Genomic DNA, 69,822 nt, shown 5'->3' with positions numbered 1-69,822 from the left:
TGCAGTGGTCTCTCTAAATTCTCCCAAAAGTGCTTCTAATGTAACATTTTTTTTATTCCTTGTATTTTCTTTGTCTGCTCTTTCTGTGGGTTGTTGTGTAAGTGTATCCGCAGGTCTGCACACTATACACGACCCCGAGATCTATATTACTACTATAGTGCTACAACCCCCCCCACCCCATCTCTTACATGCTCCTCACACAGTGTCTGTCTTTGCTTACCCTCAGCATTCCCTTAATCATGTGGTTCTCATTTATAATACCATGGATACACTAATGGCATCTTAGTGTAATATGACCATAAAAGCAAAAACGTTTTGTATTTCTCTTGAAAACTGAACACCAGACATAAAAAGACAAAATGAACATCTCAACATAATGATACAGTCTTATGATTCAGCCCTTATTTTGATCATGGTTTGTTAAATTATTTAGTTCTAGAGATATTATTAGTGCTTGCGCCTTTGCTCTTTTGTCCACTATTATGTTCTGTTTTTTAAGCTCTTACTATTTTTTTCATCTACAGGTTGCAAAGGTGAAAGGTCCTTTGAAGAAAGGTTACTCAGTAGCCTGTGTTGTTGATGCTGTTACAGACTTCCATGATGAAAGAGAATGGCCCTAAAATGATGCAAATAGGTTATACTCATATATCTACAATTGTGAAAATACAGGCCCTAAACTGAATCCATTTGAACGCATAGACTTTTCTTGATGTTGTTTTGTTGTGGTCATAAGAATTTAAATGTCATAGACTGATATGTATCACTTTGGTTTTTCAGAAGTCCCCCTCTTGCATCTGTGTTGTAAACTAATAAATTCGGCATATGTAGTTGACAATAATAATATTTATCTGGACCATGGTCTACAAAACAACATGATGTTAGCAACATTACATAACATGACAACTGAAGCCACACAAACCGTATATTGCAGGACGCTACAACACACCAGAGCTCTGCATGGCTGTAAATGTATTGCAGGGACAGCAGTTCTATATTTAGGCTCTTGTTTGCTTCTGCTGTGAGAGGCAGGGAGGACGCTGAGAGCAATCAGCTGGAGTTAGTGAGGAGGCCATTCAGTCAGCCACCAGCCCTTCAGTGTGCGTCTGAAAGGCACCATCTCAGTGGTGCATCAAAGCTGACAGGGCTTTCCTTCTGATCCACCATGAGCCATGTTTCCAGAGCAGCAGAGGTCACACAGCCCCTCTTTATTCTGGACTACCACTACCTTCTTGGAAAATTGGAATAACAACTCTGCAATCTCTCTGCAAGAAAGAGGGGTTTTATATGCAAGTGATTTACAGTGAAAATGGATGTGAGTGGTTTACAGTGAAACTGGATATGGTGGTTGGTTACTGTCAAAAACAACTGTTCACATCTTTTCTCAACTTGTTGCCTGGGCAGAAAGATCAGTACCAGAACATCAGGTAACCAGTCGTCTGGCTACAGGAGGCAACGCCTCTGCCAACATCTGAGTCTCTGCTGCTCTCAGTGCTCTTTGACCACTGACAACTGCACACACCACCTACCTTACTGGAAACACATGCACTGACACTCACTGGCCACTTTAATAGGTACATTAATGATGCATTTTATATGTGTACAGATACAGACTGTAGCCCACCTGTTTCCATACACAATATTGTGTCAGTCTTCCTGCTAAGTTGAGAGTAGACAACCACCCAAAACTATCCTGGGTTCCTGTGGTCAGATCCTAATCACTGATGAGTTTTAGGATAGCTAACACAAATTGTGCTTTCTAATATATAGTCAATTCATGTTTCAAATAAAGTGAGTGCATAGTGCTAGTGGAGCCCTAACATGGCTATTCGCTGGCCTTATTTGACTTGACTTGTGAACAGGACATGCCCTGGTGTCAGAGCAGATGAGAGAAGGGTTGTCTGTCTGATGGAAGATAAAGCGAAGCAGAGTTGTATGTGGTTCTGATGGCAGGTGCACCTGGCAGGGGAGATTATGTTACATATTAGCATTGTCCTAGCAGCATGGTCAGTTGTAGTTTGCAGGGTTGGAATCCAGCAGGGTGCCTCTCGGAGGACAACCACTGCACAAATACACCCTCCCTTCCACGCATGGCATTCATGACAGTTTGTGGATGTTAACACAATTTCGGCACGCACAGGTTTGATCTCGGTCTAAAAACCATCCTAATAGTCCTAGATAACTGCTAAAGAAAGCACTTAGCAAACTGTTTTCTTTGGAATGTATTTTGACTGTTGGGTGTACTGAATAATTTATTAAGGGACTGATCTAGAATTCACATATAGCGCTTCATCTGATTTGTTTCCTTAAAACAAGCATGCTACTTGTATACTGTTATTAAAACATGATGTATCATCAAAACTGTGGGGCTTTGCCATTTTTGTTACCCATCACTACTTAATACAATTCCAAACAGTTCAATAGTAATTTGGCACAATGTGAAATGTATTAAATCAAACCAATAATGCCAGTATACTATATGGATTAATTGAAATTATACAATATATTTATAAACAGTCTAGGATGATGAGTAGATTTCCAGCACATAGTTCTTAGGTGTATCTTTGTCTCAGTGTTCTGCAGAGAAAAGAAAAAGAAAGATGGACATTAAGCCTTGGGCTAATGTGCAGAGTCAGGGCTCTAAAGCAAAGTTGGCAAGTGGCTTGTGTCTGTGAGATTTTGCCCCCTATAGTGATAACAGTATATGCATCTTTGCGAGCCAAACCTACAGTAGCCTTCTACTACTGCAGCAGAATCAAACCAGACTTTGCTGATTCGGTGTGTCAGCTATCATTGAGCATGCACTATGTTGTCAGTGTACCGCACAAGATGCTCTGGGCTTCCTGGGGGCTTGGCAGCTGGAAACTGCTGATTGCAATTTGGACACAAACAGGAGACAGAAATGGTTTGTTCTTTACTTATCAAAGACGATATCTTTTTTTGTGTGTTAAAGACAAGAAGGTGTATAGGATGAGTAAACAGCAGTGTCTACATTCTGCAGTGCAAATATACATCTGTTAGCTTTCCAGCTCATTTGGTTGAGTAAACAGTACTGACACCTTTAGAAGATGTGTAACACTTGTGTTAAGAACAAGCCTGAGAATTAAAAACTAAACATCATGCTTACATTCAGCCCACTGGAAAAATGAACTTTGAAATGTCACTTTCAACTAGCAGTGGATATGGCCATTGAAGAAAGGGTTCCATCAGTTCTAAATGATTGATCACGGTAAACGAGTGATTGATCACTGCAGAATTGATCACTGTAAATTAAGGCAAAGCTTAAACATGCCCATACGAGTTGATTATTCCGCTTAGTGTTGATGAGGTGACCTCAGCATGCTCATGTCATGCCCCGTTTTTATCGCAGACATTGTTAAGTACTACTTACCCCCAGAACTGTCATAGTCATGATGAACAAAGTAAGAGTAGAGCAGTAAGGGGAACTAAAATAGCTGTAAGTTACATGAACACATAAGAAAAGGCGATGGCAGTTCATGCATGTGTATCTGATGAGTTCATGTGTTGTAATGTTTTTATCATTTGTTGAATCAACTGTATTTTTGTTGCTTAATGTTACAGATACCAACTCAGTTTTCTATTTCTTCACTAACGTTTGCATACATCTGACATTTCCAAACATTTCGGATATCAGTTTCATATCGTTTTCATTTCAGATGCATGAACTGCTTGCTGGTGTCCATCATAACCTATGACTTTGCTTCTGAGATCAAAGGGGATGACCATACTTTTCATTAGTGACATACTTCATGCACACTGCAGCCTGCAGTACACCATCACAGTGTCACAAGTCTGATATAGCTGTCCACCAAGAAACCAATTCGGACTGTGAATGGTGACTCACACTTGGCATGGTGCCTGTCTGCATGCATACACAATCAAGAGAATTTAGAGCAACCCATTTCACATCACACATTGATTTGGTCATAATTTTTTATTGCACACTCAGCTGTCTCTGACTTAGAAGCTGATTTAGGAACAGTTTGGCCCTCAAATACCCCACTAAATGTAATATGGACATAAAGCAGTGGATTACTACTATGTAAATGAAGATACTTGTTGCATATGGGTATTTTTCTCTGCTGGAAAATACTTGATCATGTCCTTACGGGACAGTGCAGATGATTTGAATGGAAAAGCAGAATTCACACCACAAGCCAGCAGCTATGGGAGCAAGCAGCTTTTAAAACAGCGTTGACCTGTCACCCAGTGCGGGGGTGTGATCGAGAGCCCTGCACTTTTCCCCTGCTTTTTGCCAGCACTTTTTATTTGTGCACTCAAGACTTTGCACTAAACAAATGGCGTTGAAACCCTCCCCTCTCAGGCCACAAGCTACTATATAATGGATGTTCTTTGTCGACCTCTCAAAACCCATTTATCCACACAACTGTCCAAGCTGGACTGGGTAAGAGATGAGGAAGGGAGAATAGACCGTTGTGGTTTGGCCCAGCCCACAGACTGTATTGACAGGGGACAGTTTCAGGACTGTGATGTATTGAGAGGAAAGTAGATTTCTCAGAAAGTGAGGACAAAACACAGTTCTGAACAAAGATGAGTGGTGAATCATAAGTTTTAGAAGTATGTGTTTATTGTGTGATTTGTGTAATTGTGAACAAACACACCTGAATCAGTAATGACACAGTCTGAGGTTCCTGTAAATGTATTAGTCTTGGAAAAAGGATAACAATAACTGTCCTAGGTTACACTGGAAAACTCTTACCTGCATCCTCTTTAGAAAATTATTTTTGTTTTATTTCCAGTAAAAAACCCTTCCTCAGCTCTCAGATCATATTGTTTTACATTAAAACCCCATGCTCCCTGTCACGTGTACATATGAATCAGTACTGCCACCTTGTGGTTATATGACAACATTTCCACTCAAATAATTGCCCTGTATGAAATATATTACATATGTATTATTAATGCAACTATAATACCTGAGTGGTGACTTCATTAACATCAGCAGAAAGATCCCGAGTTACTGGGAATTATGTAAAATGACAACCCTCTGCTTTGCTTGCAAGTGGTCAGTGGTCGGGGTATTAATAGCTATCCCCAAGGAAGGCCATATTCTGCTAAGCCTACATCCAGCAGTGCAACTGCAGCATTCAGCCTAGTGGTCATGTGACCTATTAAGGGACCTGAGCCAGAATAGCAACTGCAATGACTTCACAGAGGTGGCAATGGAAGACCCGAGGATGAGCTGTGTAACAAGTAACACAGAAGTAACACAGAACACAGCAAGGAGAGGAAAGAAAGCAAAGTGAGAGTTTTTTATTTTCCATTTGGTAATTTTCCTAATAGGATTACAAACAGGATGACCACCCAAGTAATATCTGCCTTTCTTTGGAACTGAGAGAAAAATGTGCACAGCAATTTGTCTAGCCTTAAAAAAATATTCGCTAAATATTGATACTTTTACTTGTTATAATATGAGGTGTACATGAGGTGTACATATGTATGGAACCTCAAGAGTCAAGTCAAATTTATTTATATAGCGCTTTTTACAATAGTTGTTGTCACAAAGCAGCTCAACAAATGTTTGAGTCCAAGCCCCAAGTGAGCAAGTCAAGGGCAACAGTGGCAAGGAAAAACTCCCTAGAGCATGAGGAAGAAACCCCAAAAGGAACCAAGACTCAAAAGGGGGTGCCCATCCTCCTCTGGCCTCCTGAAGACCCAAGAGGGAGAACTACCTGGTCCCTCCCCAGGGAGCTGATGGATGGGTTTAGAGAAAAGAACAAAGGGTGACAAGCACCTATTAAAATTATTTTCTTGTTGAACCTATTCTTGTTGAGTTGCAAAAAGAATGGTGAGAATTCTTTGCTTCGCCAACAGGAGTCTATGGCATACAAATCCATAATAGTATCATTCCAAAAACTGGGCAACTAGGGGCACTGGCACAGCTGTTTGTTATAAATCTGCTCAGTTCTTTAAATGCCCGAAACATATGAAAGAAATTCACCAGTTCCCATCATGGCAAGGACATGTGGACTTTATGCCAGGATACATTTTAGCCAATTTGGCATTACACATGTAGTCTGTATGAACCAGCTTCAGCTGCATTAAGTTCAGACTAGTATAGGAAGAGGAAGAATTAATACCTAGCTAAACTTTAGTTTACACAGTCCTCTGCTAGCACCATGCCTGATTCTCTCTCCCACTTAGAGACATTAATTTTGGTAAAATATAAAATCTTATTGTAACAAGCTGAGAAACCATTTTGTCAATTTGCACTGTGAAAAAAAAAAAAAAAGGTTTCCCAAGGAAGATCCAGGGGACAATCAGGAAACATAGAAAAAAGAGATTCTACAAAGTGACAAACTTGAAAGAAACAAAACTAAACAAATCCATTCTAGGAACATTCATATTTGAAGATATTCAGGCAAAACCACCAAAAAGCACCATCCTAGAAATCCCCTAAAGTACAGATGCTCATCTCCTCTCAGCTTGTAAATGTAATGTTGCGGGTTTGAATAGTTGATTCCTATATTGGAGTCAAGGTGTATGCTACTGTAAAATGAAACATTCTGTGATACTGACAATTATCAAAGTAGATATAAGTAGATAAATGAGAAGGTGATATAAGAAGAGACAATGAAGTTGAAACACAAATTGAAGATGAGAAGCAGGAAAGGAATATAAATTTACACCACCCGATATTTGGAGAATAAAGCCAGAGAGCAATGTTGTGTATATTAGTTGCAAAGTAATCATATAAAAAATTGGGAAAAGCTAAACTACTTGAAGATCCAACACACATTCCTAATGTAGGGTACCACTGCAAATTAACCCAGAATTAGGGTTATATATGGACACAAAAGAAAATGTGGGCAGACAGAGTGAAAGACATTGAAATTAAAACAAACAATTAAGGAGAACATTCATCTTAATGTGAGATGTGGGGCGCTGAGACCCAGAGGCAGCTAGGGTACAGGGAGCCAGCTAACACTGGGAAGAGGGATAATTGGCATAATTGGCATGTGTAGTCAGGATACTGCTGTTGTAGCGCCAAGACAGGCAAAGCATTATGACCCAAGGTAGAAGTTTAGGAAAAGGAAGAAAAGTCTGTTTCCTTAACTGAAGTTGTGGACTGGGAAAATAGAGAGGAAAGGAGGGGCATGGTTGATATGAAAGTTGTGCATTGAAGTATGTAACCACTTGGTGCTTTGTTTTACTGGATTGAACTCTTGGTGTTTGGGTCCCCATTTATGAAGTGTTGTAATTGTCTGTAGCATGCATGGTATAGGTGGGTAGTACAATATGTTGTGCATAGGCTATTTGTCCTAAGCAAGGTTTGTGCAGTTGTGGGATAAGTGCAGTATTGAACTGAGTGCAGTACTACAGTAGGTGTACTATCTGAGGAGAGATTCTTTTGATTTTTTTTTCAACACTCCCTATTATTGTAGTGTTTTTATCAGAATCATTCCATTCCACTGCAGTTTTTTATTTTTTTTGCTTTACTTCTTTTTTGCCACGCTATTTATTGTTTGTTTGTTTTGTATTTTTTCATTAAAGGTTCATTATGCTTGGTGCATTAGTGTGACTTTTCAACTAGTGGAGTTTGTTGCTGTTCTGAGAGCTCTATTAGGTATACTATGTTGCTATGTTGCCCTATTAGGTATACTATATCTGCCTCCACACGCATATGAACTTGAGTGACATCCTAATCTTAATCCATAGGGTTTAATATGATGTCAGCCCACCCTTTGCAGCTGTAACAGCTTCAACTCTTCTGGGAAGGCTTTCCACAAGGTTTAGGAGTGTGTTTATGGGAATTTTTTACCATTCTTCCAGAAGCACATTTGTGAGGTCAGACACTGATATTGGATGAGAAGACCTGGCTCGCAGTCTCCGCTCTACTTCATCCGACCTCTGTGCAGGCCAGCCAAGTTCTTCCATACCAAACTCACTCATCCATGTCTTTATAGACCTTGCTTTGTGCACTGGTGCGCAGCCATGTTGGAACAGGAAGGAACCATCCCCAAGCTGTTCCCACAAAGCTGGGAGCATGAAATTGTCCAAAATCACTTGGTATGCTAAAGCATTAACAATTCCTTTCACTGGAACTAAGGGGCTGAGCCCAACTCCTGAAAAACAACCCCACACCATAATCCCCCTTCACTAAATTTTACATTTGGATCAATGCAGTCAGACAATTACCGTTCTCCTGGCAATGGCCAAACCCAGGCTTTTCCATCGGATTGCCAGACGCAGAAGTGTGATTCCTCATGCCAGAGAACACCACTGCATCTGACGCTTTGGATTGTGCTTGGTGATGTAAGGCTTGGATGCAGCTGTTCTGCCATGGAAACCCATTCCATGATGCGCTCTGCTCACTGTTCTTGAGCTAATCTGAAGGCCACATGAAGTTTGGAGGTCTGTAGCGATTGACTCTGCAGAAAGTTGGTGACCTCTGCGCACTATGCACCTCAGCATCCGATGACCCCGCCATTTTACATGGCCTACCACATCATGGCTGAGTTGCTGTCATTCCCAGTCAATTCCACTTTGTTATAATACCACTGACAGTTGACTTTGGAATATTTAGTAGTGAGGAAATTTCACAACTGGACTTGTTGCACAGGTGGCATCCTATCACGGTAGCATGCTAGAATCCAGTGAGCTCCTGTTTCTCCAAGGTGTAGGCAGGTCATACAGAGCATGACAGTGTCTACAAATGGAATTGTGACCTTTGGGATGGGAGCTCACCTACTGGCCCTTTTCTCCACAAGAAGCCATGGTGTCTATAGAAAGTCTAGCTTCTAAGCCACCAGTCAAGGTCTGACGCAGTCTAGACTAGATGAGGTCTGACGCAGCCCAGGAATTTGGCTTCATGGCTTCCAGCTGCCAGGTGGAGGGGGCTAATGATGCACTGATTTTTGGCACTGCACATAATCCTGGGACAGGGAGATTTAGGTTTGTATATTAAAACTAAAAATACAACATAAAATACCAAAAAATAAAATACCAGTCTGCTGAGATGGAAAACAGAGGTAAAATCCATAGTTGTATACATGTACTGCATTCATATACTTTATTCTGTATATGTGAATATTGAAGAAGTGTGACTACACTGGTTTCTTGGTTATCATTAACACTATTCTTATATTGTTTAGCTGAATTTACAGGGCTAACACTCTTGCCACAGTGGGAATTTTCATTATCATATTTACTGCAAACTCATACTGTATAGACCCTTAATGTGAATTTGAATGCCTTTACATTTCTGACTTGACCTGCCAAAAGATGCCATACATGGTAAATGGTAGTTCCTGCTTTTAGTAAAATCTTACAGATTTCCATACTCTTGTTCCACAAGTATATTATCACTGTATATTGTATTTATTTCTTTTAATAAAAACTCAGGTGAGTTATTAAAGGTTTTAGTTTGATTTTATGAAGCATCAACAACAAAAACAAAATGTTCATGATGTAGATTCAGTATAAGGGTATGACTATAAAAGTGTAGTCAATTCAAGCTGAAATTTGATTATAGGATGATGAATTGTTGGCACTGCTGATACTTGAAAAAAGAAAATGTGCTTCTGTGAATAATTACTCAGCATTTTTAAAAATTACATATTGTGTTCAATTTGCAGTACCTGCCATTGCTATTCTAAATATCAATTACAGTAGCACTCTATTTTTGTACTCAAGATTCTCATTTTGCCAGTGTAAGAATAATCCCTCTCAGCTGCTTGAAGATGTATCAAATATAGTTGACACAGATACTGTGCTCAACACTGCAACTCTCTAGAGTGTCGTAGTGAGCTCATGACCTCAGAGTAAATTATGCCATATCATTCTTGAAAGTTCTGTTACAACATGGGCTCAAACTGAGTGCTAGGACAACATAACCATCATGTGTCTTGATATGTTATGGTTATGACAGTAAGTGTCATTAATCTTTCAGGTTTAAATTTTTATGTTTCCCTTTTGAGACTCGAGAGCCTGCTCCATCCTTGCATAGTGTTTCATGAAATGTAATGTGTGAATTCTATGACATGGAATATTAACATTTGTATTACCCAATGCTTCAGCTGTTATGGTTGCTTCACAGCATCTAAAATAGTGTGATGTTATTCAACCTTTTAGAAACTGTCATGATCAGTCCCTCCCAGCTTCCGTGTTCCGTATTTTCCCTGTCTTGTGTTTTTTTTAAGTTCCATGGTTTCGTTTTCTCTGCCCCTCGTTTGATTGCTTACACCTGTCCCTCATTTCTACCTTGTTAAGTTCATGTATTTAAACCCCGTCGTATAGTTACGGTCCTTTGTACTTCTCCGAGCTTTCGTATTTCTTAGCCCCGACTTTTTCCCTAGCGTCTTGTTTGCGATGAACTTTTCCTCATGCAGCAATACTGTGTTCTACAGTATTACAAGGCATACACAATTGTAGTTTGATTTGCTTTAATTTTACGATGCTGTAACAAACTTCTACAGTATGAACGTCACAAAATGTTAGTATGTCAGACACACTAACATTAAAGTATGTACTATACTTCAAGAGTACACAAAGCCTGTGTGTGGTATCTGATCAAAGAACCTAGAGTCTTTGATTTGAGACATTTGAAAATAACAAAGGATCAATATTGTCAACATAAACATCACCAGAGGTTATGTTTATGTTAGAGGTTAAAACATTGCTCTTTAAGAATCATTTCTACAGTGTTCCTTTGACAGCCTTGGTAACACCCCCGTAAGTCATAAAAGCAAATGACACAATAGATCAGAAGACATGCATGAGCAATTAAAGGATTGATTTATATACTTGTTTATATGGTTTTCCTCCATGAGCTCTAAGGATATCTGCACAGAAAGGTGGGTTGAGAGTGGTCTGTCACCTAAGATGTCTGTTATGGAAAATTTGGCTGCTTTGTCCTTTAAAGATACTTTGTCATTCTTTTTGAATTTTCAGACAGATATTTGCTGCTTGTTGTCTGGAGCTGATCTATGATACTGCAAAGAAATGGTGAGAGTAGTCAATAATGTAGCAAAGGGAGGATAAAGTGATGGCTTCGTTTTTGGACTTTGAACAAAAAACTGCCTTAAGTCATCAAATCTTATCCAACAGTAAGATTCTGAGAAAATTAATCCTGGCTAGCTATTCTCTAAGGCAAAGAAATCCTCAAGTAATCTCACTGTAACGTGCGACCCGAGTGCCGAAGGGTGTGGCGCAGGACGCGCAGACTCCCTCTACTTTGGGACATTTAATAACATTTAACAGGGCATTCACACTGAACAAAACAGTTAACGTAAACACATCTGAACAGTACTACACAGTGTGAACGTTTAACACAGACTGTCTACACAACCATGACGACTGACTTACATACGTACGCTACCTTAACAATAACCAACATCCTGCACACTTTGACGAGGGTTCATATATATAGACAAGACGAGGTTCAGGTGTGTGCAGGCGTGGCCACAAACACAGATCCTCCCATTTCACGTGGCGGGCCAAACCACATGACTCGCGGAGGCGAGCGTTCTGTGACACTCATTCAGCTCTTGCGTCTTAATCAGTGAAGCAGGTCTTTTAGACAATTACAATTTGCAAATTTGATGATTTCATGGTGACATGCATAAAATAATTTAAAAAAGCATAACACTTTTGCTTTTTAAGATTTTTATTGAATATTTGTTTCAGTTGAAGAATAATCTACAGTAATTTTGTTAGCCAATTAATTATTTTATAAAATAATATTAAGCACCTCATTTACAGTGACTACAGTAATAATTTAAGCATAACTACCTAATAAAACCACTAATAAAAACCTATCATAGAAGACTGTAACACTGGAAGAAATCCTAACCCTAACCCTAGCAAGAATGCCTTCATTACAATAATTACTTCATTACAACATGGCCCCCTGGTCTATTATCCCCAACTGCAAGCAAACATACTCTACATATACACATAACATTTATATATATATATATATATATATATATATATATATATATATATATATATATACACACACACACCCAAACCAGCTGTACACACCCAGATAGGTTGCACACCCAGACAGGCTCATAAATCTTCACAGCGTTCCTCATGATTTAAGTATTTGATCAATCGTCCAGGGATGGGTAACTTTTTCATTTTCTTCAGCCTGTGTGTTCCAACCAGATGGCGGATCTTCAGTCTGCAGAGCTGCAGCAGTGGCCGTGGAGGCACTGAAACAGAATCAAAATAAAGACGGAGAGATGAGTTCAGTGCTTTTACTTACAGTGACTTAACAAATGGATGCTTGCTGACTTAAAATGAATGATCACAGAGCAATGGAAACGAATAACTGCATACACCAGTTTCTTCTAGCCCATTTGTAAAAGTGCACACCATACTATTTTCCAGAGATGCAGATTAAAGTGGTGAGTTTGCTATTAAAAGTAACAAATGAGTTGAGGGTTAGGTCTGTTTTACCTACTTGCTTTTTCTTTTATGCAAGCCCAGTCATCATAGTCGTCCAAGTGTTCCATGAGCCTGGCACAAAGTTTCACATCACCAACATAATCCAGCAGCACATCTATAATGGGTCCCGCCCAGTGATTGTAAGTGTCAGTGGAGATCACCTCACAGAACTAAAAAAGACAATAAAACTTAATACCAAGCTGTAACTATGAGAAACAGAAAGCACATTTTAAGATGGTGCTATTTTTTAAGACATGCACCTGCACACAGGTCTTCTCCGTTGGCTCATCCCTGATGTCATCTCTGACTCTGCGAGTTGTTTTTAGAGGGGGATGTGGGTTGCAGCCATACACACAGTCAAAACACGACAGAGCATCGCAGCCGTTGTCCATCAGGTACTTAAGCATTGGGAGGTACTTCATACAGAACATAACGGTAGCAGGGAAGGTAGTGGGGTGTGTGGGGATGTAGGCATTGACGTTCGCCCTGTGCTCCACCAGCAAGGTCACTGTCCGCATGCACCCCTGCCTCAAGGCCACAAGCAAGGGGCTAAAGGTGTCCAGGTTGGGGTTGGCGCCAGCCTCCAGGAGCATGGTGGTGGCCTCCACATTGTTATTGATGACAGAAAAGTATAGAGCAGTGCTGCGGCGGTCCTCGTACATATTTCGTCGGTCCTCGGACAGTGTGGCATTGACGTCAAAGCCAGCGACGATCAGGAGCTCCAGGACTTCATCTCGGTTGCGCTCTGCAGCCAGGTGCAGTGGGCTGATGCCACTGCGCCTCACCCGTGCCTTACTGGTGGCGGAAATCAGCATGGACACGATTCTATATGTAGAGTTGAGGGACAGATTTAAGTCAGAGCTGTGCAACACATTGGCAATGCCACCATGCTGTGTTAGAATTTAATGGGATCAGATTAGATGAAATGGTTAATGGACAGTTTTACTAATCAAATACACTGAAGTTGTGTTTAAATCAGAAAAAGGATGTAGGCTGCATGCCAGTGAAAGAAAGTATATATGCATTATTATTTTTTTTATTTACATTTGTTAAGAAAGCCCCATGTTCTGCATACAATAAATATTCGAATGATTTTTGATACAGGTGACAACACTATTGACAGAATAAATGAATGTGCATGGTTAGGGCAAGAGGTTTGGGAAATAAAAAAAAAAAATTACTCTATGCAAAATACATTTTAGCTTGTGTTAAGATTACATGTTACATGTTACATGTTAACTGAGCACCCACTTGCAGTTACATAACTACCAGACAATATTTAATAGCCACCAAGACTTACTTAACAGCCTTGTCACTTTTATGGGAACAGCCATAAGTAAGGAGGTCATTGCTGGAAACCGAAAGATTGTGAGATGCACTAAAGCATGTCATTTTTATTTACAGGTTTTTTAGGACCTCTAAATCTATTTTTTACAGAGTTAAAAGTACCAGAAATGGGATGGTGTATTTAAAATGCATACAAATCTCACTTTGTTCTAAAACAGTTATTTAAAAAGCAGCAATTACATTCCAGATACGGCTAAGTATCAGCAACACTGCTCCCTCAAGTATAAGATAAGCTGTACAGTACAGTAACCAGTGACTGATGTTCTTCCTCAGAAGAACTTTAAAATAAGGGATAGATATACTACTGAAGTAGCATAATCATTTTAATTTTTATGATGATCATGTTACCAAATCTGTAATGAACAAATTAGCTAATATATAATTAATTTAAATGGTTCTGGATTCTTTTTTCTGTTGTAGTCAGAGAATACCAGTTACTGCAGGCAGACTGGCAGAAAGCATAAGAGGGATTTTAATTCTGTGCTAGAAAGAAATTGTAAAAGTGTGCAGTGTGTCCACATGACTGGTGCTTACCTATCATTTCCTCGCTGAGCAGCAATGTGTATTGGCAATAGTCCATTTTTGCCTGGCTTGTTGGCATCTGCATTTTGAGATAGAAGAAACTCCACAATCGGCACATGACCATTCTTACAGGCTTCATACAGTGCTGTGGCTCCATCTGCTGCCTGGCTATTGATATCTGCTCCTAATATTACAAAGAAATACAGACACAGACTTTCAGTACTGTGAATTTCATTACTACCAGTTGTGAGATACATTTTATAACTCAGTGTGCTACTACAGCATAAATCAGATTAATGAAATCATCATTGTCATCCGAATGGAAATGCTTTTTCCAAATACCATTTTTCAAGAGGAACCGAAGTGAATCCAGCTTCCCACTTTGGGCTGCCACAAAGATGGGTGTGATGCCATATATGTTGGGTATGCTGATTTTAGCTCCTGCCTTCACCAACATCTCACAGATCTCCACATTATTCCGACACACAGCTTCATGGAGTGCTGTCCAACCTTGAATGCAATTCTTGTTGACAGTAGCTCTGTGATTTAGTAGCATGGCAACAATTGCTGCATTCTCCTTCTCACAAGCTGGGGATGCAGGAAGCCAGGTCACTAAGATACAGTCCATGTGGCAAGAGACATGTAAGACAAACAAGCCTGAGCCAAAGTTGTCTACTGGTACCTTTATAGAGAGGTGTCTCTTTGTCCTTGTTTGCAATGTCCGGGTCTGCACCACTCTCAAGAAGGCATTCCACACATCTCACATTCTCTCTGGACACAGCCAGGAGAAGAGCTGTCTCATCCTTCAATGTGCGTTTGTTAATCATCCCAGGTTGTACTTTAACAAGAGGTGCACAGATAAAATATGACAGGATAAAGGCCTAAACAGAATATTGAGTAGACAATGTTTTCACCCTACCTCTGATGAGTATTTGAATACATTGATCTTGGCCATAGTATGCAGCCTCATGAAGCGGAAGCCATCCATATTGGTTTGGTATAAGAATGTTGCAGTCTGCCTTTTTGATGATTTGTCTCACAGATTTCATATCTCCATTCCAAATAGCCTTCAAAAGAGGATCCACTAATCTGTCAGAAAATTATATCAGATCCAGGGCAAGATAAGACAAAACAACCTTTTTTTTTTTCAAAATACTTTACATTACCACTGTTACAGTGTAACTATATTATTATTTACAATATATCATACTAAAAATGTTTAAGAGTAACAGTGTAAACTCTGTACTGACTTTGTGCTTACATTGTATGTACTGACACTCTGATTTTCATTTTATAAAAACCATGAGTGGTTATGCCTTTTTGCTCCGTATATTACATTGTAATTAATAGTAGGAGTTGCACCGTGTAATGGAAAAATATTACCCTTTTAATGTTATACTATATTATACTTACTCCTCAGTTTCAGGTTTGATTTCAACCAGTGTACCATCATATCTACGATATGCCACCATTCTTCTGCCATTGCCTGTAATAAAGTGACTAACTATGGTACCAGCCTGTTGATTATCATTGTCTCTATAAAAAGAAAAGTATATACTTTATCAGAATTTTGTAGCACAGAGGTTCACTATAGCAAAAATGTTTAATGATAAAAGACCAGTCAAAGTCACTGAAATCATGTTAATAATACAGTTTCCTATGAATAATGGTGTCTGATTTTTGCTGAGAACACATCTATGGGCCAAATGTCTTCGTTTTTTTACCTTTCTTGGTGTTTGTTGCTGGAGCCTATCAGATGGCATGCTACTGCTACATTTACAAATAAAGTCCAGTTAGTGTTTCTGCTGATAAATGATGTGTTTTACAGTGATACCTTAAGGAGCTATCACTTTGAAGCTTTACATCCCCATTAAAAAGTCTTGTTATGACTTTGTTGTTGTTATTGTAATGACACATTTGTAAAGTCAGATTGTAAAGTCACATTTAAATGTCAGATCTAATTCCCAAGCTGAAGGTGAATATGAGTCTTGTCAGTGGAATTTGTCTTAATTTTATTGCAGCAAGAATGTGCCATAGCAACATTATAATTAAATCAGTTGGAATATCATGGAATGCTAAGGACAATAGAATTATCAATAAGTGGATCAGGCACAGAGGAAAATGTTGTGCTTCTATTTTCTACTTGTTGGCATGTGAACTTTATGGACTGCTACAGCTGTACTTTATCTTAATGACTATTTTGCATTGGTAGGTCAGAGTCTGTTACCCAGAATGTATTAGGACAGGTGCAATACGCGTGGATGCCTGGGGCCCAGTATGTGGAACAGGTATCGGGTGTCTGTAAGTGATACCTCTCTCTGCTAGTTGGCATTTAGTGGATAAGTGTGAACTGCAATAGGTAAACACTTCATAGTGGCAAAGTTCTAGTTCAAATAAGCTTATATTTGTTTTGAATTAAAACTCTTCAGTATTTTATGTTTTTAAATGTACCATTTCTCTGCCATAAATCTACATGAGAAAAAGTCATCAAATTATTGTTGATTCTTACATACTGTACTGACAGTTAAATAGTTGTTTTTCATATACTGATGTTTTCATATAGTTTAACATCTGAGAGATCTCATAGGTAAATTGTATATTTTCTATGGCTTCCACCAATCATATTTAGTGACTAAATTTATGAAGCAAGATTTAATGATAACTCAATTGTGTGAAAGTGTACTCTTACCTGCTGTACCTGGGTGGGTTAGGAGGGCATGGGGGTGGTGTGGGGGCTCGTGGCAGCTGCTGAGAGCGTTGTGATGGCTGAGTTGGGGATGTAACACCTGGAGCTGGCCTGCTTGGCACCGTGGAGGTCTTTGTGTTTTCAGCCTCAGAAGAGATGCCATGTGACTCAGCAAGGCTGCGCTCGATTGCCAACTGCATGAGCTCATCATCAGATAGGTTGCCGTAGAGACAGTAGTCATCATAGCTGAAGGTGGGGCCTGTGGAACCTGGTACAGACACACTGGCAGCTGCCATAATAGGATCCTGTGTCCTAAAAGAACACCTGGCAAGACATACCATTTATCCATTGTTGATAATATAAATGTATAGTCACATTTTAACTGAACACTGGAAGCAAAAGCAGAGTTTACAGTTTTAATGCTGTAATGTTTTTTATCTTGCAAGATTCTAGGTCTGCCTTAATGAAAGACTTCCAGCCCAGCAGGACGTCGGCTAACAAATGCTCATCCTGTGGCTAACAAAACCAGCTGCATCCTGTCAAACTAGCACTTGTGCTTTGTCTTAAGACAGCATGGAGAAGAATGACTCAGTTCTGTCTCCATCAGCTGACTGATGCCCTCGGCTGCACAGCATCCCATTGCGTCAACACCTTCTGCACAGTAAGAACACATGGCAATGACATGGCTTTCACTCTATCACAGGTCCCAGCAAATCAATCATTATGGAGATTCAAAATGGAAAGTTTTAGACCTAAACAGATAATGTAGCCAGCGCACATAAATATTCAGCAAAGATTTCAACACAGATGATAGCTGGAACATCTGGCCCAGATATGGCATCTAGAAAACTATGTGTACCTTCTGCACCACCATTCTACCAGATGTGAGTTTAACCATTTTTGATAAATCCATTTGTTGTGGGAGGTGCACATGCAGCCATCTGAAGGGCAACAGGTCACAGTGATGTTGAAATGTGTTTTGTAAGTCACACGTTGGATGTTGTGTCTGGCCCAGCTGTCTTGTTGAAAAGGTGCCAAGGTCAAGTGAGCACACACATATCTCTTTAATATATAAATAGAATTGTGCACCTAACAACTCCATGGCTGCATATCTCAGTGGTGGCCTATCTATGTCCCTCCTTTTTGTAAAATACTATGCAAACTATACCATGAACATTGCAGAATTACAGGGATAAATGCAGGAATAGGAAAGCAAATGATCTAGCAAAAACAATCACTGAATCTTTCAGGTGATGCAAAACTCTGGCTTACTTGTAAGGAGTTCATTCAAGTTCATATTAACAGCCTTTAAACATTGTTTAAAATGTCACTATTGAAACAAAGTAAAGGATTCATAACAGTCTGAGTTAATGAGCTATCCTCTCTAAGTCTTTCCTTTTAATGAATGAAAACAACCTCATATGAAAGCAGACTAAACCAAAGTATGTACAAAAGACACTTACCTCTTTTTAAATGTTTCAATTTTAAACAGAAAAGGTTAGAAGTTCTCCTCTGCCAAAAGAGGCCCTTGTTTCTGTGCTGTCTCCCACTGTTTATAGCACACTTCTAGGAGGTGCACTTGACCTGTTGAGTGTAGAATGCCAGCCTCTTAGCTCGGGTTGCTCTTGAGAGAGTGGTGGCTTAGAATACGTGGGGCTGCAGGGACCAGCACAACTGTGAAGTTCATCAATTGGAAATCCCACAGCAGGTCACCAGGAGTGTGAGAATTTGGAGGCTAAAGCAATTGTTCGGCTGCTTTCATTGTGTCTAGTTACAGAAGAGCCAAAGTTACAAGACAAGTGAGATGTGAAATGCCATGGTGTAAATATTTACTTCTTATTTATAGACAAACATATCATGCTACAACTTGTGAAGGGACTGCAATGAACTCATTTGTTGATGCAGCTCTAACTCCTTTGCTTTCTATTTCTTTCATTTCATTGAAATCAAAGGAACCTTGAGTTGTTGCCATTTTTATTACCTTGGTAGCAAATTCTGACTGCTTGGTTTTGTAGAAGAATTTGGTCAGCCCTTTGGTACAGTCATTAGACTAAATGATTAATGAGCAACTGTGTATAGAATAGATAGAATGAAGTGAACTTGTTAAACTTTCCAATAGAACTTAAATTTTTCAAAAGCAGTGACAAAAAAACAATAGTGGAATAAAACTTTATTTCATCATGGGTATTGGTCAGCTGACTGTGTTAAATTATGATACAGATATCACATGGTGAGTGCACAATTAGTGGACATCCAGACCACAGTAAAAAAACAAAAAACAAACAAAAAAACAAAAACACATGGCCCCTGTGAAATCAACAGATCTGCTTTCCTGGGGCCTTAAGGAATACACTCAAATGTACAAATCTCACATGGATATTTAGTTACAAGTAAACACTTGCTGTTTCACAGGAGAGTAAAGCATTAATCTTCATGCAATTCCCATTCCTTTGGAATATGTACTGTGCACCCCCTGTGATCAAACAGCTCAGATTTCAGGGATGTCATTGAGAGGGCAATGTAATGGATCTCTAAAAGATTTTTCCAGAAGCTGTGTTTTCTTGGCTGAGCCACTTCTTGAGTTGCAAAACACAGCTGCCAGAACATTGTAATAGAGATGACAGGCACATTAGAGTTTATGAATATTCTGTATTGGTTAATATGTACATACATTGGATCTTATAACAATTAAAGTGCAGTTTAATGTCAGGCAGATGCTTCTAACACTGGTTCTAAGAAACCCCTTCAGCCTTCCATATGCATTGTTTTCATGTAATAATTCTGAAGGGCAAACACATAAAAGACAAAGGAACAAAATGAGAAATACAAGGAATACCTAACAACAATCAAAACCACTTAAAAAAGTTATTGTTTCATGACATGCTTCTATCCTTGAATTAAGAACATCCTTTTTATGAAATTGTTCTTGAAGTCTTTTTGAAATTATTTTAGTTTTTGCTTTTCATGGTTCCTCAAATATTTTTGCGCCACAAATATTGAGACATTGTTCATTTATTTGTACTTTACTCTCTATAGCAATCAAATGAGAGGAGTTCAATAAAATATAATTATAATCAGAATGCAGTGCAGTATTACACAAATAATAATAATATACATTCCCAATATTTTAAAACTATTTCATGGTTAACTGTACAATCTATACATATTTATATGAGCAGTTTCCTCTACAATGAAGTGCTGTTATCAGATTCCCATTTTTAAGTGTTCCTTGCATAATTTTACTTCACATTCAAGGTGATCTCTATCTGAGAAGTATCATCTATCTCCATAAGAGGACTACCATCAAGATCAAATGTTAAGTAGAGAGAAAAAAATTAGGTGGTAAGGAATCGTCTTGGTATTTTTAGGATAAAGAAAACATTGGTTATTGGATTTGAAGAAAAGTTGATTGCCTAATTTGTAGTAATATCACAGAACTGAATCATGCATGTTTACATTCACCACACCTTCCTTACAACAATACAAACTGGAGGAAAATACAGGACAATACAAACTGTGCAAGATAATTGCTTAGCTAAAATGGTATATGTACAACTACACACCTATAAGGCGCTTCTAATTAATTAACATTTCTGAAAAAAAGGTTGGTGGTGAGTGTAATTGATTATGTTTTTAACAAAACCACTTTCATTCAGTATATAAACAGAAAAAAGCATGTTTTGTTATTGCTAAATAGCAACAATAAGGAAGACAAAGACTATTTTGTATTTTTGACATCATTTCTGGCTTTCCCTTCACAGAATGTCACCAAAATATTCTCGCCTATGACTTAAGAACTTGATCAGTCTTTCAGGTAGAGGGAGAGTGTTGATGCGCCTCAGTCTGTTTATGCCCATTTGCTGACGAATCTTTAGCCGGCAGAGATGCATCAAAGGCCGGGGAGGCACTGCGCACACAACAAAGTGTATGGTTCTTTAAAGTTCATATTAGTCAATTAGATAGAAAATAAGAAATAACAGGATGTAAACTAACTTGATTTCTCTTTGATGATGGCCCAGTCACTGTAACCATCCAGGTGCTCAATGACTCGGGAACAGAGTTTTACATGACCCACATAATCCAGCAACACATCTATGATGGGTCCCACCCATAAACTTGTCTTGGGGTTAGAGACCAACTCACAGAACTGTTGGATTCACAGAAATACTAAGACAATATTCAATATGGGACTTAGCTATAAACAATAGAAAGGTCACTTGCATTACTTTACCTGTATACAATCTTCTGAATGTTCATCACTGATATAATATTGCCCCTCTCTTCCATTTCTCTGGGGTTTGAGGGATGGATGAGTTTTGCTGCCATAATTACACTTAAAACATGACAGGGCATCACAACCATTGTCCATCAGGTACTTAAGCATTGGCATGTATTCTGTGCAAAAAATCAAAGCAGCTGGAAAGGTGGTGGGGTGTGTTGGGAGAACAGCATTAACGTTAGCACCATGCTTGACCAGCAACTTGACCATCTCCAAACAACTCTTTCTCACAGCCACAAGCAAGGGGTTGAAGATATCTAGATTTGGGTTGGCACCGGCCTCCAAGAGCATAGCAGCTGCCTCATTGTTACTGTTGACCACAGCAAAGTAAAGGGCAGTACTGCGACGGTCCTCATACATTTTTGACCAGTTATCTGACAGGATGAAGTTGACATCCATGCCAGCATTTATCAGAGTCTCTAGAATGTCATCTCTGTTGCGCTCTGCTGCTAGATGGAGAGGACTGATCCCACAGTGTCTTATCTTTGCCCTGCTAGTTCTTGGTATCAGCATGGCAACAATCCTGAGAATGGAAGCCAGATGAATACATTTTTCCAAAAGATGCAACCTGATTATATTTTACAGTCATTTTATGGACACATAAACCCATAGCACTGACCCATCATGTCCATTTTTAGCAGCAACATGAATAGGAAGCAGTCCAGCTTTGTTGGATTTGTTAACATCAGCCCTCTTTGACAGGAGAATCCCTACAACTTCCTCATGACCATTTTTACATGCTTCAAACAAGGCTGAGGCACCATCATTAGCCTGGGTGTTGACATCCGCTCCTAGAGAAAATGGCAAAAAACTGGGCAGTGGGTTCCTTCAAGTTTTTGTTGAGTCAAATGGTTTTCATCGATTCCTTGTTTAAGTAGTTTTCTGATATGTGGTTTTTTTTATTAGTACGTACCTTTCATAAGTAGGAAGCTAAGCACTTCAGTTGCACCACACTGGGCTGCTGTAAACAGAGAGTCAATGCCATAAATGTTTCTAGACATCAGCTTTGCCCCTGACTGCAGTAGCATTTTGCAGACTTGCAGGTTTTTGTTGATCACAGCTTCATGTAGTGGGGTTCCACCTTGCACACAGGACTTGGTTGCTGTTGCGCCGTACCTTAACAGAAGCCCGACAGCCTCTTCAAACCCTTTTTCACAAGCTGTGAAAACACCCAATATGTTGGAACAAAAGCTAGACAAGGAATACCCACTGCAGTTGTTTATATTCAGACAAATACATTATTGTGAATATGTTTTATTAACACATATTTGCCTTTGTATAATGGAGTTTCCCATTGGCTGTTTGCAAGGTTAGGATCTGCACCCTTCTCCAACAGGTACTGGACGCAAGCTAAATGTTTGCGGCCCACAGCCAGAAGAAGGGGAGTCTGATTCCTGAGAGTGCGATTGTTGATGGTCTCTGGTTTGGCTGCATGTCACAGAACATGAATCAGATGGTCATAGATTGACATCTTGCAGTAGTTGATTGTAAATGTGATCTGTAATTGATTCCTTACCTTCTAACAATACCTTCAAGCACTCAACATGGCCATAGTAAGCACACTCATGCAGGGGTATCCACCCATCTTTATTATCTTCAGTCAGATTTATAGATTTCTCCTGTACTATCTTTCTTAAAGCTTTGGCATCCCCTTTCCAGATAGATGAAAGAAAAGGGTCTAAATTCCTGAAAGACAAAATAAAAAATGAAACAAAAGTACTCAAAAACAAAACTTCTCAAAATACACATGGAAAATGAACGTTAATTTAATATTGATGCAAATAATTTCTTCGATGCTTAACAAGATAGCTATACAGTTGCCCCTTTCAATAGAAATTGAAAATATTTTTGAGAGACTTGTCTGCTAGCATGAAGCCTCACTTCATGGGCTCTACAGTAACCTGCAGGTATCCATTTTGTCTTGTCCAAGCAATCACTTCATTCTTGTCCTTGCTGAAGTAATGGTTATGAACATCTCTGTCGATTTTTGTGCATTCCTTTTCACTGTAAGTTTGATGATTTAATCACACAATAAATACGGATAGGATGGCTTCATTAAATACCAAATAAATATGTGCACTTATAGAAAATTGGTTGTTGTGTTACAGTGCATGACTTTTCATGTGGAAAATAACCTGGGAGGGTTTGCAGAAAGGTTGACCGGTGAGTTAGCAGGAGGGTCAGCAGGGGGAGGGAGATTCTGTCGGCGCTGGACACTGGGATATTGAGCAGGTGGGGGCTGTGTGTGTGAGCGGATGTACCGATTCTGCCACATTGTTGGCTTGGCCTCAGCTAGGCTTAACTCTATAGCCACTTGCAGGAGTTCCTCCTCAGACATGTTTGTGTAAGCACTGTAGTCTTTTGTGTCCACAGCCGTTGTGTGCAGACCAGGCACCGATACCCTGGCTGCTGCCATAGTGCACCTGGAGAAGGAGAACCACTGAGGAACATGATATCCTAATTCGCATGCTCATGCACTGTGCTGCATGAACACAAAAAGCAAATGTTCAAGTTCAAGTTTGGTTTATTTGTCACATACATAGTCATACAAATGGTTAGAAAATGGAACTGATATATAAACAGTAAAAACAGTAAAAACAAAACAAGTTGGTAATTGCCATGGAGCACATGGTAGGGTCATAACAGTAACTTGTGCTGTAGATAGGTACCAAAATAATGGCATTATAGGTAATGTGTAGACTATAGGAAGTGTGAAGCTTCTAAAGTTCTAGACCTCTTAGAGATTATGAAGCACTTTGTTTAGTCTGTTTTGGAAAGAACTTTGTCCTAAATGTCTTGTTTCTCTGGCGCTCTTGTTTATTACATTACAAATTTTACTATTTCTACATCTTTAATCAAAGTAAATTGCAGTTACTATAGTTTTTTTCACCCCAGCAGCTACCTGTTTCCTTCTTGTACGTCTATGACAATGTTATCATACAGAGCAGACAATACATGCAATCAGAAAAGTTTTTTCATATCTAGCATACAAACAAAAACTATGCTGCATCACAAAAACTAAACATCATTCTCAGGTACTAATTTGGAGGCTTGAAGAGTACACCTGTGTACATGTTTAGATGTTTTCCAAAGATTGAGAAATTATTATTTTTTCAGTACTGAATCTACAGGAAGTATTGTTTAGGCCTTTACACTAAATACTAATGCATTTAAATTGCCTACCTACCTTACTAAGTAGTATAATTGTGTAGAGAGTCCTTAAAAGCTCTGCTCTCTATGCAGTCTTCTCCTTGAGTACACTACAGTGCTTTGCAACAATTCTTTAAGTGCTGTGGTAAGAGGTCTTGATTTCATGGTGTAAACAAACTTGTGACCTCACAGATATAATTTCTTTGGTTGCATGTGACAGATTAAAGCATGTCTGGCCTAGATATCAGAGGCATGACCAGCAAGATGAGCAGGACGGATCCTGTGGGGTAAACTACAGATATTCTAGCAGTATTTAGTGTGCAGGCAGGAATAATCAAACAGCAAAAAGGTGTTCTCTGGTGAGGTCTTTTCAAAGTGCTTCAATGTGTTGCACTTTGAAGTGTAATACCTTTAAAACAACCTTAAAAATTGTATTTGATTGGTGTACTCACGCTTGAAAAAATCCAGTTCTAGCTACAAGCATCTAGCATCTTTAACATATGATATAGATCGTTCAAAAAGAAGAAGAAGAGGAAAAATATATCATTCAAGCAGTTTTGCCAGCTAGTACTTTTGTTTAATGCTGCTATAAGGCAATTTTGTCATACAGGAAAGATTTTATCAAACATGGAAACAGACCACAAGATATTCTGAATGGTTGAGAAATAAGCCATAATGAAAAATCATCTTTAAAACAAATTTTGTTCTAGGTGGTTTTACTTCAAAATGATTTTTTTTTTTTTTTAGATTTCTTACACTGTAAAGTCTCTAAGCATTATTGCAAGCAGCTGTCTTGGACTTTCACATTCTGGCCAAAACTTGCAGGGACAGTGAATTGAATGTCTGTAACTGAGCTATATTGGCTGCCTGTTAAATGATCTAATGAAGGCTGTGGTTTATACAAACCAGGCCAGGTTTAGGGCAATGGAAATATTTGGAGAAAGAAGATGCGGAGTTTACCTGACCAGGCTGAGTTGACTGCCCCCCTGTAATAGACATTGAAATGGTGTATACTTCTAGTTGCTGCAGCCACCTTTATTGTGCTTGTTTCTATCCTTTGAATTTTGCCCCTGTCCCTGTATATGCTGGTAAGGTAATAATTGTTGACCAATCTCCTAGACATCATCACAGAACACAGGTACCACAATAATGGTGTTATAGGTAGGGTCCCTTAGAATGTATAGCATGTGTATGGTAGGATGTAAAACGTATACGTTTATAATAATAATAATAATAATAATAATAATAATAATAATAATAATAATAATAAACAGAAGTAATAATAATAATAGTACATTTGATTGATATATTTCAATAAGCAAATATACTTCAAAGAAAACACAAATTAAATACAAAACCAACAATAATGAATACAAAACAGTATAAATAAAAGACAAGAATGCAGAAGTAAACAAAATAGATAGATGGTATAAATGAACTGAGGAGACAGACATATAGAGACATATAGAGTCTGGGTCAGGCTGTGGTAGGGGAATCCAGAGACAGAGATCAATATAAATCAATCAGTACACATCAATCAATATATATCAATCAATATACATCAATCCACATCCTAATCCAGAATATCACTTTGTAAATCTTGATTGTAGTAAATATGAATGTTAATGTGAAGACTGCATTAAAATTAATAGATTGTTGTGATCAGTTACATTTCAACACTATTTCATGGGGAATTTTTTTAAGTTTTGAATTTCCCTTAAAAAGTTTATTTCAGAATTAACATGGACCTTTTGTGCACAAACATGCTAACAGATTTCAAACTACTCTTTCCTTCTCTCCTTCTACATTATAATGTATTACACTCCTATTGATTAAAACTATAATGTTAATGATATAGTCTAGGGTCCATGTAATTTAAAAATAACATACCTGTGAGCAATAACCATGATGTTGCACTGATAATGTTTGGTAAGTGTAAATGGGGTAAAATTGTGTTAAAAAGATTTATAAACATATAAGAACAGCTGTTCTAAAGCAATTACGTATCACATTATTTACACTATCCATTGATCATTATTTAGAGGTTTTATTATCCCACAGAGATGTACTTAAAGCACATCTTCTTGCTCATGGTTCAGGTATTTAATTAGTCGTCCTGGAAGGTCCAGTGTGCTGATAGATTTCAGTCGTTCCCTTCCTAGTAGCTGGCGAATCCTTATTCTGCAGAGCTGCATTAGATGTTGGGGTAGTACTGAAGACAATATAAGGTGTTAATGATAACTGTACTCATATTATGGTGTGGGTTTGGAGTTATAGGGCAAGGCAGGAATTTGTGCATGCAGATATAGTCATCTTAAACATACTTACTTGACTTCTCTTTTATATATGTCCATTCCTCATACCTTTCCAGGTATTCAATGAGTCTGGAACAGAGTGTCACATGACCTACATAATCCAGCAGCAAATCTATGGTAGATCCTGCCCAGCGATACACTGAGGGATGTGAGACCATCTCACAGAACTGTCAGTGCAAAAGACAAATACAGAAGGGCTCATCAATCATATCAAAACTAAAATGCTTGACGACAATTTAATTATCTCCTCAGGAGCATCAATCTTTCCCACCTGCAAACAGGAGTTTGTAGCCATCTCTGGACTGTATTGTAGCTCACGACAACTGTGTGTAGTGTCATTATTTAGATGCTGCTTTAATCCATATTTACACCAAAAGCATGCACTGGCATCCACTCCGTAGTGCATCAAGCGTTTTAGCATGGCCAGGTTGCCCACGCTTAGCATCACACAGGCTGGAAAGGTGGTGGGGTGTGTGGGGATAGAGGCATTGACATTGGCTCCGTGCTCCATAAGCAAGGTGGCCATCTTTAAGTGACCCTGTCTCACAGCCAGCAGCAGAGGATTGAAAACATCCAAGTTGGGGTTAGCACCAGCCAGCAGAAGCATGGATGCGCTCTCTATGTTGCCATTAGCAACAGTGAAGTAGAGAGCTGTGGTACGGCGGTCCTCGTACATACAAGAGTGGTCAGGGGCGAGGGGGGTGTTGACATCAAAGCCGGCTCGGATAAGGAGGTCCAAAGCCTCATCCTCATTGTTTTCAGCTGCGAGGTGGAGAGGACTGATGCCACTGAACCAGATTTTGGTCCTGCTGGTTCCCATGATCAGCATGGATATTATCCTGTGTCAGAATGAGGATACGATATGAGATGATGTAAAGAAGGAGTATCCAGCTCTGATCCTGGAGGGCTACAGTTCAGCACAGTTTGCTGATTTGCTTGCTCAGTCACACCTACTAAACCTGGCCATTAAATGATGCTTTGAATCAGATGTGTCTGACAGGGGAAATCGTCAAAGTGTGCTGATCTCTGTCTCTCCAGAAGCAGACTTTGGCCCCACTGGTGTAAATAAAATAAACAAAGTCTAGAACATTTTCTGAGCATAGCAGATAAGCCAGGTGAGTCACTAATCATTATGTTTGTGCATGTCTACCCGTCATGTCCATGCTTTGCAGCAATATGAAGAGGTAAAAGTCCATCCTTCCCAGGCCTGTTCGCGTCAGCACCACAAGACAGAAGAAACTCTACAGTCTCATAGTAGCCATTCTTGCAGGCTTCATACAAAGCTGTAGCTCCATCTATTGCTTCACTGTTAATGTCAGCACCTTTATAAGAACACATGCGTGTACATGCACACACACACACACACACACACACACACACACACACACACACACACACACACTCACACACACACACACACAAACACACACACACACACACACACACACACACACACACAGCACTCTGTCCAAATACACAATGAACTCAAAAGCTTTACTGTTGCTAAATAAACCAAACAATGTGCCAAACCATTTTTCACCAGGAGCTGAACGGCTTCAACAAATCCATACTGGGCTGCCAGGAATAGAGGGCTGACTCCAAAGATGTTGGAAGAGGTCACTTGGGCACCATATGCAACTAGAATCTCACAAATTTCCAGATTGTTTTGTAACACTGACTCATGAAGTGCAGTCCATCTATCCAAACATTTCTGATTGACATCTGCTCCATTCCTCAATAGGAGCAGCACCATCTGATCATTGTTTGTTGCACAAGCTGGGTGGTTGAAACAAAGAGTATACATTCAGTCATGCTCCACTTAATTTCAAACCCTATGTGTTCTGTAACAGACATGAATGTTCCATAACTCATCAAGGTTACCTTCATATAAAGGTGTCTCATTGGTCTTGGTGGGGATTTTGGGGTCTGCCTCTTTCTCCAAAAGATATTTCACACAAACTAAGTGTCCCTTCGATACGGACAGAATAAGAGGTGTCTGGTCTTTATTGGTTCGGGTGTTAATCATAGTTGGAACAGCTGAAATGATGACAAATAGAGACATACTATCACTAGACTATGGAAGATATTTTTGCCAGTAATAGCTTTCCTTGGGTCACTTGGGTTATATTCTCAATTTCAGTCATTTTGAGTTCTGTGAGAATATAATGTATTTTCACTGAAGAACTGAGAAAGTTTTTATCAGTGGTTACCAACCATGAGTAAGGTTTGACCTGCTGTAAACCCTGACTTTTTAGTGTCTTGCAATTATTTGATTCAGTGCAAGAAAATGCCTGGCTTGTAATGAAACCAACAGTCTCACTGTTGATATTACCTACACCTATTTTTTAGTTAAACTATTTCATTTTTTATGTTACAAGTTGCCTCTTGCCTGAAAGCAATAGCTTTAAGCAGTCAGTCTGACCATAATAGGCAGCCTCATGCACTGGTGTCCAGCCATCCTTGTTGAGTCTCATAAGGCTTATGGGCATTTCCTCAGAGGTCACAATTTCCCTCACTTTCTGCACATCACCATTCCATATTGCTGTGAGCAGTTCGTCCTCATCCCTGTACATGAGAGGTCTCACTCCAAGCACAAACTGATCAATCACATGTTTACATTGTTATGGACTGAGTTGTTGAGATCTTAAAGTAAGATCATTTAATCTTCATTTAAAAGTGACATAAATTGTATAATACAAATAAATACAAATAAAGGGCATGGGATTTAATAAAACACATTAAAAAATAAACAATTAGTTCTTAACACCCCCCCCCATTATTATTTTTTCACTCCCTTCAATCAGAAAATAACAAATATTAGCAAATGTCAAATATTTTTATAAGCCTTGTGTCATAGATAGTGAAAGCAAAGGAACAACAACAACAACAACAAAAAAAAAACTGATTAACAAAGCTGTAAGTATTTTCCTTAAACAGATACCTACTCAGCAGGCCCAAAAGAGACTGTTCGGAAGCCATCGAGTACTTGCCATGTGACACAGTGCTTCTCATTGCTATAGTTTCCTGTCAACCTGTTAAGAAATCATTCAATAACTATATTTTGTGTTTGCTTGCTTCCTTTCTTCTTTCTTGCTGGTATACAATTTGTTGGCAAGCATAAAGACAGAGCTAAAAATAAGTGTGGTGTGGTTTAGCCTTCATATTACAACTCACTCACTCATGATATGCACTGTAGTTGCCTATATAAACCATAAACTGTCATGGTCATAAACATTTCTCATGGCAAAACAGAACAGGTGCCTGAGTTTGAGCTTATGGTCAAATGGGTATCCCCTCACTGTAACTGATAACTGTACCTGTTGACTCAGTATAAGTTATCTCTATTTGGGTACACACACACACACACACACACACACACACACACACACACACACACACACTTTATTTTTATATATATATATTTTTATATATATAAAGATATTGTGTCTGCAATAGAATAATAATAATAATAAGGAACATGTATAAATTGCCTCTCTATTACCTGCCATAATTTGAATGATTACACAAATGTAAGTGTAAATTCTAGAAATGACCCTGTCTTACACACGTGTTGCCGAGTTGCAGCTCTTACCTCCTGCCAGCAGCAGGAGAGGTGTTAAGGAGTATGCCTTGAGGTGCAGGTGTATGCCAGAGAGAGCTCGTGGGCGAACCTGGGAAGTCCACTGAAACATAGGATGTCTCAGCATTCTCTTGGCTCTGCTCCACTGACAGTTGCATCAGCGTTTGTTCTGAACCTCTCCGGTGCAGACTGTGCTCAGCAACACTCATGGTCCTGCAGGCACAGTTTGATACACAACCTGTCCCCAAGTTGGTCATCCGAAATACATTGTGTGTACAAGGGTCGACAGTTCCTATTGCAGCAGCTATGGAGGTACATGTATCACTGGTCAAAACAAAGCGCTCCAGATGAAGTAGAAGAAATACACTAAGGGAAAATGTCACATATTATATTGACAAGATTTAAAAGGAGTTAGAGCAGAATAAGTTGATACTTACCCTATGTCATACAGTGGACATACATAAGTAAAGTATGTCAAAGGATTTATTATTCTTTATAAATACTGAATTTATATATTTTATCATTTTAATCTGGGATCTCATGGGTTTTTCAATGTATATCTTAATAGCACTTTCTCTTAAAACACAAACCTTTTTAGACTAAATCGGTAAATTAATAAGATTATATTAAAGCAACAAACAAATTTGACAGTGGTCATCCTGTAGCCAGTCTTCCATTTATACAAACAGCTTTGTTAGAAACAGTGATTAATAACCATAAGTGTTTCATTGATAATACTGATCATTTAAAACATATATTTTGTTTTTTTCCATACCCCTTTTGTGATATCCAAACGCTTCAAACTATGCTTGGGTTTGCACTTAGAAACATAACTAAGAATAACAGTGTCATAACAGGTAAAAATGTCCTACCTTCTTAGATGACACTTGAGGTTTTCAACTTTAAATTTTCAGAAAATGTGGACTTATGCCCGTGCTTGACTTGTTTGCTCTTTATGAGTCAGTCATGGTTCAGGCTTTTACCTCTGAATAAGGTTCAATGTTCCTGTACACCAGGAACCTGCACAGATGTTTATGGAATATTTGTCTGAAGGTTTCAGTGACACTCAGAGACTGAGCAGGGTGGTGAACAGAGCAGTCCACTTTCAAAGCTATGACGTTCTCAAGTTCGCACTCCTGACACTAAGTTTTAAGCAGCAATTTAAAAAACGCATATGCATTTACCATCCAATAAAGACAAGAACTAAAGGACAAATAATATTAAAATGTTATTCACAATAAGTCATTCATGTTTAAAGTTACAAGAATGACATTTATGGTAAACGAGTAAAATCCTGTTTGTTAGTTCTGCTTGGCCACAGAGGACCAATAAGCAAAACATGGTGTATATTTACATAACATGCCATCTGACACACATAAGGAGAAGGGGAGGGATTTCCTAAAGGCTTTTAATAAACATCGTCCCCTTAGAAGTGTCAAACTAATTTCTTTAATGTCACTTACTGTAAGGTTTATATGTCTGAATAATAAGCCTTGTCCATTTTAGTCATTTTTACATGAAACCAACGAAAGTACAACGTGACAAAATACCCAAAATTCCGGGTGACACATACCGAAATGTTTTTTTTACCACATTAACCAGAGCGACAAACATATGCAGACACTAGGTGGCAGAATTACACAATATAAGTTGAAGGCATTTACCAACTTGAATTTACCTAGCTTGCCCAAGTGCATGTGAAACTTGAGATACGTAGCTATACTCCTTACAGTAGGCTATAGAACTGTATCAACAGGCTGTTGACACAGCTCAGTTGCCTTCAGTGCCTTATCTACAAATGCAAAGTGCAGCCCACCGTAGAAACATTATAATAACATTTAATTTTAAATAGAAGATTTTAGATATTTATTAATTACATTATAGGCATATTATGCACTTATTTATTTAAGTTCAATATCAAAAATAAAAAACTTTCCCGTTTTAGATATTGTTTTCACGATTCTTTTTTGATCAAATAAATCCGTAAATCACTGGGCTCTGCTTTATAATGATGACGAACTTCAGGCGATCATACTGACGTTCCAACTGCTCTAAACTACTCTGGCATGGGGTCTCCATGGAAACCGGTTTAGTTGGTGCAGTGCGTTTGCGTGGTATGTAGCTGAGTCGAGTGGATTGTTCTGCTAGCCAGCCTGTGTTACTGATAACATTGGCCAGTCCTCTTATTAAATAGCTAGCTAAGACATTTGTAAGTTAGCATCATATTCGAAATCCTGTTCACTATTTGGATATTAGATTCGCTGTATATATAATAATATGGATTTTTTGTCTAATTGGATGGCGATATCGTTCGCCTGTAGCTAGTTAGGATTAGCTGGTTCGACAGTTTAATTTTCATCTTACTGATCAAGGTTACACAGCCAACGCTAGATATATAGCTAGCTAGATACCTGGCTAAGTTAGGTAGCTAACTAACTAACCGAATTCACGTAGCAGTTAGCTAGCTAGTCACCTAGTTATGCTAGCTAGCTAGGTTAGCTAACGCTAACTAGTTACCTAGGGCAGCTCGACTACGGTTTGCAGACGCAAGGAATGTTTAGTCTGGTCGTTGGTAGCTACACCCGATGAACGCAACCTAGCTCGCAATGGAATTTAACTTTAACATGTTACTTTTATCTCGGAGATCTTGTGAGCATAAGTTATATTTCAAATAGAAAAGACTAGCTATTAGGTAGGTAGCTGTTGATTCATTTATCAGTAATTATATAGCTTGCTGTTAGGCAAGGATATTTGGTCCAGATAGCCAGCGACGCTTTGCCTCTAGTCATTCCAGGTATTTGACAGATGCGGCAATGGGAAGGCACGCTTTGATGCAGTCAACAATATTCCTTACCAAGTTCAAAATTACTTATTTCCAGGAATCCCAGCTATGTGTTGCGAGGTTTGCGAATACTGGTGCCTATTCGTTTTTGAGAATGGGTATGATTAGAAGCTTCTGAAACAAATGAATATCTCTACCACCCAATAAATTAGTTATAGCTAGCTACTTAAGTCTTTGTAACCTGAAGGAGGTTTTTTTGTCGTGGGAGGAACAGCTCTTCCTATCAAAGAAATCATCGTTCACAGTTAAGAAACCAAAATGACAGAGCTGTAAAATTGCGTCCACCATTTCCATTAAGAAGAAACGGAGAACAGATGTTTATCGGCAAAATGACTCTGAGTCAGTCCAGTCTGTTTGGACAGATAGATGACCTACAAGATCTTACATTCATCGAGAGACCGATACGCAGGAGCCTGAAGGTATTCGTGCACTTTCTTAGTACAGAGGATTCTGTTTTCATATTTCTTACCTTTCCATCTTTCATGGGATTTACGGAATTGGCAGAATTATTTCGGAAGAATTATCCCACTCTAAGACAAAACGCGTGATAATAGCATTTATTTGATGGCATGCCACCTACACATGCTCTGTTTTGTTTTAAATGGATGGTTAACTTGAAGGAACACCTGAGTAAACATTTTACTACAGTAACTTTGTGTGCTGTAAGAGTGATTCGTTAATGGTGAAAAGGTGGGTTTTTCTGATGGCTTAAATTCATTTAGAATTTGCTAGGTTAAGCTTCATTTAAGACTCAAGAGTGCTCATTCAGAAGCACGGTATGTGAGGAGTTACTTCTGTTGTAATCGGTACACGGAGGAGGCTAGACACGGCTATTAGCTTGGATGGGGGTTGCCCACATCGCTTTACTGAGTGACGCAGTTTCTGTCAGCTGTCCGCATCACTGCCGCGCCTCCTCTCTTTACTCCACTGCGGTAATATCTGCCATAGCGAGGATTTCTAGCGTGGACAGTGACCGCGTACCCATTTTGACTGGATATTCTTTTCTCGTCATGGTTTCAGGTTTTCATTTCGTACGACCAGTGTGCTGTAAATATTTTCTGTTTAATTTTCTTTTGTGTTTGAGCGGCTTAAGAAACCACCCAGCACCACAATTAGTATTAAGTTACTCTCATCCCTTTTTAGTCGAGTATTTTTACCACGTACTGCATGAAAGAAATTTTGCGTACACGGGGGCGGGTGTTTTCTATTCCTCCTATTTTTTGTAGGGAGGTTCCAAAAACATTCGGCTAATGAGAGAAGCCCTGAAGTAATAGACTCGTCACCCACATGGCTCCCGTCCCCCTCACTTTTCTTCCCACGCAGTTCATCGTGCTTCGCACGCTGCCTCGCTGCAAACCCCCTCACACGTTTGTCTGAGTCATTTTAAGCAGTAATAGAATCGTTCGTCGTCCGTCTATTTATTTCATATGCATATTCCTATTAGCATAGATTTATTTTGGCGCGAAATATCGTGATAGTCTACATGTGCGCATGGATTATTTGATGCATCGTTGCCCATGTTTGAAATCCCTCAAATTTCATTTTCAGCTTTTGTAGAAAAAATAAACCCTTGCTGTTTAACTGCTGGGTTATGATTATGTATGATTTGAATTATGATTGTGTGTGTGTGTGTGTGTGTGTGTGTGTGTGTGCGCGCGCGCGCGCGCGCCCGCCCGCCCGTCCACGGGCACGTGATTTTTCAGACTGCAGAAGAGATTGACAAGTTAACCGTAGATGAAGATCTGAATGACATAGAGCGTGCAGTCTACCTCCTCAGGTAAAGAGAATGGCAAACACTGAACAAACATAACCAGAAAAAAATTGTTTTGGTTAATTTATTTTCACTATTTCCAAACAGTCTCAGATACAGCATCTTAATATCTGAATGTTTGATTGATTGGTGGTTTCACTGTACTCTTTCTTGATCATGGCTAGCATTACATTACTTATTCCGGATAGTCTATTTCAGTTTTGACCCGTCAACCTTCGTTCCACTTAATACTTGTTTGGTGCCAGAGTGGACAGTAAAAACTAGCTAGAACAAAGCTGGATTTGGGTTCAGTTGAATACTTCATAGCCCCATCACCTCCTGCCAACACCTTTGGCTCAGCAGGTCAAGGCAGGCTGTCTCATCCCCATTGTACAGACACCTTAGGAATTCACCTAGTAAGTGACCTTTCACTGATGTTTCTGGCAAGACTGTGCTAGTCTGTGAACCCACTTCTAAACCTATGTGTTACTGACACTTAGATGCGCAGGTACAACATCCGCGCTACCTGATGGAGGATTTGAGTGTAATAACATTGTATACACTGACTCTGATTACTGGGGAGATTGTGAGATACTTTTATTACATTTCCATAGAACTAGTATTGTAGGAGCATCATCTCATATACTCACTCACACAGCATGTGATTCATGCTAATAGTTTCCATGTAAGATGAGAGAACCTTGTTGAACACCTTTGTGTTAATACAGGTTTTTAACATCTCCAGTCTTCCAGTTCAGAAATTATGTAGTAGGAGCACACTTTTTTTCTAGTGCAGCTATATTGATGCTTTGAAAAAACATGTAGATAGACTGACTAGATGTAAATTATACTGAAAACCAAAAATGACACTACTCTGTTTTGGTTGTTGGTTCACAGACCAGTGGTTGGATGGAAATTGGATTTTACGTTTTTTGCAGGTTTTTACTTGAATGTAGACTGCAGCTGTCAGAATAGGTTTTGTTTATGCAGGTTCCTCATACCCACTGTTTGAGGGTGTCATTCTTAGTCTGTGTGTCCCTCTTTAACCTACAAATCCTACATAATACTCCTTCTCTGAACTAATTAAGTGCCAGAGTCATTCCATACCTCGGTTCCCTTGGGCAGCAAACTAGTTCTGAGCACAATTTAATTGTCCCTGTTGGCTGTTACTTGGTGCTTAAAAGCAGGCTGGTGGCAAATCTGTGAGATGATAGCAAGGAGAGTGCTTGGGAAGTTGTGGATGATCAGTTGAAAGGATGCACAGTTGAGGAGGGAGTCTGTCATTAGGATTACAATTATATGAATGTGATACTTCTTTGGTGAAAATAGCAAATGGATGACTTTTTGACTGTAGACTGTTGAAGAGGCTTCTGTTAATGCACTTAAAGGATATTATGTTTTTTATATTATTGCTAGTATCTCTCATTTTCTGTAGTATCTCTCATTTCTGATCTAAGAATTAAGCTGCTGCAAAGTTATGAGTATATGGACATTTATAAAGCAAGTATGATATATTATTCTATGTTCATTTCTAAGTAAATTGCCTACATCAGAATATTAACGTATTTTATCTATCTCCCTGCTTATGTCAGAATGTTCATATATTGTTTCTGACTGAGTTTTATATATATTTAGGATTTGACATTTCTGTTAAATCTGAACATCTGTGACAAGTGACCTAACGAAAGACCTTTGGTTGTTTTATGGAACTGAAAAAAACAAAAGAAATATGAATATGTTCTATTGTGTCTCCATAATATATAATTCTGTGGAAAAAGTTTTTATGAAAGTAAATCTGTAAATGTAGCAAATGAGCTTGAGACTTCTTGTTCACATTCATACAATGGTGAAATACATTAAGCCAATGGGCCTGATGTCCTTTGGTGTAGGAAAAAAAAGCCCTTATTACTCAATTTGATTGCTGGAGTCTCACTTGAAGGAGCTCAGCATGAGAGAGCTTTAAGATATGCACCTTTCTCACCACAGTGCAAGTCCTACTCAGTTCAGCCTAAGCAAAAGTTTAGCTTTGTAAGGCCTAGCTGAGCAGACTTTGTGTTATTGTGAAACCCAAGTCTGCTTTGCATACTTCATTGGCTATTCAAATCTAATTACAAATGCATTTGTGGTTCTTTTTACTTTCTGCCTGACCTCCAGATGAGGTCTGGCCTGAACATTCATGTGCATCCTGGGGCTTTGCATCATGTTACTAGAACTCTCATCACCTGGTCTTTAGTTGATTAAGTTCCTCCTCTGCTTGTAGATACCAGCTGCTCTGTACCCTTCATAGTGCCTCAGTCAGCGAGTCCATAGGCAGAGCCAATTCCAAGGTGCTGAATGTTATTGTGCATATTCAAGAGGTGCATCAACCCTGACCGCATTACCTTCATCTTGGCAGCGGACAGGGCTTTTTCGTAGTTATTAAGTAATCCGCTGCCAACAAAAGCCACTGGAGGACAGCCCACTTCTGAAAAAGTAATGAATACCTGTTTATGGTTCATTATTTAGAGCAGCAGCCCATGGGGGACTGAGAGACAATGATCTCTTCTGGGGAAGGAAGGAAGGCTGTTTAAAGATGTAAAAACTCAAAAAACAAAATGAAACAAAAACCCTATAACCCTATAACACTATAGCCATATCACTCCATTGAACTTTGACTTACTTCGTCACTGCACCAAACCAAAAAAAAGATTGTTCTTATAGTTGCAATTGTTTACATCCATCAACGATAGATGTGGACAGCTGGCATTTAGACACATGGGGGAACTTTCAAAATAATGCACCCGAAATCATTGGTTTGATTGTTCAGTGCTCCATAGAGGCAAACCACAAGAATAATTCAGTAGCACTTGATGCAAGGGAGGTAATTCACTTAGCTGGCAATCAAATGTCCTCTGTCTCCCCATGAGTCTACTAAAAGCTGAGGGACAGCATAGAGGGCTGAAACTGAACATCGAGGACTGAGTCTGAAAGTGTACAGTGGTGTGAAAAAGTGTTTGCCCCCTTACTGATTCCTTATTTTTTTGCATGTTTGTCACACTTAAATGTTTCAGATCATTAAACAAATTTAAATATTAGACAAAGATAACACAAGTAAACACAAAATGCAGTTTTTAAATGAAGATTCTTATTATTAAGAGAAAAAAACAATCCAAACCTACATGGCCCTGTGTGAAAAAGTGATTGCCTCCCCTGTTAAAACATAAATTAACTGTAGTTTATCACATCTTTGGAAAGCTGAGTTCAATTTCTCTAGCCACATCCAGGCCTGATAACTGCCACACCTGTTCTCAATCAAGAAATCACTTAAATAGGACCTGCCTGACAAAGTGAAGTAGACTAAAAGATCCTCAAAAGCTAGATGGCATGCTGCGATCCAAAGAAATTCAGGAACAAATGAGATACAAAGTAGCTGAGATCTATCAGTCTGGAAAAGCCATTTCTAAAGCGTTGTGACTCCAGCAAACCACAGTGAGGGCCATTATCCACAAATGGTGAAAACATGGAACAGTGGTGAACTTTCCAGGCGTGGCTGGCCGACCAAAATTACTCCAAGAGTGCAGCAACAACTCATCCAAGAGGTCACAAAAAGACCCCACAGCTACATTTTATTTATTTATTTATACTTTAAAATGTATTAAAAGAATGTTTTCTTGCAACTTTATGAAGAACAGTAATCATGTTTTTAAAGAAGCATTGCTGCTATTTCTAGATGTATGGTGATCATTTGGCTTTTAAACTGATGAAAAGGAATGCACTGAGTTACTAATGTAAACCTGGTGATAGAAGATGCCTTGTTTGTAACTCTCATGGACTCTGAGGTTTAGAGAAATGTGAAAATTGAATGTGCTGAGCTGTGTTGTTGACTTGTGTCTTCGCCAGCTCCGGTCAGGATGTGCAGCGAGCCAGCGTCATCGTCAACCTGCCAAGCCTGGTGCGCCAGAACCCAGCAGAGACCTTCCGCAGGGTGGTGCCAAAAGTCAGGGTGGGTCAAATTCTGCTCCACCTCCCTCTCCTCAGCCCTCAGATCAGGCTGTACCGCACTGCTGCGCTATGTTTGCCAAATGATTGTCCAGAGCTTTTCCCTTTCCCAACGCTCTGCAGGAGGTGCTACACGTAGCTGGGGCGGACATGCAGCTTGCTGCAGCCGGTTCTTTCTTGACTGTCCTCCAGGATGACATTGTCCTCATCCAGACGCACACCCACTCCATCCTGCAGATAGTTCTTCTCAACCTAGACCACAGGGATGGAGGTCAGCACCTTTTGAGTGAAACTGGACCTCTGTGATGGCCAAAGGCCCATTTCTAATCCTGAATCAGTAATGGAGGAACTTTATCAAACCTGAAAGAATAAACATTTAGAGGACATTATTATTGGAATTCAAATGCTTTTTGTCTCACATTTAGAGATCATTTGGATTGCATCCAGCTTTCCACCATTTCTTTCACATGTATGCATCTGCTAGCAATGCATTCACTGCTGTTTAACTGAAATGGAACCTGGATTTTCCACTAGTTCCATGTTTTGTTTTTCCATATTTATAATAGTGGTCAGCAGCGCTTGGCTAGAGACTCTGTTATCAGCTATTGATGCTCTACCAAAAGAAACTATCAGACAGGAGGTAATGCAATCTTTTCCAATTTTCCCATTGTTTATTTATGTACTGGTCTGTGGTGTAGGAAATAAGTGGGAGAAAGCAGGTTAAACTTCTCTTCATCTGCTGTGACCTGATTGTGTTTGCAGATCCTGAGTCCACTGGTATCAAAGGCTCAGCTTTCCCAGTCTGTCGCAGCCCGTCTGGCCAGCTGTCGCATCCTGGGGAAGGCTGCTGCCAAGTTTGAGTCATCAGTGTGAGTTTGTCAAAGTTTCTGTTTTCTGCCTATTTGGAAAATATGTTGGCACATTTCCACCATTCTTGACATCTCATATCTAGGAACCTCTTCATGTTCCACACATACAGTAAGTACTAGTATGCAGTAAAGTTATAAATAGCTGGATTGTTCTCTGTAGAAAAATCACTGTCCAGCAATGAACTATAATTGTAATAACTAAAAATAATTTAGTAATGATTAAGTGGCACGCAGAATTGATTCAAGTGCATCTTTCAGACTGTTGGCAGCAGAAAATGGAAGCATGTTCTCATGCACTTATTAGACACTTATTCAAAAGTGCTTCAGAGCATCATAGGTTGAGAGAAGACACTTGAACATATTTACTAGCACTTATGCAAATGTCAGTTTTACCACTTTTGATAGATGGATAAAAAAAAAAACCTTGGTTCAGCCTGGTGACGGGCAAAACAACACATTTAAAGTGACCATTACCTTAATATCTATACAAGTTATGATGTGCAGTGTCCCGCAAGCAATAAATTCCTGTTTGCTGTGCCCCACCCCACAGAGTGAAGAAGGACCTGCTGCCTGTGGTCAGGTCGTTGTGTCAGGACGTGGAGTACGAGGTGCGCTCCTGCATGTGTCGCCAGCTGGAGAGCATCGCCAGGGGAATTGGGTAAAAAGAGAGTTGGGTCTTCCTTGGGTCTGAATGGCCTCATTACAGCACAGGAACTTGCCCAAACCCTCCACTCCCTGCCTGAAATAGTCCTGTTCTAATGTTTTCAATGAGCTGCTATGGTTTTATTTTTTCTTTTTCTTTATTATTTTTAACAAATGAAGGCCAGTGGCATTATTGGTCAGCTTCAGTTCCTGGACATGCCTTATGTATAAGTATTCCAGTCACATGATGGATGGATGGATAGAAATTTTCGTGTGTGTGTGGAGATATGGAGATATGGATAGATAGATAGATCTATATCTATATATCTATATCTATCAAACATGCGTTTTCCCACAATAACTCAGACAAGGCTAGCTAGTTCATCTGTTAGAAGCCGAGAGAGAGGGAAAAAAATTGTGAATAGTGGTTCTTTGATATTCAAAATAAAATCACTCAGCTGTAAATGGTTTGCTTCAGGTGTGCAAATACTAGATGCAGACTGACTGCATGCTTACAAGGCATTGTCATACTATGAGACTCGCCTCATTTTAGTCCCACTAGGCCAGAATAACCTCTGTCTGCCAGCTTACAAAAACTAGCCTATCCTACCTTCATTTGAATGGGAGGGCGCATGTTAAGACAATCATGTTCATCATTGCATGGGTGACCAAGCATAGGATTGACTTACTGAGTGGCTATATTGGTGTGTTCCACAGGTGCAGAATGTTTAGTGTGGTATGTCTTTCTCTTTGTTCCTATGCACCAGTATGGACCACACAAAGGTTGTGGTGCTACCAGAGCTGGTAGAGCTTGCTCAAGATGAGGGAAGCACTGTGAGACTGGCAGCCTTTGACACCATCATCAACCTCCTGGAAATGTTTGACAGTGGTAAGCTGAGTATACCATTTTGTTTTATAATCCAGGTGTGGTGTGGTTTTGTTTGTTTGTTTTTGTTTTTGGGGCATGGAATACAAAGCTTTTTCACTTGTGTTGGAGTATAATGTGGACAATACTCAATGTGTTTATCTACACCATATGGTGTAATGCTTCATTTCATTCACAAACAAGGTCAGTCTTGCAGAAAAGCCCTCTTTCTTCCTTTCTTTGAGGAATAAGTGTTGGAATCACTTTTTGCAGCTAGGCAAATGCAGAGATAGTAGTGGAGATGTTGAGTTGGAACCCATAATACTGGTATTAAGCAGCCTTCAGACCCCCTTAACACATTCTACCACACTGGTCCAGTGAGCAGGTACAATGTCCATTATTGTACCTGGTCTTAACTCATGTTCACACATTTACTTGTAACTATGGTTCCCCAGAATGTTCTTTTAGATGTTCATTTACAGTCCTTGTTCTGGCCACGCCTCCAGCCACTGCTGCCCCGCATGTGATTCTTCTTCTGGACTTCTGGAGCCGTGCGGCAGGCCCACCAAGTCACCAGGCACCACAACGGACAAGCAGTGACAGTTTGTGTGCTGACCAGAGAGGAGACCACACATCAGTCTCACACAGCCCTCTGTCCTCTCACCCTTTCTCCACAGACGACAGGACGCGTGTTATATTTCCCCTGGTGAAGACATTCTGTGAGAAGTGTTTCAAAGCCGATGAAGCCGTGCTGGCCTCCCTGTCCTACCAGTATGGCAAGATGTGCCACGGTCTGTCTGGTGGGTGAATTAGTTGTACATGCTTGAGATCAATGCCCACAAATGGAAAAATGTACCTTGCTTTCAATTGGAAAAGACACTAAATTTAAACATTAATAATTGTTTATTTTAAACGTTTTATCAACTAGTGATGTTGATTAAAAGCAGGTGAATTACAGAGAAATTGTATTTACTTAAGCAGTGAATGTTAGTGTTACTGTTCTACAGAATCTCTGGCTTTGAGGCTTGTAAACTTAGTTTCTTTGCTGCTAATGCAAATCAGTCAGTTCAATTGGACTGTAGACTGTTATGATTACACTGCACAATTGGGTAAGTTGTATTTTTGAGGATTCATTTTATTATTGAACAAAATGAAAGTTTTGGCTTTGGAGAATGTGCATAATTATTGGGCAACTATTAGTGTGCAATATTATGCAACTAAATGGAAATTCCCATCTCACTTGTTTATTTTCATTTGTTAAAGTGAATAATAAACAACTGAATTTGCATAAACATTTGACTTATTTTATTTTTAAAAAATGGTGATCAATATAGCCATCCTTCTCAATAACTGTCATAAGCCTTCATGAATGGGGTGTCACTTTCTTAATCTGTGGACAATCAGCTTTTTGTGCAGCAGCAACCACAGCCTCCCAGACACTGTTCAGGGAGCTGTACTGTTTTCATTCACTACAAATCTCCTATTTAAGAAAGGCCCACGAGTTCTCAATAGGGTTTGTCAGGTGTGGAAAGGGGCCCATTTAAGGCCTTTACTGGCTAGCCGTGCAGTGGAGTACTTTGATGCATGTGATGGTGCATTTGTCCTGCATAAAAATCATTGGTCTTCTTGAAGGATGCAGACTTTTTTCTGTAGCACTGCTTGGAGAAAGTGTCTTCTAAAAACTGGCAGTAGGTTTGGGAGTTGAGTCCATCTTCAACCCAGAAAGGTCTGTCTAGCTCATCTTTTAATAATACCAGCCCATAGCAGTACCACACCCTCCACCTTGTTGGTGTCTGAGATAAAGTGGAGCTCTGTACCTGTTACTGATCCAGCCACAGACCTATCCATCTGGTCTGTCAAGAGTCACTCTCATCTTCATAGTCTTAAGATGTTTCTTGGCCCAGTCTTGATGTTTCACCTTGTGTCTTGTTCAGTGGTGGTTGGTTTCAGCCTTTCTCACCTTGCCAATGTCTGAGTATTAAACCTTGTATTTCTGGGCAATCTAGGTATGTCTTTGTCTTTGCATATTAATTTGTTTGGGGGGTTATTTTGTATTGTTTTCTCAACATGTTTCTTGAAACCCTGTTGACGTCTTGCAACAAAATGTTTGGTTCTATGCTCACACCCCAATATCTCAGCAATTTTAAGAGTGCTGCGTCCCACTGAAACTTTTTTTTTTTTTTTTTTTTTTTTTTTTTTTTACAATTTTTGACTGAAGTCAGTTAAATCTCTCTCTTGTCCCATTTTGCCTGATGAAAAGAAGCTGCCTAATGATTATGCACACCTTGATGTAGCATGTTGATCATCTCCCTCATTACACAAATACACATCACTTGATGTGCTTAATTCCAAAAAGTTTATACAGGTTGGAGTTGAAAATTATGCATAATTGTGCATACAATGTACATTCAGTTTTCATGCACAAGAACATCAGGTAGTGTTTGGTTCACATTATCTATTTAATCTGATAATAAATGGGCACTGATCATAAATACATGACCTATATGTATGTGTTAGTTCACTCATTATCACAAGCAGTGCTAAATGCACAATCTGAATACTTGTCTTGGCAAACACTAGCCTCTGTACAAAGCCAGCCACTGTGGTCGGATGCGGCTGCTTATTTTTCAGCTTCCCTCCAGCAGCCCAAGGACTAGTTAACAAATCATCCCAGGTATCCTATGTAGCGGGAGAACATGTATATCACTATGGGGGGGGGGAAAATCCCAAAAAACAGTAATATCACTGGTAGAACTGTAGTAAATAAACTGATCAATATGTATGTACATATACATGCTTAATCAGTATACCTAAAAGCAGGTGGTACTACTAATAATAGCTTGTAAAGAAGATAATACATGGTACATGTGTGTGTGTGTGTGTGCAAGTTCAAGAATGTTTTAAATTGTAAGGGGAGGGGCTGAATTTTGATTTATAGAGTGGTGCTTGAAAGTTTATGAACCCTTTAGATGTTTTTATATTTCTGCATATATTTGACCTAAAACTTCACAAGACAAAAATATTAGACTGTCACTTATTTATCGAGGAAATTATCCAATATTACATATTTGTGATTTGATAATTTGGTCAGGTGTTGTCAATCAATGGGATGACAATCAGGTGTGTGTGGGCACGCTGTTATATATAAATAAGTGGGCTCTAGCAGAGTCTAATTTTCAGAACACATGTTTGTGGAAGTGTCTCATGGCCTGAACAAAGGAGATTTCTGGGGACCTCAGAAGAGTTGTTGATGCTGATCAGGTTGAAAAAATTTACAAAACCATATCTAAAGAGTTTGGGCTACAACAGGCTATGTTCAGTTTGTGTACAAATGGAGGAAATTCAAGACCATTATTACTCTCCCTGCGTGTGGTCGACCAACAAAGATCATGTCAAGAGCAAGGCCTTTAAAAGTCAGTGAGGTCACAAAGGAACAAAAAGTAATCTCTAAACAACTAAAAGCCTTTCTCATATTGCTTAAGGTTGATGTTCGTGTCCACCATCAGGAGAACACTAAACAGGGTGTGCATTGCAGGATTGCAAGGAGAAAACTGCTGCTCTCTTAAAAGGACATTGCTGCCTATCTGCAGTTTGATCACACAAGCCAAAAGGCTACTGGAACAATGCTTTGTGGAAAGATGAGACCAAAATGGGTCTTTTTGGTTTACATGAGAAGCGTTGGGTTTGGAGAAATGCTGCATTCCAGGATGAAAACCTCATGCCTTTTGTGAAACACAGTGGTAGTCTCATGGTTTGGGCCTATTTTTCTGCATCTGGGCCACGATGGCTTGCCATCATTGATGGAACGACCAAATCTGAGTTATACCAGCAAATTCTAAAGGAGAATATTGGGCAATCTGTCCATGAGCTGAATCTCAAGAGAACATGGGTCATGCAGCAAGACAACAACCGCAAGTCATTCTACCACAGAATGATTAAAGAAGAATAAAGTTAGGGTTTTGGAATGGCCTAGTCAAAGTCCTGACCTTAATCCCATAGAAATGTTGTGGAAGGACCTGAAGGAAGCATTTCATGATTGGAAACCCACCAACATAACTGAGATGTAGCAGTTTTGTACAGAGGGCTCCAATTCCTCCAAGATGATGTGCAGGAATAATCAACCATTACCGGCAAAACTTTAGTTGCAGTTTATTGTTGCACAAGTATGTCGAACTAGGTACTGAAAGCAAAGGTTCACATGCTTTTGCCACTCAGATGTATAATATCGGATCATTTTCCTCAATAAATAAATGGTCTAATATTTGTCTAATTTGTTTTTTTGTTTTTGTTTTTTTTTTTGTTTTGGTCACACGAGTCCTAAATGTAGATAATCTGATGAAGGTTTGGGTCAAATTTATGCAGAAATATAGAAAGGCTTAAAGGGTTCACAGGAGTACCACTAAGCTGTATGGTTCTTTGGATCTACTCTATTTGAGCTTGGTTATTACAATAATGGTTCTGATCACTTTAAATGCAGGTGGCTAGTGAGATGTCTAATTTAAGTTCGCTTGTGGGGTTTTGTTTTTGAGTAGTGCAGACAAGATTTCTATTGGTATGATTTAACAAATCTTTTTTGTTTTCCTGTTTTTCTTCATGATTAGTGCTACATAAGTGTTTTATTTTTCTAAAAACAACCTTTTTATTTTATTGGTTGGGTTTCCATTGCTTGTGGTGCTTATATTTGTTGTTTTGTCTTATATTTGTTGTATTGTATTAAAATTGCCACCAATTATAATTGAGTCAGAAAAAATTGGAGGGGTGTATAAAGAAACTGTAAAAAGAAAGGGTTGTCAATGTGTGGGCCATATACATTTGCAGTAGTTGTGCTAATGGTGATATTTATCACAATGTACTTCATAGTCTACAGTAGTGGAACTGTTTAAATCTGATTTTATCAGGATGGGTACACCCCTCTGTTATAGAATTATAATGGGCTTAGAATATGTGACTGAACTCTGCTGATTTTATTTTGTGTTTACAGCAAGTATAGGGAGAGAATGAGGACGGTGCTAGGTGGGTGTGTCCCTTGGTCTGAGTGCTCAGCACACCGTGTTGGTCTGATTTCTATTAAGTGGCTTTCTTGTAGAAGGCATATCAGTTTTAAGTTTTAGATGACTATCTAGCTGTTATCATAGTTGGTGGTGAATGCATGTTTGGGTATTTGACTGACTTTTATAATGTATACGGATATGTATGGGTGGATGAATGGACAGATAATGGATAAACCGTCCTGTTTTTGAATGCACAGACCCCCTGACTAGTTTACCTGAGTCTGTGCTCCTTTCTGCCCACTGATGCATTCTTCTTCATGCAATGCAGCGTCTTTCACAGACGAACAGCACCTATGGTTTCTGGAGTTCTATAAGAAGTTGTGCTGCCTGGGACTGCAGCATGAGAATGGCCACTGTGAGAGCCAGCCCTACCCACTAGAGCTGGAGAACAAGTACGCGCTGGTGCGCACAAACTGCGCCTACAACTTCCCTGTGAGTGACTGACTGCACTGCAGCCACCTTCTCCAATCAGCCTAAGCACTTGGATCTTAAGCACTTTTTTTTATTTTTTTATTTTTTTTTACCCAAAATATAATTATCAGCATGAGACTATGGTCATGTTTTGCATCTGTAAGTACAAAACAAAACAGGAATGGAAAGATAAGAACTGAATAAATGCTTTAAAAGGTTATGTTCAATTTCAGAATATTTTTAGCACTTTTTAGTCCTACTGGCTAGCTCTGATCCGTGGAGCACCTTCGTGTCGCACTCAGGGATCAGTGTGATGCTCTGTGAAAATCTGGAGAGAGAGAGTACAGCAATCTCCTGTGACAGCTCTTTGATCTGTGAGCTTGTTGGTGAAAATGAAACCTGTAACTGCGCCATCTGCCTTTGCTGGAGCGCTCATCCGCTTTCTGCACCTGATATAAATAGCGATTGGCCACTCTGCATATGTTAGTGCTTCCTGGGATTGCTTTACAGAGAATGCGGCTGAAAGTTATACTTAATGATGGCTGTCTGTAAAGTTAAAGTAGTTTCAGTCAGTTTCATAACTGCTGATTATGAGAGCTAAGAAATAGATTATTTTTAGACCTATAAAAGCATTGAAGTATTTAGGTCTCTATAAGACTGTATATCTAAATATGCATTGTACAATGTTATAAAATTTTAATATTCAACAAGTATTTGTTAAGCACTCCTGAATATGACCACAATGGTGTTATGACAGCCTCAATTATTATAGCCCCATGTTTTATCACACCATCACAGACAACATTTTTTACTTTATAGACAAAAGCCAAAAGCTGTCTAAAGTAGTTTTATGTTTTAAAGGTGCTGTCCCCTTTTATGATTTCCATTATGATTTCATATTAAATCCAATGAAGTCCTTCCCTCTTGTAATTCATTATTAGATCTTACATTTACATTAGGTCTTACATTTAGATCTGTTTGACAAATCCTGCAATATCCAGTTTTGATGACAATAAAAAAGTCTCTAACAGTTCTGTTGCTGTCTTCTCATGCCCGCCTCACACTCTCAACAGGCCATGATGTTATTTGCTGACCCAAACCACTTCCTGTCTGAACTGTACCGGACCTTCTCAAGCCTGTGTCATGACCCTGAAATCTCAGTTCGGCGGACAGCTGCCGAAGGCTTCCATGAGGTATGAGCTTGGTATCTCTCTCCTTTTCGGCATTGGTCTCACACCTGTATGAGGATTGTGGTTGATTCCTCTCCTGTATGAGTACAGAAGCCAGTTCAAAAACCGAGCAGTTCTAGACTTACACGCACTCATCCTTAACATATTCTACTTAGAATACCTGCAGTTTAGTAGATTACATTGCAATGTGAAGGTTGAAAACGCTGAATAGGCAATTAGGAGGAAGGAGTGATTTAGGTTGCAGCATGTTTATGTGCTTGCAGACACAGCAAATTCATTATTGAGTTGAAACAGTTATTACCTTGTGGGGTTTTTAGTGTGTGTGTGTGTGTGTGTGTGTGTGTGTGTGTGTGTGTGTGTGTGTGTGTGTGTGTGTGTGTGTGTGTGTGTGTGTGTGTGTGTGTGTGTGTGTGTGTGTGTGTGTGTGTGGTTTTTTAAGGTGGTGTTATTATTACCTTATGTAGTCAGATGTCATTTGTGACCATAGGTTTTGAGGTTACTCTGTCCTGAGGTTGAGATTGCATATTACATTCTTTATGCCTTTTTGTGTTACAGGTAGTTAAACTGCTGGGTCCAAATGTGCATTATGTACACAAAGAGCTGATCATCTTACTGCAGGATGATTCATTAGAGGTGGGACCTGTGTGAGAGCGTGTTAGTGTTATATGAGTGTTTATCTGTGCATGCAAATGCATTTTGGTGTGTCTGTGTGTCCGTCTCTGAAGAAGATGCATGCTTCTGCTTGCACTGTGTACATGTGGGTGGATGTGTGTCTGATCGAGTGTCTGCCACTGTGGTGTGCAATTCACTGCTCTCTTTCCCTTGGTATGGGCATGTGTGACATTCGGTGACACTTCCCCTACTGAGCACTCGGGACAGTCTCTCCTCGCAACATGGCAGACAGCTGATTCCTCTCTTTCACAGAGAGGATTGGCCTTGCCTGAAATAGATTTTGCTGGATAGGTTTGAGTGAGCAGGTTAGTTTTCTTCCTTATTTGTGTTATTAGATTATGGATTTCCTTGTCTGGTCAGTCCTTGCCCAAGTTAGTGGTAACCAGTAAAACATTTAATCAGTGAACTCTACTAGGAGGATATACAGTAAACCTGCCTGCAACTGTGTGTGTGTGTGTGTGCGTGTGCGTGTGCGTGTGTGTGTGTGTGTTGCAGACCACTGTGCTTGTGTGGGAAGAGTGAATACACTACTTCTCTGTAGATGACGTTAGGAGCTTGCTATTGTTTGTTCTGTCCTGATCCCTCGAGAGATGTTAGTCACACAACGTATTAGCATTCAGCTCTCTGCCATGCATACAGAACACCCTAACAAAGTCAGTGCTTAGTGGCACTAGTTGTTTATTGAGGTGAGCTTTTTTTTGTCCTGAAGAAATGGTTTATACGTACCAATGTAAATTAAAAACCTTCTTTATTAACCTTTATTTACATTGATCCTATAGCTATGAAATTGAGTTTAAAACATAGGTAATTGGGTGGGTTGGAGGGATGGTATTTAAAATGGGTTGGTGGGTGGCTTTGTGCCTTTTTCCCCAGAAGAAAATGTTTATTCATGATTATTTCTGAAATTTAAGGGAGGCTTTTCTATAGGGCATTAAATGTGGCAATGAACTTTATTTTCTTTATTAAATAATTTCTGTCATTATAAAACATTTTGAATCCTGTCATAAATATATTTTGTATTATCAACAAAATAACTATTGTCTCCAAACTTCAATCAATTGCCACAATCACTGCTCGGTCTGAATAAATGGCTGAACAATAAACAATGTGCAGCCTGTTGTATTGCCATTATTGCAAGTCCAAGTATAAAGAGTGAAATAATGCCACTGCTAAATCTGATCGACCAATGAGAGAGCTGCACAGCTGATAATTAAGTTTGATTTATACACGTCTAACAATTGAACTAATTAATTACAGTTAACTGATTTAGTTTCTTTCCATTACTTGTGTTTACATAATCACATGGTATGTGGCAGAGAGACCTATTTTTCAAGCTCTGTGACCACATGTTGTTCTCACAGATCACTCAGCGGGAGCTGTTGGAATTGATTAATGTTCCCACAGAAAAGATGGGACCTGTTAGAATGCTGTACTGGTACTAATATAGCATGCTGTGCTGGTGTGATGCTAAAGACATGCTGCTAAGTGGAATGCCTAAATAACTGCTTTTTGCAATTACCTCAGCTCAGAGGCCAAAACCATGTTTTCCCTTAAAGGTATAGTCAGTGGTATGAGTGGTAAGGCTCCTTGCTCCAGTTGACTGCTTGTTTCTTGATTATCTATCACTGTTTTTTGACAGGTTCTTGATGCCCTGCTCAATCATCTCCAGGATACTTTGGAGCTGGCAACATCCAGAGGGGAGGGCACAGGACCTGAGAGCAAGGTCCTGTGTGTGTGCGTGTGTGTGCTGGATAGGAAGGACGGGGCTAATAGTAGCTCCCTCTGCTGGCCATAGGCCATAGTTTTTGTGTCCTGTGTTCTTTTAGTCTTTGAAAAAGCTTCTGTTGTGCTTTAGCATTGCCCAGTTTACAGCTCAGTTTCACAGTTTTTCCTCCTGACTTCATTGTGTAGTTTCCATGAAGCTGAAAGCACTCAAAACTGTCAGTTGACATGCTCTCTTCCTCCTGCAGCAGGTGAATGTGCCCGAGTTAGTGCCTGCACTGGTGGCGGCGGAGCAAAAGGCGGCATCTTCTCTACGCTGGCGTGTCCATGAGAAGCTCCTGCAGCGTTACTCCTGCCTGCCGCGTGTCATCACTGGGGACCAGATCTACTTCCGCTTCCTCCAGAGAATGTTTGGAATCATTACTACAAACGTAAGGAGCGTGTGTCTCTCCCCCCCACACACGTGTATGCCCAATGCACATATCTTGACCCAACTTGTTTTTGTCTTCCTAGAGCGTTCTGCCGGTCCAGAGGGAAGCAGCCCGGACATTGTGTATGTTCTTGCGCTACAATCGCAAGCAGGAGCAGCGGCAGGAGATCATCAGCAAAATAACACAGGGTGAGTGAGGCATCACCCAGACTAATGCACATCACAATTTCACTTACCACAAACAACTAAAGTCAATGAGATGCAGAAATCACAATGTGTTTTCCATAAATAACATATTTTTGAGTGGGACTACTGCAAATTTGATTTTATTCATTGAGATTTGACTGGATAATGAAAACCTCACGATATTAGTTATTATTTTAGCTTTATTATTTCTTTGCATTTATTCTCAAAAAATTGCAAAAACTTTTGCATTTATTCTCAATTTTTTTCAAAATACTGATTGATTTTGTATAGTTTGTTTTTTCTTCTTTGTGTTTCTTCTTATATTCTTAAGAACTTGCTCAAGGTAGAAGCTACTGGAACAGGTTACGGTTTCTGGACCTGTGTGAGATTGCTATAGACCTCTTCTCCAAATCCTACTTCTGCAAGTACTTCCTCATTCAGGCACTAGAGCTCGTCAGTGACCCCGTGGCCAATGTCAGGTGACTGCCATAGCCTCACCCTCCCCATTCACACACAGTACCCCTTGACTTCTGCTTGCTGTGTTTCTGTAATGAGTCACATGCCCCAAGACCCATGCCGCTGTGCCCCTGCTCTGGAGCAGACAGTAAGAGCCCTGCCTGTGCTTTCGGCAGGTATAAGCTGTGCCACATGCTGCCCAGGCTGAGGTCCACCATCAGGCTGCCAGCTGACAAACACCTGCTGCAGCAGCTGGAGTTCTGTGTCAGAAAACTGCTTTGCCGTGAGAAAGACAAAGATGTCGTGGCCACGGTGCGCAAGGTGAGGGATGACATCGACTAGAATTCCTTTAAAAGAAACATAGAATCATAGAAAGAATCATTTTTAAAAAGAATTCCCTTTTTTCCTCAGACAGTCTTGGAGTTGGACAAAATGGACATCACTGAACCGGTATGAATTGTATCTACGCTAAGGTTTCTGCTTGCAAATAGTATTTGACTGTTATATGATGAGGCTCTAATGGCTGGGTTTGAGATCTCAGAGCCCTTTTCCCTTATGCAGTATCATAAAAGGCATGAAAGAGACTTGCTGGACCAAAAGAAAGAGAAGGAGGAAAACTTGCTACTTGAAATGGTGAGAGATCATCTCTGTCAATCAGTATAGGATAGCTAGTTGCACCAAATTGTAGTCGAACATTGCAAGGGGGAAAAGAGGTTGAATTTATTTGTGCCTCCATTATCACTTTGAAGGATAAACATGCTGCAAAGCTAGGTGTTTTTATATTTACATTTACATTTATGGCATGTAGCAGATGCTCTTATCCAGAGCAACTTACAAAAGTGCTTTGTCATTTAGTTATAGAATACATACTAACCAGTAGAGTAGGTCCAATATACCAATGATCTAGGATATTGTAGAAATACAGGGATCAATACTGATGCCTAGAAGTACAAAATACAAAAACAGTAAGTACTAGAGTTTGTTAGTCAACATCAGTGTAATAAACAATACCCTACAATAACTACTAGTTTCCGTTAGTCATTATAGGAGCAGAGTTAGTGGTCATTTTTAATATTTCACAAATGGATGGTTCTTCAGTCTGTGTTTGAAGACTGGAAGGGACTCTGCTGTCTGGACAACAAGAGGAAGTTCATTTCACCATCTAGGAGCCAGGACAGAGAATAGTCTCGATATTCAGTTTATTTATCAGAGAATAGTCAATATTCTTTTTTTTTTTTTTTAAATAATAAGTCATAAATTACAAAGGACTTTTGTTGTCTTTTTGTAATATTCAGAGGGTTCCTGAGGTTGTATTCATGCACAGCATGGAAGTAGTGTATTTCAATTTAAATACAGCCCTTTATATTTATATAACAATAAAACCAAATGAAGTTCCAAAAAAACATAGCATCTTTCTAAAGTCACTTCTAAGCACATTATAATCAGCATTGTCAAATGTCAGCTGTGATTCTATTTATTTTTTAACAGGAGCTGTTGGAACGGCAGCAGAGCGAGGCTAAACTGGCCGGGGAGAAGCATGCGGATAAGAAGCGTAAGAGTGCACTATGCAGGCCCACCTTTCAGGCACTGCCCAGCACTGTCACCCAGCTCTATGGCACAGCATTGCACAGTTTGCTGCCTCCACCCTGAGCCACACTAAAGGGAGGGGAGATATTAAACTGAGTAGTGTTTTGACCCCCGGGATCAGATCTAAGTTCATCTACTGTACAATATTTTTCTGCAATTTATGTTCATCTTCATCAGTGATGCACACTCACTTCTACTAAATGGTAGTGTGGCCCTGATGTTTGTTGCAGGAAGAGACAGCAAAACAAGCCTTTCTGGTAGCAAAGGCATGTCAGGATCTACATCTGGGGCCACGTTGTCCACATCTGCTGGTTAGTTGTGTGCGGAAGGGTTCTTGTTTGAGACATATGAGGCAAAATGGAGAATTGGAACAGTTTGGTTGTTTTAATGCCAGTGGTGTTTTCAGGTAAGGAGATGCGAAGAGCGAAACTGGCCCGAAGCCGCTCACTTAGTAGTCACCCCAGCACTCCCAAAATGGCAAACTCCGACAAAACCCTGTAAGTATGGAATTGCATTCAGAAATTATTTTTAAAAATTACTCCTGTCTGTGATGATGCAGTGTATGAGGTATACATTGTAATAAATACAGTGATTAAATTTAAAGAGTATAAATTACTATAAGTTAACAAATTACTTAGTTAAGAGAAAATATCCTGCCGTGATAACAGAGCAAACTTGGGTGTTTCATCATGGCAGTAACAGTTTTACATATTATGTTGTGATGCTGAACACTTTAATCTTATTCCTTCAGATTTCCTCATCTCATTTCTCTAACAACAATTTCATATTTACATATAAAACCTCTGAGTTTATTTGCTGCATTGTTTACTTGCTGGGCAGCCTCAAGTGTTTTGCTGAACCACTGAAATGAACCCACTGTGTCACTGAAGGGCAAGATGTCCTGCATTAGAATTTTTTTCTTATTTCAGGAATGAACAGTATCAAGCCTTGCTTTATGTTCCTCTTTTAACAAACAATATGTGTTCTTCAGAAAAGTCAAAGAGTCAGGAAGTTGTCCTGGATCAGGAAAGAGCTCCATAATACCAATTAATGGTAACTATGGGCAACTGTTCTTTCTTCATTTATAGCTCCTACATATAAAAAGGTGCTTTATCTGAAAATCATAAAAATGTGGGATTATAAATAAGGCTTAAAAATTTCTTCTAAGAAGCTCCTATTCATTCTGCCCTTCTAAAGGGATCTCCTCATTTCTGTTCATTTTCCATGTGTTGGAATTTCTTGCTTAGACGACACCCTGCGACCACACCACTTCAACGTGGCCTCTTCGTCCTCCTCGTTGTCCCCAACTCCCTCTACCTCCTCCATGCCCGTCCTTATCCGCAGCAACACGAGCAGCAATGGCAGCAAAGACATACAGTCCAGGAAACTCACCATGTACGTCTGACCATCCAAGGGACACGGGAAGTCTTAGAGCCCCAGAATGATTCTTTTTATTATTATTATTATTATTATTACTAATATTATTATTATTATTATTATTATTTCTTTGAGTTTATTACATCTCTAATGGTCCATCTGGTCAAAACATAGGCAACATATAGGCTTCTAGTCTGTAACTGTACACCTATTAAGTGTTTCTAATAAAGTGGTTGTCATGTGTTTTTTTGGTTAATAAAGAATAATATGTACAGTGGTTCAAAGACTCTGAGGGGACAAAATGTAAAAGTTTTCACAAATACAAACAGTAGGAATTTTGCATTTTAGATTCCTCTGCTAGTAAATGTTAATGCTACATCCTTCTCCTGCTCCCCCCATTTTGTCTGCCCATTAGACAAAGGAAATCCAATTCATTTGGCATGCAGTCTGGGAGGGAGTGACAGCCACTCAGTTCCAAGGACTTTGGCAAGCTTGCCCATTGTGCAGTAGTCCACTTCCCCGGGCACAGAACATGGAGAAGGAGCCGATGGCTGTTGGTGTACACCCTGGAGACGCGTCATCCGGCGGATGCTGGGGCTAGCCCTCGTTCCTCCTCTGTAGTGGAACAACTAAGCTCCCATGGAGGAGGAAAGGGGCACTAGGATTCTCCTTACATGAATGAAAGCAAACTGATCCATCTCTGCCTTATTCTTGCACCATTTGTCAAAAAAAACAAACAAAAGTAACCAGAGTCAAGGAAGCAGAGTGATGTATTTAATTTATTGGTTCAATTTTTTTGTTTCTTGTATTATAGCATGCTTTGCAAAATCTTCGTTTTATATTTTCCAACCAGCTGTGAAAAAAAAGATGCAGTATGTATTTTTATGAATTGAGCGCCATCTTTAAGAGTGCTGGGACTCTCTGTCCCATCAAAGAGTTTGTGCCTGGTGCATCTTAGCACCTGAGTGATTCATGCCAACCCTTCAGAACCCAATCAATAAAGCTCATGTTGAACATGTCACTTTTTGAAGACATTTTGTACAAATACTTGTAAACCTTTGAATAACTTTGTGGTATAGGCGCATGTATAATACAAGTGAACCAGATCCTTAAACATAGTTATGCTAGGGGAATTACAGGAATTGAGGGACAACCAATTATCATTAAAACAGCATGCAGTTAAGTGTTTAAATATTACAGCATTAGCAGAATTATTTTACAATTAAAAAAAAAAAATTCCCTTTTTTTACGGTGTGTTTCAAATTATTCTAGCCCTAATGCACTGAATATGTTTTAGACAACACAATACTCCTATATTATGTCAAGCTGTAGCTATCTTGGATGACAAAACACAAGCAGCACTATACTAATTTCTCATAATGGGTCTACTTCTTAGTGGGGTCCACCACCCGGCCCATGTGCAGTAGGTTTTTTGTGTCCTCGTGGTAGACAAGGAAGAGGAAGGGCCGATTGAAAGTGAGCCTCGGAGGAAGAGGGTCTGCAAACAGGCTGTTGAAGGACAGGGCATCTGAGTCCCCTCTCTCATCCACAACCACCAAGGCCTTGTGCACTGCCTGAGAACCAGGAGGAAATTTGTCAGTGCATGCTGTTCCTGCCAGAACCATAACATAGTGTACCTATATAGCTCACTTCTCTTTTGCAAAACAGATGGTTTGCTGCTGGTGTTCTCTCCTATCGTATGTCTATATGTGATTACATTCATATGTAACAACAGAAAATTAAAATCCATTGTTTCATGTTTGTTCCCACATTTAAAAAAAAAAACTGAAATAACAGCAACATTTTAACAATAACAGATGATGGAGTAATATCCTTAAACAAGAATCTCTATTAGCTGTTTCTTTGTGTGGTCCCTGAAGAAAATGCAGGTAAAAACAAAATATGGATGCAATAAACAAATGACAGGTGATGTTTTCAGTAACAGAGTTACTCAATACCAGACCAATGCCTCACTGTCTGCTCACTCTTCTGCTCCACCCCCTCTGCTTCCACCCTTGGGAATTGTTAAAAAAAAAAAAAATACCTCAGTGACTTTCAGGTTGGGGCTTTCACTGATGCCAGACAGATCCGCACTGCTCTCAAAGATGGTGGTAATGCCCAGACTGGGCAGGCTCTGCTTCAAAGAGAAAGACCGCTCCACAGAGAATCTGGGCAACTGAACCTCTAACTTCCTGGTGAGAGTGTTTATATATATATATATATAAATATATATATATAAATATATATAAAAATAGGGTAAGTAAAATAGTTCTGTTTAGATTCAGATTCATAGATTGACAATTCAGTGTCAAAAATGTGTCTTATCTGAACTAGCACAGACTTACGTTTTCTTCAGCTTAGAAACCCATCTGAGGAATACTTCCCTTGTCAAAGCCTCATCAATAAAGGTGTAATCGACATCTTCATCTGGCAGAAGGAGTAGCATAGCTGTGTTGTCTGTGCAGGGTAGCTTCAGGATGCCCACTTTCAGCTCTGGGTCATAGGCCAGATAGTGCTTGCCTGAGTGGATCATCATAGGTGCCAAGACAATGTGGTACTTATCAACATAGAATCGCTCTTCCTGAGTGAAGTTGGCATTGAATGGAAACTTCCACTGTCCTGGTAAGGAAGAAGTAAGGAGACCTTACATGTAGATTATTTTCTTATGCAATAGCCATGCATGAGTAGTTTGTTTGTGAGTTTTATATGTAAGCTTTTATATTTTGGTTTTAGAAATTCTTAAGATCTTTCTCCCACCTGTAAAGTATGCCACATTGATAAGCATGAGCTGGTTCTGAGGATCCACGGTGTTGACTACCTCTCTGACCTTGCTCCCAGTGACACCTGACACATATTCATTGATGTCCCTTTTAGCAGCCTGAGCATTGGTGAAATCAACTCCGCGCACATCTGTGCCATAGAACTTCTTCACCTGGCTGCCGAAGCTGGAGCTGGTCTGCACCTGCTGGCTGATCAAAAGGCCTGTGGCCAGGCGCTGGGCTACCTCCTCCCGTAGCTGCTGGAGCAGCATGGGGATGCGGTGTGGCTCGCTGTCCCGCTCCATGGAGGTCAGGCCTAGGATCTGAAGCAGCTGTTTGCGTGTGCCCTCCATGGCTCCCTCTGCCAAGGAGGCCAGGCCCAGGGTTGCCGACAAAGGGGAGACAACCACATTGTCATCACTGCCACTGGCGATTTTGCGGTACAGCCCTGTGGCAAAGTCCAAGTTCTGGCCAGCCAGCTCCTGGACGAAAGTGTTTTGCATCTGGCCCTGAATACTAGCAGCAAGGAGGACTGCACTGATGATGATTGAAAAGAAACCCATCTCCATTACTCCTGTGACCAGAAAAGGTGATAAAAATGTTAAAATATGTTGTTAGAATACAGTGAGTTCAGAGTGTCTTGTGATTCATTCATGAGTCATTTAATACAGTTAAAAGAAAGATGATAGTTCCCTAGTCAGTGTCCCTTGAAATCCCAAATTCTAGAGGACAGAGCCATAACACTGGTGTCATTCTCCAAATTAATTTGAACGTCACTTCAGTTATAAACCAATTAAAGGCAACGTACAGCATTATTATTATTCTTAAATGTAACATTTGCTTTGCAAAGGACTAATTTATTCGGTAATTTCTGCTATTAGGCCTACAAGATCATTGTTGACGATTCAATATCTTAAATCTACGAATATTAGATAGGTCTAGGCTGCATTTCAGAAAATGGTTGTATTTGTCTTCTTGAGCGCAGTTAAGTGTTATCCTTATTCTTAACTAGGTTAACTTTCTCTTCGATCACCACACACAGAGAGACAGACATGACGCTACAAGTGAACAGGTAACTATATAGTTAGTTGGCTAATACCAAAAAGTAACTTGAAAAGGAGTTACATATACCAAGTAGGATAACCAATGTAACCTAATCAAATTTAGACCGCATAAACGTAAATTTAGAAAAGAAATGTGGAATGTTGGTCGTGATAACGTTGTTAAACGTTGCCCGGAGAACCTTAGCTAATCAGATATCTCACTGTTTACAAAACCAAAGGGCAAACGCGAACAAACTTGAATTTTACCGATTTTCAAACTTGAATTTTACTGACAACGTCCGAAAGCACTTCTTGTAAAAATACGGAAATAATATAATAAGGGAAAAGGAAAAATATATATTAAATACAACTATAGAAGGACATTTTTCCTTTAACCGCGTACGGCTACCGTTATACGTAACTCGTTTTTCTACGCAGATCGACGAAGATTCAGTATTGGCGAATCATTATTCCCTTAAAATACCTCCTGTACATGCTTACATAATGACAGCCTCGACATTATGTCTGCCCTACCAAACGCATCCCGTTATAAGTATTATTTCTGGGTAGGACGTGATTTGTATTGGATGTTCACTGCGTATGCTATTAGTCTATTATTAAGACGAATTAATTCAATTACACTCCATGATTAAAAATTGTGATGTAATTACGACAGGCCTGGCAAGTGTCATCCGGCAATAGTGAAATGTAGATTCTTAAACTTACGCTTGACTTGAAGATTTATTATGTTGCTTAATAAGAAAACAAATCACATGCTACTTACAGTTAATCTCTAGGACAGGATAACCGAATTCCAGTTTATATTAATGTAATGATAAGGAAACATTAGACTGGAAATGACTGCAATCCGAAAGAGAGGAATTCGACGCCGTTCTGGCGTTTCACGTCAATAATAAACCAAGCTACGCAAGTAGCGCAAATGCGTGAGTCGTACCAGAACGCAGTCTATTCTTGTTAACCTTTACGCGTATTACTTACAGCCCTCCACTGAGCCAGGAAATCTGATTAAATTAAGACACTTTCATAAAAAAGAACGAAATAAACACATTTGTGGTGTGTTCAAGCCGTAGTGTGTAAATTAACCTAAAAATAAATTTTAGATTAGACCTACCTACTTGATTGAAATTTGCACACAGCTATGCCTAGGCAATGGTATACATTAGCCAAACACTTTTACATCTTAAAGGAGCGAGCAGTCATTTTTATCACCATAAAGTAGCAAACAATATTTATGTAAGTGCTTTTTAAATTTTTTTCTGTAAAGTGCAGCTCACAAGAGATGATGAATCAGATTCCTTTGTAGTACCTGAATGAACCAGTTTATGCTCCATAGATCAGGTCTTCAACAAGGAGGGGGCCATGTTGAAAATTGATTTAGTACAGAATCTGATACATCCAGGCTACTTGGTGACAGTATAATACCTGTTTCATAATGTGAATCACTGGGAAAAAATGACTTATTGCAATTTTTGCAATAAATGTGATGTAGGCCAGGGTCCTTGTGCTGACTCCTTTTGTGTGACTTTACTTTGGAACATACATTAGGCATAAACGGAATGTTGGACCACTGACTGGTATGGCTTTCTGCTTTCTGGTAAAAAGTACTAAATGATGACCATAGGCTGATAATAGTTATAAGTAGCAGTCTCCATACTTCAAGGATTAATTTCTGTGAACAGTTGTGTGGAAGTCAGCCACCAGCCACTGACAATACTAAGATAAAGCTCGGTGGGAAAATATCTGTCTGTCTGTTAATCTATCTGTCTGTCTGTATGTTTGAGTATCTACATATCTATCTACATATCCGCTTGTTTTATACTGTTTGCCAGCATTTCACTCCCAGTTTGCTGGTGCTATAAAAGTAACAGATATGGTATGGCATCATAATGCCAATAATATGATGCAGAACTTGCAAGTAAATAAATCAGTATTGGAATCTATTTTTACTCTGTAATTTCTGTAACAACTAAAATTACTGTTTCATAAGATTGCATGTTCAGATGCTATGGGTTCATAAAAACTGAGTCTTACTGACCAAATAGTTTGTTTCTCTAAAATTATTAAGAATACTATGATAAATTTGCACTGTTTTGACAAATGAAATTTTCCAGTAAAACCTGCATATATGAAGGGAATTATTAGCTTTCAGTCTGTGCTGATATGCTGAAACTGTCTAGATATAACAATAAGCTATGAGCTTTTCTTAGGACAGATGCAACATTTTCAGAGTGGAATAGTATTAGCAATATTAATGTTCTCTAGTGTCTACTTCACTCAGGTCTACTTTAAAAAATGAAAAGATAGAAGGTCCACTCTGGCTGAATATTATGAAGAACAATGTTATCTAATGCCGTTAAATAAAACTGCAGAAATAGCACCATTCAAGCCGTGCACCAATGTACAATTAGAGGTCTTCAGGAGGTCTATTGTTGCTGGCATGTCTGTATCTACCAAATTAGAAATCATTTGATATATCATATTATGATATATCATATTATCTCAATATTTCCAGCTTTGTTTAAATATAATTACAATGTATCTAATCTCCTAGAGTAATACAGTCACATTTAGTATGGTGTGACACAAAAGACAGCTGAAGTTGTACATATGTGTGTTGGATACACAATGATGCTTTCAGTCATATTCCTCTCTTCATGGCTTGTCTGAACCATCTTGCAAGCATTTTTGTATGGCACTCTGTGACTTTTAAACTGAGATTATTTCCCCTCCACTTTACTGAAACACCAACAGGTTCACATGATCACAAACGACATTTTAGACTTTGTCTATCTTCATGCACAGTAGTAGTGAAGCATCATTAACTTAAGCCTGCACTGCACAGCGCAGTTCTAAGGGTGTCTCTGCTTAATTGCCTGGTTTAATGTTGCCCAAAGGTTTGGGTTTCCTTCTCTTTGAAGCTAGCTGCTCACCGGGACTTGGCGAGTGTACAGGCCTCTTGTGTTTGCCGGCTGGTGGATGACACATCAATATTGGGGTCATCATCCACCTGGTAGCATTTGCCCAAGTTCTTGATAATGTTGAAGTTGTGCTGCACTGTTTCAGAAATGCTATTTTTCAGAAGCCATCCGTCAGACTCAGACTCAGAGTCTCCTAACCTCAACACGTTTTCTATGGAGGTCTGCAGGAAGTGCATGCACGTTAGCACAGAGAGCTGCAGGTTAAGCACAGATCAGAAGGGAGAGAAGATTGAAGTGTAAGAAAGGAGAAATAGTAGCAAGAGAGGCTACAGGAGGAGATTAATGTTTTAGTCTAACCCATTCCAGAGGACATCTAAAAAAATTACATCCAGAGACAAAATATTATTTCATACACAGCAAATATTTTTTTAGACTATGTGGTAAACTGTTGAAAAGTGAGACATAACATCTATATCTAAGATAAAAGTAGCTTACCTACAATAAAAGCATTTTAACATGTCTATACTTTTTTTAATGGTTTCCTGCATCTTAAAGAGGTATTTAAAGGAAGAATAATGAGTTAGGCAACAAATGTTTTGCTCCGTCATCTAAAGGCTTGTCATGCAGCAAATCCCTGAATGAACTATGAATAACTGGTAGATTGCATACCTCAAAGAGCCACATGATGAGCACAATGAGGCCAACAAACTGCATAATCTGGGTGTAATACTGCAGCAAGGCCTGTCTGCATCCCTTCTGGTTCAGGTTAAGTTCTGCGCCATGATAGTTGTAGTTATAGTGAGCAGAGCTATTGGTAATTTGGTGCTGGATGCAGGGCCTCGGAAAGTGCACGTTACAACAAGTGAAGGGCACTGCATCTGTAAGGTACTTCCCCTCCACATTACTTTGCAGCTGACTGACAGGGAGGAATATAGGAAGAAGACAACAGGTGATCATCTGCTGAGATTGTTAGAAATATCTACAGTAAAGCATGTATGTCTGGTTCTGGCATACAGCTTTAGAAAATGAATCAAATGTAGATATGTGCTCAGAATAGCTAAGAAAACTTGCCTCTAAATGTATGATTGTGGAGGATAAAGGTTGACTGACTTAATTTTGTTTTGTGTGAATTTATGACCCATAAGAACAAAAGTAGTGAGTTCCAACTGAGTATGGTTTAGCAGTCTTGCTCTGAGCTCTAATAAACATGGGAATCAGTTCTACTTACTCCACAACATTACTGATGGACATGTCTAAATAGCAGTGACTGACCCACTGGATGTGGAACCAGTCTCTGAAGCCACCATTGCCACAACACTGGAACTGCATTTGCAGCAGGTCAATGCTGTGCTTGATGTAACAGCAGCCTGGTATGTCTGTGTCTTTGTAGTAGCACATGGCGTCCCACAGACCCAGGAGCAGGGACTCTTCCAGATCACTGCGCATTGCGTAGCACATCAAAGCCCCAACCAGGATGTAAAGGGTGAAGAAAAAAGTACATATGATGTAAGGCAGCATTAGAAGCTTCCAATGCAGGAAAGCGGTGGTGTCCATGCAGTCATAGCAGATCTTTCCACCCAGGAAGTTGATGCTGCAGGTGGCTAGTCCCACACCAATCAGCATGTTGGGCACCATGTGGATCTCATTGGTCATGACCTCTTGCCTCTTTTGGATCTCCACTTTCAAAAATAGGCCCAGGCTGAAAAGGGTGAGGCCTGTGATCACAGAAACCCAGTTCAGCACCCACAGAGCTTGGGCAAGTATGTTCCGTTTGGTCTTGGTGAATGTCACTTTTAAGATGGCCATTTTGTTATTTTGTCCCAGTATACATTAATGTTGATAGCAGTTATGATGCTTTGCATCTGGGGCAGTGGGTCTGAGGTGTGGGAGACGGTCAGCAAGGTATAGGGAAAGGAACAGGGACACAGGAAAGGCTATTCCCATGAGGACACCTTAAGCAGATTAGCTGAGGTATTTTTACACTCCTGGACAATAACCAGAGCTACATGATGGAGCAGGGGGTAAAACCAAGATAGAAGAAGACACAATGGTGAATGCAATACTTAAATAAAACATCTAAACTGTTATGTTGATTATATTACAATTTCAGTGATAAGAAAATAAATGTTCATTATCATTACTAAATCTATATATTATTGCAAAGGAAAGGGATGTCATAATTAGGCTGTTGTAATGCATAGTTAAACAATGAAAATGCAAATCATGAATATGCAGAATATTATTCATGTTTGGCTCAAGTTTTCAATTTTAAATTAGATGGCACTTATTCGTCTGCACTTATTCCTCTGTTATGTATAGACAGACGTAATCAAGCTCTAATGGAATTTAACAAAAGGTGCAGTTGTCCAGCTCTCATTCAAATGACACTATATAAAATAAATTTTAAAATTATTATAAAATAGGATAAGAAAAACTAGATTACACAATGACCAAGTAAAAATTGACTTACCTTAACCTTAAAATTCACAGTGGCCTTTCAACACCTTTTGCCGATGTATTTGACTTTCTGTGTGCTTACATGCAGTTCTACTGATGGGTGATATCATAATGGGTGAAAGTTGAGGTGGGAGAAGAGAGTAATGATGAGCAGTTACTTGGGTGTTGCCCTCATTTTGATGCCTTGGATAATCCACTAGGATTTAGTGAAACACCCCTGGGCCAAGTAGACCAGTCCTAGCCCAGAGTGAGGATCTAGCCCTTCCCTTAAGCACTCAGTTGATCTTCCTCCACCTTAAATTTGTTTTCCAAACCTAAGCTAACATACCATATTGTAATGATCAGATGCTTCTGAGCACACTGATTAGCAGGATTACATGTGCTAAATTGGAACTGAGCTCTGGAGGATAGAGATTGTGAGGAGCATGGTTGAATAGCACCTCTAGAGGCTTTAAAGGTTTTAGTGTATTGGAACTATTTTTATCAGGTCTTTGTGTAACAAACTGCCAAAACTGGGTTTTTCATGACTTAGATTCAAGACTTTTCAATACAGCACTTGTCTGCATTTCTCTTTTTCTTGTCTCTAACACCACCATGTGGTGCAAAGGGAATCCTAATATTCCATTTAAACAAATGATTACAAACATCAAAACCTGGTCATAAGATCTGCTGGCATTTAAGTTCACAAAATTATATTAAGTCATTTTAATTGTAATACAAGTCATCAATAGATGCTCATAGCTGAGGCTGACAAGCAACATTAGATAAAGATTGGATAAAAAATATTTTGACACTATGCAGCTCGGTTCACATAGTGCTTTCATATAAAATTTTGTAGTTTCGTATGATGAGTTAAATCAACGATAAGAGGAATGCCACAGACACTTATGTTTTCTACATTCAGTGCTATGTTCATGCTTGACTGATGAGGGCAAAAATAGGCTCAGTTGGTCAATGGCAGTTTTTTAAACATCCATTTACCTCAATAGGTGTCTTTGCTTAATTCATTGGTCTTCTGTTCCTAAAGTCAGAAGACTTAATAAATATGATTACTTTGGTTGCACTTTGTTTATGAAATAAATTCAATTCCTTCATTCATTTAAAGCACAAATTATTTTAGATAAATCTGCACCATAGCCAAAACAATTTAAAAGACATAAAAACTCACACAAGCAAAACATAATACTTAAAAAAAAAACTGTGAAATGTAACATTTCAGATAGACTGCTTGTTATTTGTTCATAACAGTACATGCGTATTGGTCATATGATTCAATGTGTAACATAAATAGCAACTTGTCCTTTAGATGTAATGAGTACAGAATTCTTCATTTGAAAGTTCTACTGTTCCACTGGCAGTGGCTTGTTAGATGGGTTATAGTATCTAGCCTTCATAAAGTGTCTGGCACTGACGATTCAAACATGAGTTAGTGTGAGCAGTGACAAATGTCTGCGTCTGCTGTGTTTATATCATTCTGTGGTTCTGCAAATGTATTTAATCAAAACACTGACATTGTTTTCTTTTGTCAGCATTTTTCAATCCATTTACAGCAAGGTCAAGCATAGTTTTCAGGATGGAGAGACAACCCACCTGAATAGTCAGATAATTAGAATTGGGTGAACCTGCATGTTGTTGTGGATTGCCTACTTAAACGTCCATTTCTCTTTCAGTGAGAGAGAGAGAGAGAGAGAGAGAGAGAGAGAGAGAGAGAGAGAGAGAGAGAGAGAGAGAGAGAGAGAGCGCAATCGATTGCTGTGAGAAAGTATGTTACTGAAAAGAAGACTTGAAATACTGAAAACATATTCAGTATTTTTCATGTTTTATTGTTTGGGTTTTTATATTTTGTTGCTAAACATAAAGGAAAATATAAAGGAGTTTGGACTGCACCAGCCTGCCTCGCTCATTCTTACTCCAAAGACATCAGGCTCAGACATTAAATGGAGTAACAAGTTGATTGTGGAGAGACCAGAACAATTAAATGGTGAGTAAATGGAATAAACCATAGATGGATTGCATTTTTTTTCAAAGTGAAATTTGAGTACTGCATTCACATGATATGTTGTGGTGTTTCGATCAGGAAAAACTAATTAGAACCCAAGACACAATGGTGTTACAGTTTTGAAAAGGGGGGTAATTTTCTGTGAGTTTTAATCATTTAAAGATTTAATTAATTGAGGTTGCTTTGCTGGACTTCTTTCAGAGATGCCACTGACTAAACGAATACACCGTTGCTATGATATATCAGCTTCTGTGAAGATGGCTGCATTCCTGCAGTGTGTAATCATGGTTTTCAGCTGACCTCAGACAGCTTCATAAGGAAAAAGAGGCAGTATTCAGGAGTGAGGACAATTCTTTATAAAGAGATGCAAATACAGGCTGGAGAAAGGTATTAAGGCAGCAAAGGAGAAACTCAGAAGGTAAAAAGTTGCAGTTGCTAGCGACTCAACTTCAGTGTGGAAAGTCCTCCAAGAGATAACTCAATGGCTGTCAACTCACCAGTAATCTGAATGAGTTTTACAGCAGATATGAGAATGAAAAGGACATCCTTCTGCTTTACACTATCAATGTCATAGCCACCTCCCCACCACTATCAGCTCCCTGCTCAGCACAGGCTCTTCAGGAGACAAAAGGTCCAAATTTAGTTTCACCATCCAACCTAAAACATTGCATTGATCAATTAACACATTTTCACAGACATCTTCAGACATCTATGTCAATTGCACTTTACTCTGTTCTTAAACATTTCAAGTCTTCTACCATTATCCTGGTCCATAGAAAAGAATGATTACATTACATTTATGGCATTTACCAGATACTCTTATCCACAGCAATTTACAAAAGTGCTTTGCCAGCTACTCATAGAATGCAAAGTAGCCAGTACAGTATATCAGAGTCCTAGGTACCATTGAATTAGGATACTGTTAGATACAGGAGTCAATGCACATAAAACAACATGGTATGTTTTCACATCATATATAGTTGTCTGCACATAAAGCGAAAAACATGTTTGTGCAGATAACAGGAGGAGAGTGTGGAACAAAGGAACAAAGATTAGAACTGGGCCATATACATTTTGCTAATGCTAATCAATTTGCTAATGTCAGCTTATTATAAAACATTTTCTGTTATGTTGGAAAAGACATAGAGGTCTCTGGAGGAAGAGTGACAAAGACAGACTAGATACAGTTCCTTGTACAAGTGAAAACTTACAAGCATTAATTTGGCTTCATTTATATTTGGAGTTGAAGACTATCAATTTTCTGAAACCAGAAATTCTTCTGAGCAGATAAGTTAAAATTGATTATCCAAGAATCATTTATTGGTTTTTAAATTCTTGCCTATAAATTCAGTAATACACTTCACATTACTACAAATTACAAAGAAATTTTAGTTAATTCTAAATAAATCTATGAATAATAGTTTTCAGGAAGAAAATACAAAGAACTAATAATATACATTATATATGTTGCAAATTTCAAAGAACAATGGCACTTAGATCCAAACAAACTGGAATTATGTTCACATCTGGTTTTTTTATATATATATCTCAAGAAAAATGTAATGGTTTAAGGAAAAAACAATGAAAAAGGAACTTTATTGGGCTTAAACAAATGTTCTTGCTAAAGGCATCCATTCAATTTACCCACATTGTATCTTTGCATCTAGGCACCATTGTTCAAGTGCAAAGGCATTTAGTACATTTAGTAACTGTTCAATAACTTGCAAAGAAGTTCTACCAAGTGAATCTAATTTGAAGGCTACAGTGGAATTACATTGTGGGTTTACTAGACACTGCAGAAAAAAAAAACTGTTGCAGCAGTACATTAGAGCAGATAACAAGTAATGCATAAGTAAAAATCTAGAAACCAAGCTCCCAAGGGATCTTTATTTGGAAAAACTTGAAAACTGTGAAGTGATTTATTCTGGAAACCAGGATGTGTCCAAAGCCCTCTCTTAAAGTGTCATGGAGTTTTGGGAGAAAAATTAGATGTCACTCAGTTGTCAGTCTCAGCATAATGGCAGAGAAAAAAAATTCTCCATTGGATATGCTGCAGAAGTGATAATTCATCCCAGAGGTATTGTGCTCTGGTCAGAAAGGAGTGTGGAAGTCTTTCATAATCAATGCTAAGAAAACATTGTGTATCTTGATGCAACTAGCAGCATAATGAAGTGAAAGTAATCAAATGAAGGTCCCTTTTTATATCTATGATCTTGTTGTGCACAACCCCCAGAAAGGATACCTTCCTTTTCCAGATGGGACCTCTGTTACCAGTGACCACACTACAGCATCTGTAAAATATTTTCTTGCTTCATTTCAAACATATCCCAAACAACTGTGTGGAAAATCTCTGCATCCCACAATGATTATCATTATCATGGGTAAGCGGTCTTTCTACAAGGCATAGCACACATTTTTCAGTTGCAATTTGAACATAATTTGTACTTAGAATTGTCACAGGAAAAGCCACCATGAAGGGTTGCTCAGTTACCAACTTACATTGATGCTTGTCACCTAATGAAACATGTCAAGGCAGTTTGCAAGAAATGGTGTACATTATTATAATGTGTTAGCTGTTTACATTTATAAATAGTTTCACATCTCATAACCTTTTTTAAAGTGTCCCAAAGCATTATCACTTTGGCATGCATACGATTGGCCTACATAGATATGTAAACACCATCCCAGAGCTTAAGATGACCACAAGTATCACTGTTGTAATCTCCAATCCACATTTTAAGAAAAATGTGGAAAGGCATTTACAGTTGTTATTATACACAGGATAAGATGTCAAATATAAAAGGATCATTATTTTAGATCATTCTTATCCATTGCTATCAGACTCTATAATGAGTCACCTCATCACCAGAACAGTGCACACCTCCTTCTGCAGGTGGACTGATGGTGAGGTGTGGGAAGACACATTTATTCCATCAGAAGAAAGAGGAGGACTACAATCAGACCAGTAAATATCATGGACCATAGCTGGTTGACACCTACAGATATTTTATTTTCAACAACAGATTGGGATCGAAGGTCAGCATAGATGTATAGGTAGGGGATGAGTGGTCCTTTAATATTTGCAGCAAAATGTTAGAGATTTATTAGTCTCTTGTTTTAAGAAGACTTTGTAGCAATATTGTGTGTAGGATGCATTGGGCGTGAAGAAACAATCATAATGCCCATAATGCCTATAGTTATAATAATGATAATGCCCTAAGAAAATAAGTGTTACTTATGTTTGTTATATCTACTTAAACTATTTAAATAAATTATATTTACTTAACTTAATTAAATATTTTTAATAGAATGTAACTGACATCAAAATATTAAGTAAATCTTGTAAATGTTATAAAGTAAATGATTTTTTTTTCTAAGATTAAGATTTTTTCCCCTGTTTTTTTCTGCACAGTATTTTTCCACCCTACTCAAAATGTTACATCAACAGGAAGTATGTTATTATCTTCATACTTCTGCTTCAATCCAACATTTATTAGGCACTGCAGAGTGCATAAAATAACTTGTAAATAAAATGACATCTCTATATACTGCCCCCTAACCACTGTTTAGGAGTGACATTTTATTTGGTGTGATCTTAGACGTCATAGACAGCACTAATTGACTCTATTGTATATTCATGAACTGTGAAATTAACTGACCTTCCTGCACTCTGCATCACTGTCCTTGAGTAGTAGACATGGTACAAACATATAAATGCTAAGTTTTTAGATAACCTACAAGCAAATGTTTACCCTCTATATCTTATTCCAGAAAATTAGCTCAAATCAATATGGCTCATTTTTTTCTGGGATTAAAGAGACATCCAGTATAAGAGTTTGTAATGGACATTTTACTGCTGATTTATTTTTAATTGGGCTCAGTACAGCTTCGGATTTGTCAGTAGTCTAATGTTTACTGGAGGCAATGGGGATGATAAATTGGTAAGTCTTTATTTTAAAATAACAGTGTTTTCATTTGACATGTTATTCAGTAATGTAGCAAGCAATGAGAACATAATATGCAGGCTACAGCTTGTTAATTTTGCTATATAATTTATCTTGGGTACAAATTTATTTTATAATCTTAAATGATACGATACACTAGTGGGTTTTCCAAATTTTCAAAATGTAAAAAAATCCTGAATGGAAAAAGCCAAAAATTTGAAAAAAAAAAACCAAAAACAAAAAAAAACTTACCTGTATATCACAAAAAGATTTGTACACTTGTATGACATGGAAAAGTCAGAATATCACTAAAGCCAAAAGCTGAAAAAAAGAGTGATG

General features: G+C 39.0%; 6 protein-coding genes across 13 annotated transcripts; 1 reads left to right on the top strand and 5 right to left on the bottom strand.

The window, feature by feature from the left end:
* Window positions 1-11,814: 11,814 nt before the first annotated feature.
* Window positions 11,815-18,758, bottom strand: asb2a.1 (ankyrin repeat and SOCS box containing 2a, tandem duplicate 1). 4 transcript variants are annotated; one of them, XM_026999045.2, is made up of 10 exons: window positions 16,994-18,758; window positions 15,718-15,840; window positions 15,224-15,393; window positions 14,987-15,142; window positions 14,647-14,892; window positions 14,317-14,488; window positions 13,736-13,786; window positions 12,696-13,260; window positions 12,448-12,605; window positions 11,815-12,200 (listed from the first exon to the last, which is right to left on the bottom strand). In XM_026999045.2, the coding sequence occupies exons 1-10, from the start codon at window positions 17,329-17,331 to the stop codon at window positions 12,077-12,079; spliced, it is 2,103 nt and encodes a 700-aa protein (XP_026854846.2). In that variant the 5' UTR covers window positions 17,332-18,758; the 3' UTR covers window positions 11,815-12,076. The 4 variants fall into 4 exon arrangements, with proteins under 4 accessions (XP_026854846.2, XP_026854844.2, XP_026854845.2 ...); XM_026999043.2 differs by having other exon boundaries at window positions 12,452-12,605; XM_026999044.2 differs by having other exon boundaries at window positions 12,452-12,605; window positions 17,003-18,758.
* Window positions 18,759-19,143: 385 nt separating this feature from the next.
* LOC113570562 (ankyrin repeat and SOCS box protein 2-like) lies at window positions 19,144-24,594 on the bottom strand. Its single transcript, XM_026999040.2, has 10 exons — window positions 24,457-24,594; window positions 23,405-23,692; window positions 23,151-23,273; window positions 22,786-22,955; window positions 22,542-22,697; window positions 22,183-22,428; window positions 21,889-22,060; window positions 21,222-21,792; window positions 20,984-21,137; window positions 19,144-20,897 (listed from the first exon to the last, which is right to left on the bottom strand). Exons 2-10 carry the CDS (start codon window positions 23,683-23,685, stop codon window positions 20,746-20,748), a joined length of 2,025 nt encoding a protein of 674 aa, XP_026854841.2. The 5' UTR covers window positions 23,686-23,692; window positions 24,457-24,594; the 3' UTR covers window positions 19,144-20,745.
* A 1,117-nt stretch (window positions 24,595-25,711) lies between these two features.
* On the bottom strand, window positions 25,712-31,620 carry LOC113570488 (ankyrin repeat and SOCS box protein 2-like). 3 transcript variants are annotated; one of them, XM_026998906.2, is made up of 10 exons: window positions 31,187-31,620; window positions 30,327-30,552; window positions 29,680-29,766; window positions 29,124-29,299; window positions 28,616-28,771; window positions 28,265-28,510; window positions 27,885-28,056; window positions 27,006-27,573; window positions 26,748-26,901; window positions 25,712-26,631 (listed from the first exon to the last, which is right to left on the bottom strand). In XM_026998906.2, the coding sequence occupies exons 2-10, from the start codon at window positions 30,521-30,523 to the stop codon at window positions 26,489-26,491; spliced, it is 1,899 nt and encodes a 632-aa protein (XP_026854707.2). In that variant the 5' UTR covers window positions 30,524-30,552; window positions 31,187-31,620; the 3' UTR covers window positions 25,712-26,488. The 3 variants fall into 3 exon arrangements, with proteins under 3 accessions (XP_026854707.2, XP_026854706.2, XP_026854708.2); XM_026998905.2 differs by having other exon boundaries at window positions 30,327-30,527; XM_026998907.2 differs by lacking the exon at window positions 31,187-31,620 and having other exon boundaries at window positions 29,676-29,766; window positions 30,406-30,483.
* An 805-nt stretch (window positions 31,621-32,425) lies between these two features.
* On the top strand, window positions 32,426-55,358 carry ppp4r4 (protein phosphatase 4, regulatory subunit 4). Of its 3 annotated transcripts, none has more exons than XM_026998931.2 (25): window positions 32,426-33,575; window positions 34,860-34,933; window positions 38,786-38,888; window positions 39,008-39,155; window positions 39,451-39,524; window positions 39,647-39,753; window positions 40,304-40,411; window positions 41,163-41,284; window positions 41,938-42,060; window positions 46,592-46,743; window positions 47,796-47,915; window positions 48,468-48,545; window positions 50,224-50,307; window positions 50,555-50,737; window positions 50,820-50,925; window positions 51,254-51,401; window positions 51,555-51,699; window positions 51,790-51,828; window positions 51,940-52,011; window positions 52,867-52,930; window positions 53,196-53,276; window positions 53,372-53,462; window positions 53,957-54,018; window positions 54,213-54,360; window positions 54,758-55,358. In XM_026998931.2, the coding sequence occupies exons 1-25, from the start codon at window positions 33,471-33,473 to the stop codon at window positions 54,801-54,803; spliced, it is 2,583 nt and encodes an 860-aa protein (XP_026854732.2). In that variant the 5' UTR covers window positions 32,426-33,470; the 3' UTR covers window positions 54,804-55,358. The 3 variants fall into 3 exon arrangements, with proteins under 3 accessions (XP_026854732.2, XP_026854731.2, XP_035380111.1); XM_026998930.2 differs by having other exon boundaries at window positions 46,580-46,743; XM_035524218.1 differs by lacking the exons at window positions 39,008-39,155; window positions 39,451-39,524; window positions 39,647-39,753; ... (17 more) ...; window positions 54,213-54,360; window positions 54,758-55,358 and adding an exon at window positions 39,265-39,435 and having other exon boundaries at window positions 38,786-38,892.
* On the bottom strand, window positions 55,104-59,070 carry serpina10a (serpin peptidase inhibitor, clade A (alpha-1 antiproteinase, antitrypsin), member 10a). Its single transcript, XM_026998933.2, has 5 exons — window positions 58,929-59,070; window positions 57,100-57,675; window positions 56,688-56,961; window positions 56,387-56,534; window positions 55,104-55,916 (listed from the first exon to the last, which is right to left on the bottom strand). Exons 2-5 carry the CDS (start codon window positions 57,668-57,670, stop codon window positions 55,728-55,730), a joined length of 1,182 nt encoding a protein of 393 aa, XP_026854734.2. The 5' UTR covers window positions 57,671-57,675; window positions 58,929-59,070; the 3' UTR covers window positions 55,104-55,727.
* Window positions 59,071-61,091: 2,021 nt separating this feature from the next.
* On the bottom strand, window positions 61,092-62,889 carry prph2lb (peripherin 2-like b). Its single transcript, XM_026998934.2, has 3 exons — window positions 62,312-62,889; window positions 61,753-61,999; window positions 61,092-61,337 (listed from the first exon to the last, which is right to left on the bottom strand). The coding sequence occupies exons 1-3, from the start codon at window positions 62,887-62,889 to the stop codon at window positions 61,092-61,094; spliced, it is 1,071 nt and encodes a 356-aa protein (XP_026854735.2).
* Between the last annotated feature and the right edge of the window lie 6,933 nt (window positions 62,890-69,822).

The sequence above is a fragment of the Electrophorus electricus genome, chromosome 3, assembly GCF_013358815.1.
Source record: "Electrophorus electricus isolate fEleEle1 chromosome 3, fEleEle1.pri, whole genome shotgun sequence".
NCBI lineage: Eukaryota > Metazoa > Chordata > Actinopteri > Gymnotiformes > Gymnotidae > Electrophorus > Electrophorus electricus.
This window is presented reverse-complemented; position numbering and strand designations above follow the sequence as displayed.

Excerpts from the sequence above, each read along its gene's own strand:
- asb2a.1 (XM_026999043.2), bottom strand. The coding sequence starts at position 17,331 with ATGGTATGTCTTGCCAGGTGTTCTTTTAGGACACAGGATCCTATTATG. Across the intron at positions 14,489-14,646 it reads TCGGTTCCTCTTGAAAAATG|GAGCAGATATCAATAGCCAG; the intron begins GTATTTGGAAAA and ends TTGTAATATTAG. Across the intron at positions 13,787-14,316 it reads GCTCAGCGAGGAAATGATAG|CAATGACCTCCTTACTTATG; the intron begins GTAAGCACCAGT and ends TTCGGTTTCCAG.
- LOC113570562 (XM_026999040.2), bottom strand. The coding sequence starts at position 23,685 with ATGGCAGCAGCCAGGGTATCGGTGCCTGGTCTGCACACAACGGCTGTG. Across the intron at positions 22,429-22,541 it reads GGAAACTCCATTATACAAAG|CTTGTGAAAAAGGGTTTGAA; the intron begins GCAAATATGTGT and ends GTGTTTTCACAG. Across the intron at positions 22,061-22,182 it reads TAGCTTCCTACTTATGAAAG|GAGCGGATGTCAACACCCAG; the intron begins GTACGTACTAAT and ends CATTTTCTCTAG.
- LOC113570488 (XM_026998906.2), bottom strand. The coding sequence starts at position 30,523 with ATGAGTGTTGCTGAGCACAGTCTGCACCGGAGAGGTTCAGAACAAACG. Across the intron at positions 29,767-30,326 it reads TCTCCTGCTGCTGGCAGGAG|GTTGACAGGAAACTATAGCA; the intron begins GTAAGAGCTGCA and ends ATTTCTTAACAG. Across the intron at positions 29,300-29,679 it reads GTCTCTTTTGGGCCTGCTGA|GGATGAGGACGAACTGCTCA; the intron begins GTAGGTATCTGT and ends TCTCATGTACAG.
- ppp4r4 (XM_026998930.2), top strand. The coding sequence starts at position 33,471 with ATGTTTATCGGCAAAATGACTCTGAGTCAGTCCAGTCTGTTTGGACAG. Across the intron at positions 38,889-39,007 it reads GGGTGGTGCCAAAAGTCAGG|GAGGTGCTACACGTAGCTGG; the intron begins GTGGGTCAAATT and ends AACGCTCTGCAG. Across the intron at positions 50,926-51,253 it reads CATCAGCAAAATAACACAGG|AACTTGCTCAAGGTAGAAGC; the intron begins GTGAGTGAGGCA and ends TATATTCTTAAG.
- serpina10a (XM_026998933.2), bottom strand. The coding sequence starts at position 57,670 with ATGGAGATGGGTTTCTTTTCAATCATCATCAGTGCAGTCCTCCTTGCT. Across the intron at positions 56,962-57,099 it reads CAATGTGGCATACTTTACAG|GACAGTGGAAGTTTCCATTC; the intron begins GTGGGAGAAAGA and ends CTTCCTTACCAG. Across the intron at positions 55,917-56,386 it reads CCAACCTGAAAGTCACTGAG|GCAGTGCACAAGGCCTTGGT; the intron begins GTATTTTTTTTT and ends CCTGGTTCTCAG.
- prph2lb (XM_026998934.2), bottom strand. The coding sequence starts at position 62,889 with ATGGCCATCTTAAAAGTGACATTCACCAAGACCAAACGGAACATACTT. Across the intron at positions 62,000-62,311 it reads TCCATCAGTAATGTTGTGGA|TCAGCTGCAAAGTAATGTGG; the intron begins GTAAGTAGAACT and ends CCTCCCTGTCAG. Across the intron at positions 61,338-61,752 it reads TCATCATGTGGCTCTTTGAG|CTCTCTGTGCTAACGTGCAT; the intron begins GTATGCAATCTA and ends CTTAACCTGCAG.